General features: G+C 47.1%; 3 protein-coding genes and 2 long non-coding RNA genes across 6 annotated transcripts in view; 4 read left to right on the top strand and 1 right to left on the bottom strand.

The window, feature by feature from the left end:
• SPO11 (SPO11 initiator of meiotic double strand breaks) overlaps window positions 1-8,901 on the top strand; it is a 15,714-nt gene extending 6,813 nt beyond the window's left edge. Inside the window, exons 6-12 of the mRNA XM_074604843.1 lie at window positions 2,392-2,428; window positions 2,651-2,760; window positions 3,682-3,781; window positions 5,052-5,089; window positions 6,681-6,757; window positions 6,969-7,080; window positions 7,750-8,901. Of these exons, the coding sequence (XP_074460944.1) occupies window positions 2,392-2,428; window positions 2,651-2,760; window positions 3,682-3,781; window positions 5,052-5,089; window positions 6,681-6,757; window positions 6,969-7,080; window positions 7,750-7,869 (594 nt within the window). The 3' untranslated portion in view covers window positions 7,870-8,901. The remainder of the gene's footprint in view (window positions 1-2,391; window positions 2,429-2,650; window positions 2,761-3,681; window positions 3,782-5,051; window positions 5,090-6,680; window positions 6,758-6,968; window positions 7,081-7,749) is intronic.
• Window positions 8,902-8,930: 29 nt separating this feature from the next.
• RAE1 (ribonucleic acid export 1) lies at window positions 8,931-18,963 on the top strand. Its single transcript, XM_074604842.1, has 12 exons — window positions 8,931-9,060; window positions 9,570-9,666; window positions 9,821-9,925; window positions 11,410-11,502; window positions 11,930-12,016; window positions 12,970-13,056; window positions 13,859-13,930; window positions 14,518-14,625; window positions 14,962-15,068; window positions 15,159-15,234; window positions 15,831-16,025; window positions 17,613-18,963. The coding sequence occupies exons 2-12, from the start codon at window positions 9,577-9,579 to the stop codon at window positions 17,697-17,699; spliced, it is 1,107 nt and encodes a 368-aa protein (XP_074460943.1). The 5' UTR covers window positions 8,931-9,060; window positions 9,570-9,576; the 3' UTR covers window positions 17,700-18,963.
• Window positions 18,964-32,093: 13,130 nt separating this feature from the next.
• RBM38 (RNA binding motif protein 38) lies at window positions 32,094-47,941 on the top strand. 2 transcript variants are annotated; one of them, XR_012589599.1, is made up of 5 exons: window positions 32,094-32,518; window positions 33,168-33,291; window positions 33,902-33,956; window positions 46,482-46,943; window positions 47,078-47,941. XR_012589599.1 is itself a non-coding variant. In XM_074604864.1 (4 exons), exons 1-4 carry the CDS (start codon window positions 32,351-32,353, stop codon window positions 46,780-46,782), a joined length of 648 nt encoding a protein of 215 aa, XP_074460965.1. In that variant the 5' UTR covers window positions 32,094-32,350; the 3' UTR covers window positions 46,783-47,941. The 2 variants fall into 2 exon arrangements, 1 of the variants encoding a protein (XP_074460965.1); XM_074604864.1 differs by having other exon boundaries at window positions 46,482-47,941.
• Window positions 47,942-51,856: 3,915 nt separating this feature from the next.
• Window positions 51,857-52,819, top strand: LOC141750255 (uncharacterized). The gene is made up of 2 exons (XR_012589623.1): window positions 51,857-51,996; window positions 52,595-52,819. It is a non-coding gene; the product is annotated as an uncharacterized LOC141750255 (long non-coding RNA).
• A 7,377-nt stretch (window positions 52,820-60,196) lies between these two features.
• LOC141750344 (uncharacterized) lies at window positions 60,197-67,659 on the bottom strand. The gene is made up of 4 exons (XR_012589643.1): window positions 67,530-67,659; window positions 65,548-65,737; window positions 64,359-64,509; window positions 60,197-61,403 (listed from the first exon to the last, which is right to left on the bottom strand). It is a non-coding gene; the product is annotated as an uncharacterized LOC141750344 (long non-coding RNA).
• Between the last annotated feature and the right edge of the window lie 1,946 nt (window positions 67,660-69,605).

Genomic DNA, 69,605 nt, shown 5'->3' with positions numbered 1-69,605 from the left:
CGTATTATGAATGTTTTTATCATTATTTCCAAATCATATAGATTTAACTGAAAGCTGAAATACAAAGAAAAGTTATAAAGAGGAAATACGTAGTTAAAATAAAAAGCATCATTTGTGCAAATGAAACCTAATTATGGTTTATCATAGCACTTGAAAGGTTTCTGTCTTCAGAGAAAATTCATAGAGTTTGCTTGCTCCAAAGAGTTTGGGGCAAACTGCCAGCAAAACCACAAGGCCTTTTGCTATTACTTACTGAAGGCAAAGCTTAAACTTCAGAGTGCGAGAGATCTGTTTAGCAATTCATACTCAAATAATTTGCTTACTTGGGGGTTAAATGAAAATTTGAAGTAAGTCAGAGATGTACCAACCTTTCAGATTTACTTGTATCTCATGCCTTACAAGAATTCCTTTGTATCTATAAATGCAGTTGATAACATAATTTATTGTAAGTATGCCTTTATATCCATGATGGCAATAATATTGCTTAGCATTTAAAAGGTCGATGGCAGTTGATAACTGCTTATTACTGGTCAGAATTCTTTTCAGAGGTTTCTTGGTTTGCCTGTGGAATACAGTAACGTAACAGCATGTAACTTCCAATTTACTGTATACATCTTACTGGTTTTTTCAGCTGTCTACAACTAAAGGTTTTGTTGCTGGCAATTTAAGTTACACTGAGGAAGATGGTACAAAAGTGAATTGTACCTGCGGTGCAACAGTATGTATTATAAAACAATAATGATAATTCATAGCATCTACCTTTGCATGATATCCAGCACTCTTCGTAGCTCAGATTACTATATACATTTATTATACAGACCTGTGCTTGTGGCAATTTGAGACATTACAACCTGCGTGAAAAAAGAAAGATAAAAAGTATTGCTGAATTGTAGTGCAATTCTGAAGCTCGCCAGGAATATATCTTTTGGATATGGTTTTTAGCACTCCCTTCTACCACAGGAGCCGTGCAGAGGAAGGCGTATATATTGTGTATCTTAGGCTTTATATTACAATGTTCTGTCAAGTAAGTGCTCTGAATCAAAATTCCTGAGCACTCTGAATATCCTTTGTTTCTGTCACAATAGATTGATTTCTGGCAGAGCAAGGAAACAAGTCTTACAGCCTGAATTAACAGACTCATATGGTCCTCAATGAGCTGCTTTTACCACAATGGGCAGGCTTCTCTAGTACCAATAGCACAGATGAGAGACTGAACAGAGCCTCTAAAATTAGAGAAAGATGCCTCTTCCTGGACCCAAATTATGTTCTCATTTACAGAAGTTTAATGATGATACTTCATCAGCATAAGAGTTGATATTATCTTCATTTGCCCATCACTGTAATATCAGGCTGTTTAGTTTTAGGATTATCACTTATACAGGAATTACAGACATTAGAAGGGCTTGTATTGTCAACTAATTTTATCAAAGGTGGCACTGAGCTAAAGAGTAGTTTATAACCATGGTTTCGTGAGAGTGAAGAGCCAAAGGTGGTTTGAAAAGATGAGATTCAACTAATCTGGTCCTAAAAGATTTGCTATAGTTGTGTAGAATATGAAAGCAGGAACAGAACTCAGACTTGCTGACTGTTGTCATGATTTCCTGGAAAATGTGTTCATTGTGAGCTTAAGTCGGTAATTTCAAAATGGAATGATAACCTTAGCTGTCTACTATACTTTGTTTTGAGGCAGAGCATAAAGACCCCTGTTGTTAATGCTCTTCTACGGCTCTTCATATTTTTATTTGTTGAGTTGTTCCACCCTGGCACCGGAGGTGATTTAGCAGTCAGAAGTAAAAACAGACCACACACTTCAAAATATACGTACTCTTTTGCCAAGTTCTTCCTCCAGTTCCTGTTTTCTCATCCATATGCTTGCCAGATTGAGCCAATCCTAATATGAGATGTAAAGTAAACATGACTATGTCTTAGAAATGCTGCTCCAAAATAGTTATAAAATCAGGTTACACGTTAATAAAAGAAAGGATTTAGTGGTCTTCCAAGAAGAATACTGAAGTGTTTTAAGCCTATATTAAATTTGCAAACTTCACACCAAGCTGACACTTTTTTCTGGCTAAGACAGATAAATAATTAATCAGGACATTGTTATCTCTGTAACGCCCATATGATGAACAATCTTCCATGACAGTAGCACAAATACTTTTGAAAAGCATCTTGTTATAACAGGAGGACTCCTACACAACCATACAATAGAGCAGGATATGAATGGTTGAATATGCTTATAAAGAGATGAAAATGTCAAGATTGATCTTGTATATAGAAGATGAATGTTTTTTTCAGGATGTAATTGTGTCCTTCATTACCTAATGTTGTTATTTTAAAATATATCATTTTCTCTATTTAAAATGATTAATCTCATTTTTGTTGTTTTAGGCAGTCACTGTGCCATCTAATGTTCAAGGAATTAAAAGTATCCTTTGAGCAAGAACTCTCATTGTAGACTGAAAAAATAAAGCAAAACCAAAGAATATTCCAAGTTAAACAATGTTCTGGTAATTTTTTCTTTGCTTGTTGGCTCTGAAATTGAGTCATGAACACTGCTTTTGGCTCCAGAACAGATATTTTAGAGCATTTAGTTTTAATTGATTGGTGTGATGGGTCATTTTACATGCAGCTAGCCTTAACAGAAAAGATTTAATCTCACATGCCAAATTTATGTTAATTGTAGAAAAAGATGCAACTTTTCAGAGACTCCTGGATGATGACTTCTGCAATAAACTGTCCCCATGTATAATGATTACGGTATGCATCTTACATTTCATATTGTGTAGCTAGACGTAGAGAATTTAAATAATACTTTAGCATTGTAGTGGTGCTCAAACTTGGTCAAAAGATCATAATAAAATTAATATGAAACATATCTAACAATATTTTTTTAAATTTTATTATCCTCCTAGAAATACAAAATACACATTCTAAAGACTTATTTCCTCCAAACATCTCCTTAGAGCTTGGTAGCTTATCAACTTCACGTGCTGCTGCAAAGTAGCTGCCCCACTCAGTCTCAGAAATGTTAACTGTTGAGTAACCTTTTGTCCTTCAGGATCCTCGGTTTAGCAAACCCAAATGAAATAGAATTGGTTGATTTTGGATTGTACTGAAAGAGCTATGGAGCCTGGAGAATTAATAGGAATGTGTAAATGGAATATGCATACCTATGTGTTCTGGGACAAATTTGGCTCACAATGAGGAAAAAACATATCCCCATACCTAAGAGAGATAAGCATTTATACTATGCTGCATGCTGTCCAGTTATAGTTAGTCATAGCAACAACTTGTTTTATAGTGTTTCATTAGTTCCATAAACATTTTTAAAAAGAAAACAGTGGCCGCCTTAGACCAGCTTATACAGATACCAGGGTACATCTATACATCAACTCCCAGACCTTACATATTAATGCCTTAAATAGAGGAATGTATGATACTTCTATAGTGCCTGTAACCCAGGACATCTGCTGTGCTTCTCCCCAGCCCGCTCCTCTTTCCCTCCTCACAGAGCCAAAATAGGAGCATACAACTTTCCCTGCAAAATAGCTGCTGGAAAAGTATTTCTGCCAGCATTTTGTTTGTTTGCTTGCTTTCAAATGACAAATGTAAACACATATGTAGCCAGATGCTATTTTAATTATTTTAAAACTGTCTGCTTTTGTTTTCTTTCCTTAGGGAAGAGGCGTACCAGATCTTAATACACGACTTTTGGTCAGAAAGCTGTGGGATACTTTTCAAATTCCCATTTTCACCCTTATGGATGCAGATCCACACGGTAAATCTGTAGAGGTTCAATGACAAAAGGAAAACAAAATGTATTTAGAATGTTTTTTCTCACTTTTATGGGAAGGTACTCAGAGCATACAGATTCAACACAATCAGAAGGTTCCTGCTTTATGCAAAATATATCTAGGCGTACAGAGGGACTTTAAATGAAACATCAGTACTGGCTTTACATCCCCATTGAATATACCCTTACCCTCTGTGAGAATTTATTGTGCTTTGAGGTATTAATAAGAATCTTACCTTGTACCTAAAAAGGAAAAAAACTTTATAGAATTCGTGGCTCAGAATAGAGCTAGATTTTGAAAATACCTGTGAGGTATAAGGATAATGGAATTTTATGATCCGTTGCATGATTCCACTGATTTTAATGGAAGTTAGGCACTTGACCACTTCTGAAAGTCTTAGGAGGTCCTAGCTGTATCTTTACCGAGCTAAATACCATTGAAAATGTTGCTCTGACAAGAATTCCAGCTTTTGGCCATGCTATTCCTTTTGTAAAATAAAAGAAAATAACAGGAACTTTTGCAAACGTTGCTCAGTTTGGTATAAAGCAAAATTTTTAACTACATTATGAACCTTAGGCCAGACAGACATCAAGAAAATAGTATGTTTGAGCAAAGTGAGGCTTGTATTGGTTTTAAAGTAGTTCACATACACTTACATTAATAATTCGACACTCATGCCAATAGTTTACAGTAGTGAAAGCTAGAAACTACGAGTCTGATGCCAGTAGGAATAAAGTCAATCCTAAAACGAATCCATCACATTCTGGATGTGCTATTCCATTACATCAGAAGCAGGTCTGAAATTTCCCTCATTTCCTGAGGGATTCTGTGGATGTGAGCGTGTATGCCTTTGTTTGAATTCAGAATCTGAATTCACATATGCAAAATGCAGAAAATCTCTTGTATCTATACACTGATACCACCTGAAATCAGGGAGATCACTGCAAAATGAGAAGCAGCTGCTTAAAGCAGTAGTATTAAGAGATATGGACTACGCAGGCTAAAGAGCTGATTATCTTTGGTTTTGAAATGACTATGTACAGACAGCGTGAAACATTTATGTAAAGGTGACATGTTATGCTCAAATTCTGACTATTTTGACATACCCTAAAAATAATTGTAAACCATAAAGAACCTCATTAATCATGAAGATGTAACTGTTATGCCATAAAATAAAATTCTTAATGGAGTCTTCTTAAACATGACCAGTGTGCAGATAAGCAGACACTTGACATTTGGTATTCTGCAACCTAGGTGTAGAAATAATGTGCATCTACAAATACGGATCTGTGGTAAGTACAATTTTTTTGCTTCAAATATATTGTTTTGTAGCCCAGCCTTGAAGCTGAGATGTATGAAACATTACAGCCATTTGTCGTGGTTTCGGCTGGGACACCTTTGTTAGAATGGTTACTGCCTTTTATCATTTTGTTTCCACACAAAGACACAGTTTTTAGGCCTCGTGTATCTGCAGAAATGGCTTCTTCCTGCAACAAAAAGAAACTGGATAACAATGAGACGTGTTTCATTTAACTATATTACAGTTCTTCTCTGCTGCACAGGCAGCCTTCAGTCCAAATAGAAAAGTTTCTCCATTTTGTTTTGTTTCTGCCTTAGAAGAGAAATGAAGGCTGGAGGCCTTGGGAGGAGGAGGACATAACTTGTGACATGGGTGACTCTCCACAAAATGATGTTATGTTGGTAAAGATTTTGTTTTGGGGTGAGAATTCACTTGTGGATACATGTGTTAGTGTGGAACATTATGGAAAAAGAGGCAAAGGGAACAAGGAGGTATTGTTGTATTACACTGCTAAAAGATGTACAGGAAGACAATATGGAAGGCAGGCAGGCAGGCAGGTGGAGGCAGAGGGCAGGAGCAGATCAGTGAACTGTTCAGTACAGCAATGGAGAAAGAACATCCAAAGTAAAAAAAAAAAAAAGAACTTCAGAAAACTGTCAGACATTGATGATGTCAGAGTTCAACAGAACTCCCAAGTTTTCAGGTGAGCTGTCACACTTTCAGCTCTCCTACAAAGGTGTGTAAACTTTGTAAAACACCATTTTCCAGGAGTAAATTAAATTGTCAGGCTCCTTTAAAAGTTGATTTTTTTCAATTACGGAGGAACAGGTGTATCAAATGAAACTAGAATATGTCAAGTTCGTTACAGAAAATGGAAGTATTCCTTTATACATGTAATTTAACTGTGATACTTTGCTGTAGGGTGCTGTAGATGACAAAAGTTTTCATGGATTCTAAAAGCAACCCGACAAAATCAAGTATTACACCACCACCACTTCTGGCTCAGAAAGTTGGAGTCACAAACCGTTGGGAGCAGGGGGAGTATTCTGAGAAGTATCATTAATTGCTTATTTGTTTTTTCACTCTTCCCTAAGATATTTACTGTAGCCATGATACTGCACCAGATGAATCTTTGTTTAGGATATTTTTGTATGACGTGGTACTTTCCAGCAGAAAATATTAGAAATTTCCAGATTTGATTGTCATTGCTCCTCCTGGCTTAATTGCTTTTTTGGTTTTGGCAATCAGACTCATATTGACTATAAAAAAAAAACAACAAACAAACAAAAAAAAAACAAACAAAAAAACCACCAAAACCCAAACAAAACTATTCAGATCTAGACCAGCCTAAACTGGACTATTCTAGAATCTGTCATAGGCTGAAGGGTGCAGGTCTTAGCGAAAGAACGGTTTCTGGCAAGGGGACATGGTAAGCTTCAGTTGCGCTATTTTATCCTTATACCATTCTGATAGTGAAAATACCTAACTATCTTTGTAATAAAATCTGACCATGACCTCGGAAGGCATATATCTCAAATAATTTAAAAGTCACTGAATGTTATAGTTGACCTTTCTTATTTTAGTCAATGTCTTTTGAGGCCCATCATCTCACCGTTCCGTCTATAAAGTGGCTTGGTCTCCTTCCATCTGATCTTGAGAGGTTAGTTGTTTCCCCAAGAGAAACAGAAGTATTCTTCTGTTTTATAGACAGGAAATGCAATCTGACTTAACGCGCAAACTGATGTTTAAATCCATTATTCTTTTCACATATTATTTTGGCTTTAAATATAAAGAAATAAGTTGGAATAAATATAAAGTTGGAATAAAAATTAAGTATATGAGAAAATGTAACAACTTTATTTTCTTTTCAGATTAAATATACGCAAAGATGTCCTGATTCCATTTACAAAGCAAGATCAAAATAAGTTAGCAAGTATACAAAAGAGACCTTACATCGCTTGTCAGCCAATGTGGAAAAAAGAAGTATGTATAAACCTCTTGTTTTCTATTTCTTACTTCCCACAGGACAAATCCTATTCTCTGCAATCCTGTTTTTCTTTATGATGGCAAACTCTTAGTACAGCAGAACCAGTAAGGTTTTGCAGCCCTAGAAGGCGGCAGGAGTGAGACAGCCCATGCCCGCTGTCTCTGAATCAGTGGGCCTCAGCGGCTCACAGGCCAGAACCAGCAGCTTTTTAAGCTTTCCTGCCATTAGTCATCTGATGATCGTATGCTGTACAGGGGATTTTACTGCTTTCCTAAATATTACACAATATATTACGTCTGTACAAGGAGGGGAATGCTTCCAACAGTTACTTGCTCAGTACTAGTCTTCTGATCTCACCCATAGCTTTTAAAGCATATATCCCATTTTGGGCATATATTGTGTGAAATGGTTAGAAAGGAAGAAAAGGTATTGTGTACCTTGTCCTTCCCGTTTATACTCACCTTACACATTGTTTGTGTTACTGTGAGGTACACACTAGAGAACACATGAATGTACAGTAAAATGAATCAACACAGTGACAGGGATTTTGCATTTAATGGTTCTCATGCACATCCAACAAGTGTAATTCTTATTTAGATAACCCTGGATCAGGCTGTTACAGCATTGCACATTAATTTGTTTTGTTTTTTTTTTTTTTTTTTAAGCTGGAAATTATGGCAGCATCTCAACTGAAAGCTGAAATTCAAGTTTTAACTTCTCTTTCATCAGATTACCTTTCCAGAGTCTATTTACCGAACAAACTGCAATTTGGTGGATGGCTGTGAATGCTTGTTTGCAAATGAAGTGTTTTTTTCTTGATATTGATTTATTTTGTTGACTGGGCTTAGAAAAAATGCAGAGATACAGAGGAGCATGCTTCAGCTTTTTGTTATGTTTCTTCATCGCTGTATGTAGCTTATTATCTATTTTTCCTTTTTCAAAACAGAGAGAAATTGCAGTTCTTTTACAGAATACTGTTGAGTCCATTCTGTGGTTTCTGCACCGTAACAACACCAAATGCAATGGTACATACATAAAAAGATAATTAATTTTTTTCTGGATAGAAAATGTTAAATTCAAAAATGTATCAAGGAATTGCTTTGCCTTCTGCCTTAAAGCACTAGATGATGCTGTACCAACCTTTTTATTTTTGAAGACAGTAAAAGACTTTGTTAACAATTTATTGCATGTGCCTCCTTCTGGAAATTATTTTAAGTACAGCATCGTGGCATTTTGTGTTTCTTGTAAATTCAGAACAAGAAGTCAGAGATAATTCTTGATTACTGCGTATCTCGAGCAGCTATAAATGTTCCAGCAACCAAATTACTATTTGTCTTCAATGAACTAGTAAGCAAGCAGGCGTTAGTGATTAAGAATTTAATAAACAATCCTGTCAATGATGCACATCGTAACAGAACCCCGTGTTCATTTTCTTTATCTAGTTGGCTCTAAACAGTAAAAGGAGCAGGAAACGCGATGATTAAAGTGTACAAGTTTTATGCGAGAAAACCAAACTGACTGCATAGAAAATACTTCCAAAATCGATCTACACAGTCATCGGCGTGGATGGTACAGATATTACTTTCAGCAGACTTATCTAGTTGGCGTTTTTATTTACCGCACAGCAGCAGTGTTGCTACCTATCAGCAATGCCTAGTGTCCGGCTGCGCAGTCAGGCTGGACGCGGGACGGACCCACGGCTCCTGCCGGCACAGCCCTTACACCCCGACGGGCGGCGGTGCCTTACGACGGTCCTTCCGCAGGACCCTTCCTCCGCCTGGCCCTAGAGGAAGGCGCCTGCCCGGTCCCCGCTCATCGGCTCCGGCCCCTTCCCGCCCCGCCGGGCCCGGGCGCAGGCGCCGCCACCGCCCCGCCGCGCCTGCGCAGAGGGACGCGGCCTGCCCCCGCGCCGCCGCCGCGTTACCCGCCGGGCCGCGTCGCTGGAGGCAACGGGCCGGAGCGGCTCCGCCACACCGGTGAGTGAGGGTGGGCGCCGGGGTCCGCCCCGCGCCCCCGGACGGCACCGCCCCGCCTGCGGCAGCGCCCTCGGCCCCTTTGCCTGAACGGCCGCTCCCCGAGCCGGCCGGTTCGGCGGCCGGTTCTGCCCCGCGAAATGGCGCCTTCTCGCTTGCCGGCCGACCTCGCCGCCACGCCGGGCCGGCTGTAGGCAGAGATGTGAGGCCGGGGCCTGTGCCGGAGCGGGAGCGCCTCTGGGGCGGGCCGTGCCCGGCGGGGTGGGTGGGCGTTAGCTCTCGCCAGGTGGCGGCCGGAGCGGGGCCCCTGACAGCAGTGGCTGACCGGGAAACGTCAGGGATCTAACTGCAACGAGAAGCGTGATTTTATTTTTCTAATTTCATATACTTTTATATTCCTCTTTTTATATCGCCTCCCAGGCAGGGTGAGGGGTGTGCCGTTGTAGTGGCTGTGGTGAGACACCCCAGGGATGCTTGAGGGACCCCTCAGTAAGGCTTTTCCTCCTTTGCAGGGCAAGGATGAGTCTGTTTGGATCGACATCGGGGTTTGGTACTGGAGGTACCAGCATGTTTGGCAGCACAACTGCGGATAACCATAATCCAATGAAGGTACGTGTATTAGCCCCTGTGAGAACCACTGTTCCTTCTGATGCAGTTTAAGGTGTCACAGCAGTACCTACTAACTCACCCTATAGAAGTTATAGGATCACAGCGCACAGTTTTCAGATGTGGCTAATTTTGTTTTGTCTTTTGATCTTTATAGGATATTGAAGTAACATCTCCACCTGATGACAGCATATCTTGTTTAGCATTTAGTCCGCCAACACTGCCGGGTAATTTCCTCATTGCAGGATCATGGGCAAATGATGTAAGTACTCACAATCAGGCCTACAGATGACTTAGAGGGAGCATTAGTGCCTAAACTGCAAAATGTGATCCTAAAAACTTGTGCCAGGGCACCTGAAAATCTTTCTCTTTGCAGAACTGCAAAATTTCTGTCTGGGCCAAGACACTTAAGTTTGACATAGCTGAGCTGCTTCAACTGAGAAATTCAGTTGTGATCTTCAGATAAATCATTCCTCTGCCTGTGTGTTTTAAGATTCATCTTGGAATATATACTCAGTGTTTTCCCTGTTGGATTTTTATTGCTTCGATTTTTCTTTTTCCAACTTATTTGGTTTTTAGTTTCATTTTCTTATACAATTAGGCTAACACAGTTATGCTTTGCCCAGTGACAGAACCATGAAGACAACGGTAAATCGTCCAGTTTCGCGGTCTAGTCTCAAAAAGATTAAGTTCCCACAACCTTATTGATGTTTGGATTGAAGGGTGAGATCCCAACTGGCACAAACAGGGAGGGGAAGACAAACGTCTTTAACTCATCTGTTTGGTCTGTTGGCTGGTAGCCTGCATCAGGCAGCTTCTTCCTAGCTGACGGTTAAGGGTTCTCCAGGAGAGCACTGGGAGGTGTTATGTGATCATAAGGTACTTTTGAGGTGGGCTTGAAGTTGTGGGGTTGAGTTGTGGCTGTACAGATACAAGGAATGTAATCAGAGAAAATAAGGTTTTGCTAGTTCTGAGAAAAAGCTTGGTGTTTCATAATCATAGAATCATAGAATGGTTAGAGTTGGAAGGGACCTTAAAGATCACCCAGTTCCAACCCCCTGCCATGGGCAGGGACACTTCCCACTGGACCAGGTTGCTCAAAGCCCCATAGAGCCTGGCCTTGAACGCCTCCAGGACATCCACAACTTCTCTGGGCAACCTGTTCCAGTGCCTCACCACCCTCACAGTTAAGAATTTCTTCCTGATATCTCACCTAAATCTCCCCTCTTTCAGTTTAAAAGCCTTCCCCCTTGTCCTGCAGCTCCCTGCCCTGCTCCAGAGTCCCTCCCCAGCTTTCCTGGAGCTGCTTTAGGGACTGGAAGGGGCTCCAAGGTCTCCCCAGAGCCTTCCCTTCTCCAGGCTGAACGACCCCAACTCTCTCAGCCTGTCCTCACAGCAGAGGGGCTCCAGCCCTCTGGTCATCTTCATGACCTCCTCTGGACCTGCTCCAGCAGGTCCACGTCCTTCTGATGTTGACGGCCCCAGAGCTGGAGGCAGCACCGCAGGGAGGGTCTCACCAGAGTGGAGCAGAGGGGCAGCATCACCTCCTTCGACCTGCTGGCCATGCTGCTGGTGATGCAGACCAAGATGCAGTTGGCTTTCTGGGCTGCAAGCACGTGCGGTTGCCTCATGTTGAGGTTCTCCTCATACTCTTTGTTGGATAAACTAAGGCTGGGACCTTCAAGAAGAGAATATTAAGTTCTTAGCATTAGTATGTTATGTCTTTATACGCTTCTCCTGTTACAGGTTCGCTGCTGGGAAGTTCAGGATAATGGACAGACAATTCCAAAGGCTCAGCAGATGCACACAGGGCCTGTACTAGATGCCTGCTGGAGTGACGTATGTTCCTATTTAAAAATAAATAAACAATTTTTACCAAAACCCTAAATAAATTGGCCTGTGGTTTCCAGACAGACACAAGTGCCACATGTAGATGCAGCCCGTGATTATTGTATAGACTTATGTTACTGTAAGTATATGCTAAGCGTATCCTAATAGAATAGACTAACATGGGTGTAAGAAGGGTAAAAGTGAGTTTGAAAGTAAGAATGTCTTTAAAGCTAGATAATACCCAGCACAGTTTTCTCTTTTACAGCATACAGTCGTAAATAAATTTCCATTTTTATATTTCTTCTTTATCTTGCAATTCCTGTACATGTTACATTAATGTTAATGCTATTACTAGAAGAGGATAAGACTTGACGGTTTTCTAATAGATACTGCGTGACAGGGATATTTAATCTGTTGGCCGCCTTCGTGTTTTTAGGATGGGAGTAAAGTATTTACTGCTTCCTGTGATAAAACAGCCAAAATGTGGGATCTCAACAGTAATCAAGCTATTCAGATTGCACAAGTAAGTAAGCAAGCCTGCAAGCCCCAAGCTATTATTCCCTTTCCTGTTTTTATGAGAAGCTACCTTTATTAGCAAATTAAGCTAATGTTTAGTCCTTCTGAAGTCGATACTGCTGTATGAAGAAGAGGTTGTGTGGTGCTTTTTACATTTTTGAGATAATAAAGTACACGTGAACAGGGAGAGATGCAAAGCGATTTGAATAATCTGCGCAGCTGTTCCTCTGTTTTACTTGGGAGATCTCTTTCCATTGCTGCTGCGATCTCACTCTGTTGCATTATAAAGGGAAAAAAATTAACAAATCATTGAATTCACTTTCACAAATACCAGCTTTCTGCTGCAGCAGTAACAGGGATTATAATTTACATTCTCAATTTAGAAGCAAATGTCTGTTCATAGAATGTGTAGTTATGGTGACTAAAATAAGTTACCAGTTATAAAATTTAAGAGAGTTAGTCCTAATGATTGCTTCTTGTATCTTACTTGAGGTGATAAAATTCAGATTCTCAGCCTTGATTTTAAAATCTTATTGGTGTAATGAACATAGGCCTTTCTTCTGTAGCTCTTGTCAGAAGAAGCTGTTTTTTATATTAGCTTGCAATAAATAATGTATTATATTAAAGTGTTGATTTTTGGCATGATGGAAAATAGAAAGTTCTGCCGTTCGAAATTTGTATTTCTGCTGAGACCATCTTCCTATATAGAGTGGCTTGATTGTAGTTCTTTGTGTCAGGAACCATTTTTTTCTTACGTGGGTGATTTTACAGCACTAAACAACACAGTAAGGTCATGACCAGCCTTTATCCTAACTGCTGCGACTAAAATCATGAATCACTGCTCTTCAGTGCATAAAAAGTGTAAATATGTAGAAAAAATACGAGGAGCATAAACAAGAAATGTGGACTGTTATCTTAGTAAATGTATGTGTGTTTGTCCTTTTTTTTTTTTATCTTCAGCATGATGCTCCTGTGAAGACTATCCATTGGATTAAAGCACCAAATTACAGCTGTGTGATGACAGGAAGCTGGGATAAAACTTTGAAGGTATGATTTTTACCTGAACAAACGGACGCAAAGCATGCTAGTGATCTGTGTATGGAAATACTTATGTGAAATCAAAATATTTTATTAAACGCTAATTTAAAAAACAAATCAATGAAATAGACTTACTTCATAGAGAGTTCATAGAATCATAGAATTGTCAGGGTTGGAAGGGACCTTAAAGATCACCTAGTTCCAACCCCCCTGCCATGGGCAGGGACACCTCCCACTAACAAGGTTGCTCAGAGCCCTGTCCAGCCTGGCTTTAAAAACTTCCAGGGATGGGGCTTCCACCACCTCTCTGGGCAACCTGTTCCAGTGTCTCACCACCCACATGGTGAAGAACTTCTTCCTAACATCCAGTCTGAATCGACCCATCTCTAGTTTTAATCCATTCCCTCTAGTCCTACCATTACCCGACTTCCTAAAAAGTCCCTGACCAGCTTTCTCGTAGGCCCCCTTAAGATACTGGTAGGCCACTAGAAGGTCTCCTCGGAGCCTTCTTTTCTCCAGATTGAACAACGCCAGCTCTCTCAGTCTGTCCTCATAGGAGAGGTGCCCCAGCCCTCTGATCATCCTCGTGGCCCTTCTCTGGACGTGTTCCAGCACGTCCATGTCTTTCTTGTAGTAGGGACTCCAGAATTGGACGCAGTACTCCAGGTGGGGTCTCACGAGAGTTGCAGTATTCTGACTATAGACAAGAATGAAGCAACTTGGTACCAATTGCGTTCTCTTTACTAAAGTAGTTTAAATAGTGTATCCTCAACTCCAAGCGTAAGTTTGTTCGTTTCTCTGTTTCCATCAGTTCTGGGATACCCGCTCACCAACACCGATGATGACATTGCAGCTTCCTGAAAGATGTTATTGTGCAGATGTGGTAAGCCATGGTACACAGTAAACTAGCGTCAGCTAGATGTCTGGGAGTAAGAATAAGCTGGCAGTCTTTGAGGCTCCTCTAGGTTAGCACTAAATACAGGCTGTTAGTATAGGATCATAGAATAGTGTTCAATCTTGGTGTGATTTTAGCAATAAAATATAAATTGATGTTGATCAGGTCTGGAAAATAGGTATTTGCATCATAGAAAACACACTTAGTATCCTTTTAACATCACAAAACCATATTGGCACTAGGGCTGACCTACCCTTATTTCTGGATGAGTTTGTGTGATTGTTACTGTGATTCACATTTGAAGGGTCAGCTAATAATTAGAAGCTAATAATAAGAAGATTTTTGGTATGTTTAATTTCTCAATGGCAGGGAAGAACTGATTTGTTCTGTTTGAAGATATGTCTACGAATGAACTTTGTTCTTTCTCCCTCTTTCCCTCTCTGTCTTCCCCCCAAAAAATAGTGTAATTCCTTTAGCTTCTTCAGGGATTTCTCTGAAATAATAATAAATAGAATTCTCTGCCATGCTATTAACAGAAGTGTCTGTCTGCCAACCTATTTTACAACCTTATCCAGGTTCATCCTATGGCTGCTGTGGCCACTGCAGAAAGGGGTTTGATAGTTTATCAGTTAGAGAACCAACCTTCTGAATTTAGAAGAATAGAATCTCCTCTTAAACACCAGGTAAATGATAATATTTATTATGAGCATATTTATACAGATTGTTGAAGGTCTGGGCTTGCTATTTTTTGGTAAAAATGAGCAATGTTTCTAAACCAAAGTACTTAGAATGGCACGTGTCCTGGTTTCCCATTGATCTATTGCTGATCTTCAGAGATGTAAATACTGTTGCCCAAATTCTCAATAGAATTTGCCCTATCTCTTGACCTTGTTTGTGGTTTTGCTTTACTTTGCATTGATGTATGTGATGTTTTGTGTCCCCATGGAAAACAGACAGCATTCAGAAAATTTGGCCCTCAAGTCTCTGTCTAAAATCCTCTGTATCTTTCTCAAATTTAGCATCGCTGTGTTGCTATTTTTAAAGACAAAGTGAACAAGCCTACTGGATTTGCCCTTGGAAGTATTGAAGGAAGAGTAGCTATTCATTATATCAACCCTCCAAATCCGTAAGTATCATTTAGTAAAACATTCTTTCTTTATTGCCCAGTTTACAGCGACGAAAGTAAAAAGTCTTTATTTTTACCTTTTCCCCCCAGCGCAAAAGATAATTTCACTTTTAAATGTCATCGCTCCAATGGAACAAACACATCAGCACCTCAGGATATCTATGCTGTAAGTGTTCAGCATATGTCACTATATCATTTATACAGGACAATATACACTCTTAATGTAAAATTGGCTATGAATTGTTTGTTCTCCTTGACCTTTTGTCTCGCCTAATGTTATCTTAGGCATATGTTTAAAGACATAGTTATAGTTATAGTCATAGTATACATAGTATAGTCATAGTTATACATTAAGAGGAAAGACAAATTTTTGTACTTCCCTTAAAACAAGCACCAGATCAGCCATTCATTAAATCATCCTGGTGGAGCTGACGCTTGTTAATTTTGCTGATATTGAAACCATACTTTCAATGGGATACTTTCAATACAGTACAATGGGATTATGCATTGAATTTTTAGGTACTTCAAAAAAGAAGATGCTTTCCTTTTTGCTTTGGTGCTTTTTATTTGGTTGGGTTTTTTTGCTTTTCCCTGATGATATATCTGAAAACATTTAAAAAAAACCCAACAAAACAAACTATATCTAGTTGAAAAAAATCTTTCCCGTGCATTTACTCTCTCAGGATTCAGCACGTGTGTTGTGAGTGTTCCCATCACCTGTTCGTGTGTGGTGTTTTAATAGTATTTTGTATGATTCTGCAGGTAAATGGGATAGCCTTTCACCCTGTCCACGGTACTCTTGCAACGGTAGGATCTGATGGTAGATTCAGCTTTTGGGATAAAGATGCGCGAACAAAGCTAAAAACATCAGAACAACTTGACCAGCCAATATCTGCTTGTTGTTTCAACCATAATGGCAATATATTTGCATACGCTTCCAGTTACGATTGGTCAAAGGTAAGAAAGGTTTAGACTCATATTCATAGTTGCAGTTGACAAGAAAGACTATTCTTTTCACATGAGGCTTTCACTGTTCTTTATAAATAGTTGCTGAGTCTTTTTACTTTCACAAGCGTGCAAGAAAACTTACAGTCGTCATTTTAGACATCTGATGAAATTTAACATTGAAGTAGTTCATTCTTTGTATTTTAGCTTCAGTTGGATAAGCTTGCTAAACAGTGCTATTTTGCAAATGTGGATGAGCAAAATTTAAAGTGCTGGATTCAGAAATTATTCTGGTTGCCTCACACACATTCTGCTCTGGGGAGTGTCATGGGGCAATGTGGCATTCTTAACAGGTTCCCACAAATCTCTTTGACGTGCACATCTCTGCTTCTGCAGATTGTTTTTGACTTTAAAAAAAGCTGTGTCTGTGGTTATAAACACTTAAACCAGTGTTTGAATGCCATGCACTGAATTTCCAGTACCGTTCAGTGCAGCTTGCTGTGGCAATTATTTATGTATTTCTTTTGCAAACTCGACTCAACAATTAATCATATAGATGCAAGAGAATCACAACAAAACGTAATATGTTGAGAATCAATACTTCTTAATAGTTTAAGAAGGGAGCAGCAAGGCTGAAATGTAACTGATTTTAATGGAATGACAACTTCCATTAAAAGTATTACTTTCCTGTTACAACTTGTGCTGTTAAATTTGAGGATAATATTGCTGAATACTGAATGCAGATATTGCACAGGTTAACTTGATTGAATGCCCCAGAGAGAGCAAAATTATAATTTCCTGCATTGTATCTAGTCTTCTGGATGCTGCGCAAAGCAAGATAACTTTGTTGAATGCTAGGGCAGATGAATTCCATTACAAATGCTTGGGTAGCCTGCCGTGGTAGAGACGTACTGAGGTATCCTTTGCATCTGTAAACCAATGTGAAGTAGTAAAACCATTGGGTGCTAGGTACTAAATTTCCTTTCTAGAACCACTTCTGTCAAGTAGAGTTGGTAATTTTCAAGTTGTGCATTGGACTGTAATAGCTTTTTTAGTGTTTACGCTCCCTGATTTGAATACTTGTGTATTGAGTTGGTAATGTGTATGCAAATAATATCAATATGCAAAATAGTATATTTGCATCTGCAGTTGGGGAACAGATATTTTTGCAGTTGCCCATAGAACTTGGGTTTCACTTTGAAAAAATGTGACCTTATTTAATTTAAAAGATACAAACTGGGTAGCCATTAAAGTTTTCGTTTCTTCTCTGCCTAGAATGATATTTTTTAAAAATAGTCATATTGAGCTCTTATGCTGCATCTATAAAGTAGAACTTGGACATATGTGGTTATTTTTATATGAAAAGGTTTTTGCATTTAAAAACGGATAAGCATCCCTTAAATTTTACTTTATACGCAGTTCCTGTAATTACTTGTTATGGTAACCTGTTTCTAATCCACCAATGTTATCCAGTATCTGGTTTTAAAGGCTGAGATTAAATCTTAGTAAACAAAACTCATGGAATATTCATATTCTTACATTTTAATGTTGGTATTTTTTTCTTTGAAGAGAGTAAATGCAGATCATTTTTCTTTTTAGGGTCATGAATTTTATAATCCACAGAAGAAAAACTACATCTTTCTGCGAAACGCAGCGGAAGAATTAAAGCCTAGGAATAAGAAGTAGTGAGTATGAGTCTGACTTGTGTTACTCTACTGTTTTCTGCCATTCCTGCCTCTACTCCACTGCTCTTCTGCCATTTGTGCCCTGTTGCACCACGGTTCAGTCAACTTTGGATCGATAACATTTAGCAGGAACTGTAAAAATTACATTAAATGTATTCTAACTTGCTGGAGAACATTTTTCAAATTAGATACTCCGATGTGTGTAAGAAAGAGAGGCTAATATTCGTATGACTTATCCACTGCCTGTTCCACAGCAATAATAAAACTGCAGCAGAATCTAAATCTGGGCTAGATATTCCTGCTTAGAATTGCAACCATTTGTATCTATGGATTTATTTTATTAGTACTACATTAAAATATGTTAATTGTTCTGGAGAAGTTGTATAAATACTGTATTTTTTGTAAGTACTTGAAGAATTGCAAGTAATTCTTCTCAAAGGAGGCTTATTACTTATTATTCAGGGGTTCTTTTGTTGCTTTCTGATTTTTAAAATGGGAATATTGTCTTCTGTATGCCAGGAAGAAATGCCTTGCAAGTTGTTTTCCCTCGTTTTTTGAATGAATTTGGTAGGTATGTAAGTGGCCAATAGCAGTGACAGAAACTCGAGACAGAAGATGGGCACAGTGCAAATTCTGCTTTAGTTTTTTCTTAGACTCTAGCAATGGACGTGACTTTTTAGCCAATGACACTCATGTTTATTCTATTTGAAGGAGAAATTGCCGGTTGTGCCAAGTGATATATAGTTAAGTAATCTAAGCAAACCATTAACGGTTTTGTTTTGTTTTATGACCAAACCAGTGTGTGCAAAATACTTGTGGCCTGAACTGCTTTAAAACTGACACCTTTTAGAGTTAAAAGTTGGTTTGTTTACATCTCTCTTAACATGGCTTTTGTCCCTTAACAGGGGGTTCTGGACTGAAAAAAAAAAAAAGTACTCATTTTTGTAATAACTAGAAAATAGTGCTGGTGAGTTTCATCCTGATCAAAAATGCTGTGAAACAAAACAAGTGGGTCTCTTTCTGACTTGAATCTACTGCTGTTTACTCTTAACTAGCCAGTTGTATACATGCCAAAGTTTTCTTTTTGGAAGTGAATGCTTATTATTCCTGTTTCACTATTGTTTGATAACGACTAAATAAAAACGAGGGGGCGCATGTATAGAAATACCTGTCCTATTGTACAAATTCTCTGTAAAACTGTATGGTGTAACACTTATGGTTATGGATTCATGCTACATTTCAAATAAAATTTTTAATAAATGCTTTTTTATATTCAAAAGTTCTATTATAATAACATGGGCAAGGTTATTATAAACCTTCTAAAAGCAGCATCTTGTCCTTTCACTGTAATTCAGATACATTTTCTGAAAGCAAAGTACTTTTCCTCCAGCTGCTTAAGCTGGAAATCTAATGCATTCCCCAGTTCCTGTTTCTTTATTAATAATTCCTGTGGTTTTGCGTCAAACAATTAAGAGGACTAGTGTGAAAGGCCTTTTGTTTTATAAGAATTAATCAAGTTCCTTGCTATCTCAACAGCCAAACACCTGACAGTTTGTCATTAGTACAAATGAATCATACTATCTTCAAACGCTCTATAGCCTGATGGTCCTTTAACTTCTGAATCTTCTCTCTATGATGTTCAGCAGATTTTCTTGGGGCTGCATTTCTTGTTTGGTATGGTCTTATAGTTGCATAGTTGAGCAAAGTCCATGCAATATACTCTGCTGTTGTTCAGAGATGCTCTATTCTGGGTTTTATTTCTCAAGATAGAAGTAGCAAGGAAAAAAACCCCGTGTTTTACATGGTTTTAGATTTCACATTCATGGACTCTTTGTTTTCTTTAAGATAGGAAAGAGTTCCCAGCAGTTATATCAGTAGCCGGTCATTTGCTCAAACACTTCTTTAGGTTTTGTTGATTATTTTTTTTTTTTTTTTTAATAAAAGCTTGTGATTGTTATGCTGTAATCTTTGGTTGTTAGCACATTTTTCCATACTTCCCAGTCAAAGGAATGCCACCAAGCAATTGCAGGCTCAAGGTTAGTATGTCACTGATAGCAAAGAAAAATAAAAATAGTAATCTCCTGTGTGCGGAGCTCCCACTGGTGTAAACAGGGGAGAATGGAAAAATCTGTTTCTTTGTTTAAATACTTAACGATGTATGATGAGAAAATAGATTCACTCTAGTTCAGCAGGTACATTGCTACTGGATCCAATGGAGTTGCACCTACTTCAGTGGATACTAAGTTTTGCCAAAATATATTTTCATTATGAAGCCAGCACTGGTAAGTCTCTTGTTTGGTAATACAGTTCTGTATTAATATGTTGAGTACTTACTCTCCTGTTGGAATCAAGTTCTTTTTACCTGTCTGAGGTTTCAGAATTATGTAGTCATCACATTAATTGCTCAGACTAATTTTAGAAGGGCGAATTTTCCATTACATTGCTGTGCACATTATATTCAATTGGGAGGACAGAGTCAAACTTTGAACTGATTTGTTTCCCATTACCCAAGCTAAGAGAATGCATTGGCAATTTACTCCTCCCTGGAATTACTGTGAGGTTCTCCTGTAAAGCACACGCAGCTGTTACCTTTCCAGCATCAAACATGTAGTGAGAGCTTATTCATATTCCCACACAAATATGTGTTAGCGCACATTCTGGAAATGTATTAACTTGCTATTCTATGACAGTTACCTGCCCCAAAAAACTAAATGAAGTAGAACGTAAGATTCTAATGTGTGTGCCCAAAGCTAACCGTAGGAACGTTAGATTTATAAAATAACTGATTTTCATTAACTTTTTTGGAGGTTTGTTGTCGATGTTTGTGTTTTATTGCAGAAAAATAATCTTTGGCATAAAGAGCAATTCAGTTAAGCCCCCCAAAATGGGGACTTTTTATAAATATTTTCAGTTAAGCTGTCTTAAGCTTCCTCCTGCTAGTCTCACGTCAGTGGCCTTGTATGTTAGTTTAATAAAGTGTATTTTGGAAAACTAAGCAATTGACAATAAGTTTGTCTGCTAAAGCCTTTCAGAAATGAAAGACAGATGCATTTGCACAATGGCGAGCAGTCAGACAGTATCTTAATCTACCATCTGTCAGATGAAATGCAATAGCTGAATTGGTGAGTACTCCAGCCTAGCTCCGAGGCTAGGGAAATGGGTTGAGTCATTCTCCAGAGAAGTATGGATTTGGGATAGAGGTGGGGTTAGGTCTATGTGGGAAATTTCAGTAAAACTATTGCTTAGTCCTAATTCAATTTAACTGTGATTAAGTGCTGTTTGCAGACAAGGCATTTGGGCAGCTGTCTGCTATAAGGAATTGTGTCAAACCAGTCTCAAAAGGTTTACACTACCTTTGAAATGATGGAAGCCACTTACTTGTTTGGTGTTTTGCTGTTGCTGTTTGTAGAGATGAACCAGGGCAAAATGAAATGTTAAGGTTTATACTGCTTGTTTTTTACATCTCCAGATTCTCTATCTAAGTATCATTTGTAGTCTGGCATTAACTTCGACAAAGTTTTTGGTGGAGGTTCGCTACGTACAGCATTTCCCCCAGGTTGTTCAGCAGCCGGGTGAGAATCATCATCATCTGGTGCTGCAACACAAAATAGCAAATGGAACAAATTCAGAATAAAAACAATTCCTTCATAAAATTTTCTACACTAGCAGTTGCAGTATGCACGAAACACTCAAAATGTGTTGTTTAAAGCTGTTGCTGTAAATCTCCTGTTACGCCAGGCGATGGCAGCATTGATGGCTTCTTAACCAAAGCTTTCCGGCAGCAGCATCCATGGACTGCTGCTCCCTGGGCTCCAGTGGAGTTCTCTGTGGAGCAGGCAATGCCATGCGGAGCTGCTGCACGTGTGCTATAATATAAAATACAGTTATTTGTAATACAAGCTATCCCCAGATCCTCAGAGAATGGAAGGCGATACATACAAGATGGAAATACTTTTTAATTTGAGTTTTACAGGCGTGTACGTGATATCTATCCATAAATATAAACCAAGACCTTTTTAGAACAAACTATGAGATGCTCTTTTAGCTGCTCAGAGAGACATCTGTACTGAACATTGGACAGTGTTGGGGACCTAGGGAGTGTTAAAGGTGTTGGTAGCATGTTTGGGGACCAGACAAGAGTCCAGAATTAAGTGAGAGTGGAGCTGAGTAAGTTAGTGTATGAGCTGGACTATTGGCTACTAGCATTCTAATTAACTTCCCTTTCTAAGACAAATCTTAATAACTTAGACTAGCTTTCACACTATCATAGGAAACCGTAGGTTTAAAACTGGTAAGCAACTATTTTTTTTTCTTCTAAACTGGGTTTCTTGAAGGAAGAAAGAAAAAAAGCCAATAAAAATACTTCACTAGAAAACAAGCTCAGTGACAAGTTACTTAAAAACAAGGGCACATTTTTCCAAATACTTGAAATGTAATGTCTTTTTTTATTTGCATTTTCAAAGCTGGGAAATGCACAAGCTGATGAAAGGGAGAAATACTCTTGAATTACAGGATTTGAGTATGTTTTAAATTCCTTATTTACCCCATGTAGCTATTTTGTCCCTGGGACATATGTGACTGCTAGTGCCTGCTTCCAACCCCTGGTAATGTGGTTAGCATAACTAACACCATTTTATAAGGCAGGCAGCCATTCTCTGTGACCCAGAGGGTCAAGTATTCGTTCCCTTTCCCTCGTTAGCAGGCCCTGAAGGTCCTGTGAACCAAGTAGATGAATCAAATGGATTTCTTCTTCCCCTCCATGCTGGCCTTAAGATTCCTGGGCGCCAGGCTGGTGACTCCATTCCTTGCTGGCCTTGAAGGTCGCAGGCACCAGGCCAGCCAGGTGGCAGTGATGTCCCCAGCACAGAACGGGGAGCGTAACAGCACCCAGAGCACTGGCTGTAAAATCAAGCGGTTACAAGCCCTAAGTTGGAAACTTGGACCTGAACTGCTGCTGGACAGTGAGACCTGTGGTCAGGGACGCCGCCGCCTTGTCCGCATCCTCTCTGAAGATTGCGTGAGTGATTCCTATTCTTTTACATGATTTTCGAGTCTGGATTGTGATTGTCTATTGATACAGCAAACTGTGTATTAAGATCCGACCCGATCTGCAGAGGGTCCCAGTGATTAGAAATCATAGGTTGTATTAAAAATTCTGTATTATGCTACTTATAGATGGTACTACATTGATTCTGCTTGTAGAAATCCTGTGCCATTTTGATCCTAAATTCTGTCCTATACGAATCATAATATCCTGTTAAGAAAATAAAGCTTTAACTGCAACTACAATTTAGTGCCGTCATCATTCTGCCAAGGATCCCTAAAAGAACCTGTCTGTCCCCTTAGTATCAGGTGACAGGTGTAGTTTAAACCTAAAAAACCCCAGTAATATCTGCAATGACAAAATGTTGTCTTTGCACACCTCTGGCTGTGAGTTGGAGTTGGTAGAACTGTGTATTTCATCCTACAGCTCTTGTTCAAGCATCTTTTCTTATTTCCGGGTAAGCTTAGGCTTATTTCCAGGCAGTACAGGGGCCATCCTGCTGCTCTCAGCCATAGGAGAGCCATTTTAAGTGTGGAAACTGCTCCTGTTCTTCCCTTGCCAGGTCAGGATAAACCATGCATCAGCTGGCCAGGTTTCTCATTGTGCGGTATGTTCTGTGTACACACGGCGTAGCCTGTGTTCCCAAGAATCTGCATGAGGAAAGGAGCTCATGGGAATGCAGCCGCTGGAGTGGCAGGCTGGGATATCGCAACTACAGGCGTTATGAATTCGAAATGGTAATGATCTGCCAGCTCTGCCCCAGCGTCCCCCAACGGACACGGCAGCAGAGGTGGCATTGCACAGGGCGGGAGTCGGGCCGACAGCTATTTCAGTTCGATCGCGCTCGTTCCTCAAATGCAAAGCAAATCTGCTTGTATTTGTACCCTTTACCTGCTTTTGAGATGGGGACAGCGGCACATTAGGTAAAGGGAATTCACGCTGTTCAGGACTCGCAAGGTAATACAAGACTGAGGCGATAGCGCAGAGGGGCCGTGCACCGCAGGAACGCTTTCGCATTGACACAGCGATTCCAAATGTTTGTGTTGCATCAGTTTGGCAAATACTTTTTGTTACAGCGCATAAAAGATACAATACCTGTCAACATTAGCTTTGTAAAGGGAGACCGTTTTCTTCTGTTGACTAATTATCCGGTGAATATATTCAGTCTGAAGAGACACTTCAATAATTTAGCAGGCATGTGCCAGGTAATATAGGAGCTTTTGTCTTACTAGCGGCATAGATCTTCAATCGTGTAACTCAATCTCTGGCTTTATGTATTCAAGGAAGTGTTTCGTATAGCTCCTGTATCAAGTGCCACTGAAAAGCAGGCCTAGATAAAAGATTAAGGTAACGCTCTTAACTGTGAATAGGGAAAGTTTACCCTTTACTCTCCAGTATATCTTCTGCAGGCAATAACTGCCTCATACATGTGAAGTCTGTATATGCTGAGAGCCAATAATGAGTTTGTTGTAGTAACAGAAAAATGCTGGAGACTTGCCTGTTAAATACCCGGGTCAGTTGAGTCTCTCCTCTCTTACTTTATGGTGTATTAACAAATGCTCTGTAGTTTGATACCGAATGCTTTCTGTCGTGAGTGTTTCTTAAATGCAAATCATTAGTAGTTCTGCATTCTCTGGTTTGCTGTAGCAGATAAGGAGAATGATGATGCTCAGTTCCTGGGAACGCTAGAAGCAAAACTCAAGCAACGGATTTTCTTCACACCCTCCCAAGGTATTTCATCACAGTTGTGCCATCTCCCAGAAAGGTGTAAGTTCAAATGTCCTTTTCTGAGCCGCTGTCAGCTGGTTCAGTCATCCTTCTCTGCTGGCCCACGATACAGCTAATCTACAGCAAGGGGAGATACGTTTTCTTTAGAATGGACCATGATTATTGTACTCAGTAAAGTGCAGAAATAATGCAGCAGCTCAAACTGTTCTCAAATGACTAAAACCAGGGTTAAAATACAATCTTTTTTTTTTTTCCTTTGGAAGGACAGCTGTCTGCCATGCTCCCACTGTAACGTGGAGTGGGATTTATATGGACTCAAAAGGACAGATATCACTTACTGACAGGTAATTGTTTTCTGCAGACATCTGACTCTTTTCCTTGGAGGTCTCCTTTTTTGACATATTATTCATTCATAGTCTAAAGCAGCAGGGTTGCAGACTAACCGCTTCTTTATGCGTTAATGTTTAATTTATGGAACAGAACCTATATATTCGTGAAGAACAAGTTTACACCTGTTGAACTTTGTCAGACTTCAAACATTAGTATGTAGCATTTCAGAAACGCATTCACTGGACTGAAACGGCTTTTCACAAAAACACAGAAAGAAGGGAAACGTCTATTAAAAGAGAACAGCTTAGCAAAACCTTTTTCATTGAACCCTTCTCCTATCGAGCTTTTGTTCAACCATAGGCTGTGTGATGCAGTTCGAGTCGTTCTGTAATGCTGACTGATGTCTTTCACAATGGCTTAGGTCATCTGGTTCATCATCTCAGCACCTTTCTTTGGTGGTCCTGCCGGCAGCAGTGAGGAAATGAAAGAGAAGATGACTGAAGTCTCCAGGCTATTCTGAACGCGGCTTGGCGCAGCAAAAAGTTCCCCAGTAGTAACTTTCCTATCATGGAGTTACCTGAGAACTTACTTGCTACTATCTTGCTCTTACTAAGCCTCCTTATCTTCATGGACAGTGCTGTCAGAGCTGTCCTTCTGGTAAGGAAACAGACTTGTTTTTTCTTCTTGTAGGTTGATGAAAATGTCCTTTGAGGTAGGACTGGCCTTGGCACCCCCCAGGCTGGCAAAAGGAAAATAATCCTGCAAGAAGTAGAATGCATTTCCTGATTTAGTACCAATCCGTAGGCTTCATTCATGAGCTTGACTTTACTTCAAAAATACGGAAAACTGATCTATCAACCTTTTTCTGTCTTTGTGAGAATGCGTGCGATACATACCCTCTTTATTGTCATGCTCTTCTCTGTGTGCTTAGCCACTAACTGAAAGCATGATGTTGTAACTGGTCCGTGTGATTTAGTGGGAAATGGCCTGCCTTTGTTTCAGCTGTCATGTTCAGCTGATGTCATTGTCCTGCTGCAATGTTGGGGACATCGTGTTGCTGGCAATTGCCTGTTGAGCTATTGAAGGCTTTTCCTCATCAGCAGACTGCGGTGCTCCAGCTGATGGGACGTGGGTGTTGTATTATAAGGAACTGGATGGCATCACCTGAGTGAGCTTTGCCCCTTGCAGTCTGGGACTGGGCTGCCCTTTGGTGGCAGTGTGGTAACTGAGTTTTTTGTAAAAGGCGTGTTTTAGGCCTTTTGAGATCACGTAGAAGCTGGAATCATTCTGCCCAGGTCTCAGTCCAGGTAACTGTGTTTTTCTTTTTAAATACTTCCAGGCTTCGTGGATATAGCTTTTGTATCCAGTGATGATATGTTGTTTTGATGTCTTGACAGTTCAGTTGTGTTCATACCCTGTTCAAAGCCATGGCAACGAATCTTTGCTGCCTTGTGTATTTGAGTTCACATGGTAACTAGAAGGCTCTGCAAGTTTCTAACTAAACCTTTAAAGAAGGTTAATTAATATCATGCCGATTATCTTTTTTTTTGGTGTGTGTATGGTGTTCTGCACCTGTCCAGGTTCATTGCAGGCATTAAATACCTTCTAAAAAGTATCAGAAATGGGAAGGGTGATACCAGACTAGACGGATTATTTATCTCATGAGATGTGACAAGACAGAAGAGTCTGTATTAGTTAAGGTCTAAAATACAGCAGCCTGCAGAATAGGACACCACCAGGTGTGGAGGTGATCCAGATGGGTGAGACCTGGGTGTGCTCACCTGGATAGAAAGGGCCCACCTGAGGTCGGACCCAGTGCTACCAACTTCACTTTTTGTTAGCTGTTAAGAATGTCCCTTTTGCCCATACAACTATGTTGCATGTCCCAGAGCTAAGACATCTTGTTTAATGTTCTTCAGTGTCCTGACCATTCCCTCGTTGGAGCGGGTGGACGGTGCCTGCTCAGTTTGTGCTACCAATGTCACATGCAATCCCATGAAAAGGTCACGCGATGGCAGCTCAGGCAGAGATAGTTAGGACCTTCTGGCATTTTCTTTTCTTTTTTTTTTTTTAAATCAGAAAATATCACTTATCTTTAACAGCTCAACAAAAATTTGGAAAAAAATCAAATAAATTATTAATGCTGTTTCAAAATGCCTAAAATTTTCTGCTTTCCTCCTTTAAAGAACACAAAATTATTTCTTGCTCATTTGAAAATGTAGTTTGTGGTTTTCAAAATGCTAGAAAAAGTATGAAGTTAGAGTTAATGTTTTCCCAAAGTACAACATAAAATTGAAATAGTGAAAACATTTTTAGTTTATAGTGAATAGTGAAACTATTTTGAGATGTGAGCTTTGCAGTTTGACTCAAATGTTTTTTCTAAAAAACTTTTTCAGGGAGGAAACCCCTTTTGTTCAATAATTAAATCCCAGCCTGAGGGAGCTGGGACAAAATTTCCATTAAAAAGAGCCATAATTTCTCCGCAGAAATTCAGGAAAGGACGAATATCTTTATCGGAGGTTTTGTTTAGCAGACGATGACTAGTGGTTTTCTCTCTTCATCTTTCTCTCCCTTCTCCCCACGCCCTGCCCCTCAGATTTGGGGATACCTGAGCCTGTTCCTGAAGAGAGTCTTCCTCCATGGCATCACCAAAGGTAAACTTGAGGAAATGGCAGTATTTTGGCCTACATATTTAACGTTCTTTTCACATCACCTAATGCCGTCAATAGCAGGAAAACAGACCTCTCTGCCTTACAGCTTCTCCTCACCATTACTTACTATCAATGGAGTTGTAGTAGAAAACCTGGATAGAAACTTCTGGTCCAGAAACAGACACAAGTTGTTTGCTTTCTGTTTCTAACCTTTATTATCCCTTTCCTGTCTTCTCCTACAAAGTACAGAAAAAAATGAAATCAACTAGCGAAGGATTTCATGGATTTGTTGCATAATTTAGTTGCAGTATGAACATGACAGCACTTTTCATTAGTTTATTGACTAATAGGCCAAAGAGCGATCATCCCCAAGGCCACAGGAAAGGCGAGGGTTACCATTGCTTTAGGCCAAGACATTACAATACTGACGATGACAAAACTCTTTGGTATAGATGCCAGCCATGCCAGAAAACAAGTCACCATCCTAATCGAGGGCAGTATTTTCATCGCTCAGAAACCAGCGCAGCTCCCTGCTGTCAGACTGTGACAATCCCCGGTTGGCAGGCCCAACCAGCTCTGCTGCACCCGCCGCGCGTTGTCACCCCAGCTCCCCCGCACGCCCTGCCAAGACTGGCTACGGTCTGGTTGACTGGGACATTTACACACACAGCTCCCAGGGGGCTACCTGTGAGAAACACCACCTCCTGCATCATGGAAGAGAAATTTTATTTTTTAATTCTTGTTGCAGCAGCAGCTCTGAGTTAAGCAATGGTCATGGTGTGTTCAGGGCATCAAAGCAGAAAATCTGAGACAAAGGGCCCAGATGCAGAATTTCCTGCTATAACCTAAACCAAATGCCACTGCATGCAGCTTCCCTCAAGATCTCCCAGCAATGCTACTGTTCGCAGCCTAGCTGGTGGCCAGCATCCAGGCTGAGCATTAGTAAAACTAACAAACCAAACAGTTCCCACAGTAAGGCCCTTGCTCTCCAGCTAACTTATTGAACTGCAGAGCTTCTGAGAGGGATGTTTCATCTGCTGTTGTTGCAATAACCAGTAAGCGGGTATCCATGACAAAACCCAAGGGCACTGCCCTATGGCAATGAAGTCTTGGCTAAGCAGCAGCAGAAACTGAAAAAGGTCAGAGCTCCACAGTAGCCCTGCTCCATTTAAAAAATACAGTCCATCGGTTTCATAAGACGTGAGGGAGGTTCTTCAATGGCTTTCAGATCAGACCTGCGATGTCTCAACCCAATTCTCCCAAAGACACCAGGGGAAGAAAGGGAAATGCTCAAACAAGTATACAAGGACAGCACCACAGAGCTTCACTGGCGTTTGTTCCACCCCTCCCTGCCAAGGGAGGGACAAGAACAGAAAAGACTTTGTGGCTTTGCAGAGGGCAAGGAACAGGGCTAGCCTTTCCCTGCAGTGAATTTGCTAGCCTTTCCTCATCTCTCTGTCCTGTCCTTCTGCTCCCAGAGGTACAACTCCCTCTGCCATAATTATTTTCTCTTCTTTTAGGCAGGGACCATTTCTACGTGGTTCTGTACCTGGCTGGTCTTGCAGTGCCGCCTTCTTTAAGACTTTCAGTGGAATCCAGGACGCTTGGTTTGGTGATCTGCAACTGCTCCATTTCACGTCTTGGATAATGCTGCTGAAGTCCACCTGAAGGAGCCTTTGTATCAGTTTTACATGACCCTCAAGGAGTATATTAACATGCAAGTAAAAAGCCAGTGAGTTCTCTTAACTATGTTGAATTGCCATAAAATTAATCTTCCCAATCAGTATGAGAACAGGGTGCTCTGGATTTGCAATATAAATCCTAGACATTAAGAACGTGGATGGTTGTACACTGCTGCTAAAGCTGACTTTTCTCCGAGCCTCCTCATTGACTGACCAGTGTAGTTTTATTTCTTGATAGATACAAAGAACTAAATCCAGCCCTGTAACAGCACGTATCAGATCTGTGTTCCCCTTTTTGCTTGCAGTCTGCTCTTGGATTTGTACTAAGCATTGTCCAGCGTTCCCCAAGGCAGCTTCGTACTTTGAGAGACGCCTCTCTGCAGGAGCTTTCTTTGACCAGGGAAACTTGAAACGTACTCTTCTCAGGTACTCTTATCGTTGTAGTAGAAACACAGGAGGGTGTCATCACGATAGCTCTGCCAACCTCCGGCAGGTTTGATCTGATGGCTGGATTTAATCTGCTAGTGTTTTTGGGAGGATTACTGTTTATCCCAAGAATGAGGGGAAAAAATAAATCAGTAAATAAATAAGTCACATAAACTCACCCTTACTCACTTTCTCTTCTCTTTCCCGCTGTGTTTGTGGTAACAGCTCATTAGACCCCGCGCTTATAGTAGCTGTACCATGAGACAGGAGACTTAATTTCCTGTCCCGCTTTCCAGGGTGTGGCAAAACAAATGCACGCCCCCCCCCCAGCCACACCAGCAGTGCCGTGGGGTTTGCAGTGTTCACCAAGGGCAGGTTTAGCCCTGATTTCTTTTTTGCTCTGTTTGCCTGTGAGAGAACTTCTGTTCCCGCCTCTAGGAAAGAAGAGGACCTGAGATTCCTCCTGTGAGAGATGTAGGGCTTCTGTGTGAAGAGGAAAAATAAAAGTATGTGATGTTTTTCTTTCCCTGATCAGTGTAAGCATGGAGAACTGAGATACTTCTGGTAGCTTTTGAGAACTCCGTGAGCCTCGCCTTCCTTGCAGAGGAGCCGGAGTCTATTTGGATGATTTGAATCTTTGCCATCATTTGGAGCAGAATGAAGCTCTGTAAAAGGACAGCGACTGAATGCCAACTGGGTTGTCATTAGCTCGGGCGGCCGGGGAAGCAGCTGATGTGCAGTTAGTGGTGGAAGTCATGCAGACAGAAGGGGTATGACTCAGTGGTGGAGAGGCCCCGGCCTCTGGCTGTATTCCGACCCCAAAGGTGTATTCGGGGCTTGCTGTTGGGCCGGAGCAGGGACAGCTCGTGCCTGCACACACACACATCACTGCATAGAACACAAAGGCTCCCAGGCTTCCCACGTGACCGTCCCTTCTGCAGGAGGCTGTTCGTGTTGCCGTGATGTTGGGTGCTGCTGGCCCAGCTCCATCTTTCTTCCACAGTAATCAATGGAATCGTGTCCTAGTCTTGAAGTCTGGTGCTTTAGGAATGAAAAGCTTAATGGCTTTCCTCAGTATTTTTTTTTCCTTCTTTCTTTTATGAAGCATAGGGTGTTTAGAGCTATGGAAGCAGTGCAAGAAAAATATTAATGAATAACTACAGAGTGCAGACATTAACGCATTCCTTTCTCTTGAAATAACTGGCTTTTCTCTGTGGGCTCTGTAAAAGAAAAATGTCTGCAGAGTCTGAACCTGCTGTACAGAAGCCAAAGTAGATGGTGATTTACAACTTCACTGGCTTTTTTTGCTAAAATGTTACCTCTGCTTTTATCACGTGGCAAAAAATCTCTCTCTGCCAAATGATAACCCTGTAGAGGTAAGATAAACCGAAGGCACAGGGGCAGTTCCTGAGGTTGATGAATTTTTAGGTGATGAAAACTGTGAATGAAAGATGTTTTCTAGGACCCCCTCCCACACCTCAGGCTCTAACCCTTGTTGGGGGGGGGGGAGGAATAAAAGCATTGCAAGCACTCCACCACTGGAGTGTTCTCCAAGGGTGGATTTTGGGGCACCGAGTAGCTTTTCAGCTTTGGTTTTCCTGCAGTTATGAACAAAGGGTTACGTGAATTGACTATGGGGCTGCACTACAGTAACGATACTCCCAGCTTTAAATCCCAGCTTTCCCAGGTCAGATCAAAGGTAGTGGCCTTTCACAGCCTCCCTTGTAGGAGCTGCCCATCCTGAGAGGGAATAAAATGCAAAAAGGGGGACAGGGGAGAGGAACCCCATTGCTGCCCACCAGTGGAAATGGGAATAACACATCCCTGTCCCCCAGAGGCGGGATGCCCAGATAGATGTTGTCCATGCGTCCTCTGGCAAAGCAGGAAGCTTAGGAACCTGCTTAAGAAAGATACTTTTGGACCTCTGTTCCATGTTTAAACCCTTGGCTCTTCCTCCTCCTTGACTTGGTTCAAGACCATCCCTTCCTCCTGCCTTGGCTTCCTAACGCGCCTTCGCCACCCAGCGTGCCACAGAGGCTGGCAAACTGCTCGGTGGCTTTGTCCCTGTGTCCGAACCTGCCAGCGATTAAACACTTGCAGTTGAGATTATTGTGCAACTGAAAAGAAGGGGGGGGGGGGGGGGCGAAAAACCCCTCTTTCGAGGCGGTTTTATTTGGCGGGCTCAGTCCCCTCGCCTTAAACCTCCCCCCTCGCCTTAACCCCCTCCCCGCGCCCGCGGCGTTGTAGCCGCTCCCGGGGAGGACTTGTCGCCTGGGCCAGGCTGGGACCGTGGCTGGGGGGGGGCTGGCCAAGGGGGTCCCCGTCTCCCCGGGGGGGCCGCAGGGACAAGGCGGCCGCGGGCCGAAGCAGCTCCGTGGGCAGCGCCCGCGGCCCGTCGCCGCAGGGGGCCCGGGGCCCCACCCACCCCCGCGGTTGCCCGGGACCGGGCCGCGGCGGGTGCGCGGGCGGGCGCGGTGCCGGACTACGCGCCCCGGTGGCCCCTGCGCGGCGGCGGGGCGGGGCGGGGCGGGGCGGGCGCGGCCCTACAAAGGCAGCGGCGGCGGCAGGCGGCCGCTACTCACCGGCACCGGCGGCAGGGCGCGGTGCCGCCCGCGCTCCCGGCACAAAGCGCGGCCATGAGCCGGCTGTAGGGCCCCCGGCAGCCAGCCGCCTGCTCCGCTCCCTTCGGCCGCCGCCGGGGCTCGGAGCCGGGGGTGTGCTTGTGTGTGTGGGGGGGTGTTTCTTCTCGTCGCGGGGTGGATGCCGGCGGGGTCCGGCCGCGCCCGGCACCATGCACACCGTGCAGAAGGACACCACCTTCACCAAGATCTTCGTCGGGGGGCTGCCCTACCACACCACCGACTCCTCCCTCAGGAAGTACTTCGAGGTCTTCGGGGACATCGAGGAGGCGGTGGTGATCACCGACCGGCAGACCGGCAAATCCCGGGGATACGGCTTTGTAAGTGCCGCTCTGTGTGCGTGTGTGTCCCGGCCCCGCTTCCCCACCGCCGCGGTGATGGGCGGCGGGACTGCCCCCCCTCCCGACCCGACCCGACCCGGGGGAGGGGGCTGGCGGCGGTGCCCCCGGGCCGGCGGATTCCCCGGTTGCCGGGTCCGGGGAGGGTGCGGGGGTCCCCGGAGGAAAGCCCCCCCGGTGCCGGATGAAAGCCCCCCCCCCCGGTGCCGGCCGAGGTCGTACCCTGCGTTTTCAGCACCGCCGGTGCCGCCGTCTGTTGTTGGGGTTTTTTTGGGTTTTGTTGTTTGTTTTTTTTTTTTGGCGGGTTTCCGCGCTGCCCTCGGGCTCCGCATCCCCGGAGCTGCCGCTGCTGGGGGGATTTTGGGGACTGGCCCCACCAACCCCCTAAAAAAGCTCCGGGGAGGAGGTGGGAAGGCGAGAGAGAACGGCTGGCGTTAGCCCAGCGGAGTCGCTTGGCGAGGGGGGAGCCCTCTCGTCTGTCATTCCCCAGGAGCCCTTCCCGTCTCGCTGGGCACGAAACAGAGTTTAGGTCCGGATTCAAAATAGAATGATAAATAAACTCTACTTAGTGCCTGTTGCTGGAGCATTTACAAAGTGCCGTTGCTACAAACAAGGCTGTACTTGATTCCAGGTGACCATGGCAGACAGAGCTGCGGCTGAAAGGGCGTGCAAAGACCCAAACCCCATCATCGATGGCAGGAAAGCAAATGTGAACCTGGCATATTTGGGAGCAAAACCAAGGAGTATTCAAACTGGTGAGGCATCCAGGAGATCCCGTCTCTCTCTATTAGAATAACTTGTAAGACGAGGAAACGAGTTACTCGGGATGGATTCGTCTGATCCGATGATGCGTGCTTACCCCTCACAGTGCTGGTTGTTGGCTGAGGCCACTGTTGCCCGGTTACCTCCCTTCCCTATCTTCTTACTCGTACCTGTTACACCACTGTTACGCACCTAAGTTTGTATAACTGAGTTAAAGCCATTTTATTCCACGGTTAATCTATTTTCCTGTTAATCCTTTTCACTACGTCAGTATTAACAGTAAGCTCCATTTCATCATTCTGCCCTTCGGTTTAATGTCCACAGTACCCAATGTGTAAAATAAGGCATTATACCCCATTGTCTCTTCAGTAACAGCACTTTCATACTGTTCTTTAATCTGAATTCCCATCTGGTCCTCGTGCATAGCGCATACGCATATTAAAATTAACTTGTTTCTAAATGGGGCTCTGAATTTGCTCACATGCATAGCAGATGAAATGCATGTACATGTGGTCCGAGGTGTAATTACCTATGTATATTACAAGATGAATATTACAATGGATGCCATTCATTAATATTGCTTTTCTCTGAACGCTTTTTTAGGTTTTACCATAGGTGTGCAGCAGCTACATCCAGCCTTCATTCAGAGACCCTTTGGGTAAGTGGGAATGTTTCTTAACAGTCTATTTGAAATCAAATTCACGAATCAACTTCCTCATTATTTAAAATGCGTGAAAAAAGCCTCAGCCGTCCAAAAGTGGACAGTTTCAACAGCTGTTGTTAATGTTTGTAGTACTTTCTGGTGAAGATTTCAGAAGTTTTGTGCATTTGTCAACTTCAATATAATTCCCAAAGATCCGCCTTTATCCTCAGTAAATCTTAGTCATAATAAACCCAGCGCATTGCTTGCTGCTTTGCCAACTTCAAGAATTCAAATAAACGGAAAATAGTTTCTCTATTATAGTACTTAAGGTGTCAAAACAATTAAGCAAATTCTGTTCTCATGTTTCTTAAATAAGATCTTCTGCTTCCTCCGTGCTGTTTCCCACATAATCATGCTTAGGGTACAGTTTTATCCTAGAAAACAAATTGCATTGGAAACAAAGTCTGTTACTTAATGAAAGTAACATTAGGTCAAAAATTGATTTTGGACAGATGTTATACAAGGCTTGAATAGTCTGCAAAAGTGGGCTTTTGTCTGCTGTTTTCAATAGCTTATACCATCCCTGCTCGGTTAGAAAAGTCCTCTTTTTATACATCTAATAGGATCTGGCAGCTGCTCGGCAAAAGACAAGTGTGCTTCACGAGAACAATAGTGACTGTCATACTGCCTTCATTTAACTGTTTAATGATTGATGCAGTTCTTTTTTTTACACCGTTTCAGAAAGTGAATATTGATAGGGTTTTTTATTATTATCTTCTAAGAGCATTAAGAAAGTAGGTGCATTTTTTAAAGCTTTTGAGCGCTGCTCTGTTGTGTTTTTTGTGTGACTCTAATATAAATAGATGGGATTTTGGCCTTTGTCAACAGAAATACTTCATCCCTTTCCTGCTCTCTGCTCATGTTTTTTTTTTTGGGGGTGGTTTTTTTGTGTGTGTGTTTTTGGTTTTTTTTGTTTTGGGTTTTTTTTTTTTTTTTAAAGAAAAAAAACCTGCTAACAACAAAACAGAAACTTTCACTCCTCTGCCCTCATGGCTGCAGTTGCCAACTGCCGGGGTAATCTCATTCCAATGAGTTTATGGATGTAAGAGACTGTGTTGCCACAATAGTGCACACCCAGCGTACGTGTGTTGTGTACGGTTCAAGCATGCCGCTTTTCGTAAGCGATTACGGCTCTGTTGGAAAGACTCGAAGAACATCTGTCATGAAATGGAGTCTTTTTTTTTTTTTTTTTTTGGTGCAAGAGCTGTAGTAGTCTACAGAGACAAGATGCTGCTTTCTGATAGCTCTCCTTGCATGGGAGCTACAATAGCTTTCTTAGCCCCCAAAGCAGCGGTGCATTCGAGATGTGAACCCCGGAGGCTTTCCCAGTTGCACAGGAGTGCACAAGAGAGGCTGATGATAAAACCAGCCTGTTAGGAGTTCTTCACGCGTGCTAACAGAACAGAACAAAAGGGTGAAGCACGTTAAACTCCTCGTGTTGGCAGGAGAGCTGGCGCATGCCTGTTCCTCCCGCAGATAATCTGCTGTTCCTGCGGGTGCTGTTCCTACCCAGCAGCCGCAGCCCTGCAGCTCTGGAAAAACATAGTTTTTTTTTCTTTTTGAACAGTTTGCTTTTGGTTTCGGTGTACAGAGGAGTGTGGGATCAACTGACTGCGTGTTCCTTGTGATCTAGACAGTTACTGTTCCAGTTCTTAGGCATTGGTTTCATCATTAAACCAGCAGAGCTGCAGTTAGCACATACAGCAGAGAGTACTATAAATTATTTATCGGTTGCCAAGAGACAGGAACCAGGAGAGTGGAGGGGTGGAGGAAGGGGATTATATATCATTATTTGCAAGCATCAGTAAACAAGAATTTCATTGCACTCAGTCATTGCTGGAGCAGAATCACTGAAAATGTGAGTTTGGCAAAATGTGGAGCCGTTTACCTGAGCACCACGGCTGGGGCTGCTCTGTGGCTTCCGAGCAAAGCATCAGGTGCTCAGTCAAGCAACCGAGCTCGGCTGCCGGTTCCCTCTTGGGGACCGGTTGGTCTCGTCAGTAGACCAACAAAATTAAGAGCCTGCCAGGCTCCCCTCTTGCATTTCCTTGGCCTTCTGTGGGATTTGAGGATAGACGAGGAGTTTATCGGGGTCTGTCTGTCTTTGGAAGCTTCACTGAGTTGCCGTTGTCCATTTGCTCTGCACGGCATGGAGCGGATCCTGACCTGCCCCGAGTGAAGCTCAGTGGCTCGCCTGTGCTGCCCCGGAGTGGGACGTCGCGGGGTTCTCCCTCCTGCAGTTCCTGCCGCTGCAAAGTGTTTGTGCCCAGGCGTTGGCAGGTGCTTTCCAAAAGATGATTGTTACGGGATGCGGGCTATGAGGTGCCCAAGCTGGACTTGGCGAGGAAGAAATGAATGAACAACCCGCTAACTGCTAGGCAGTTAAATAAGTGCAAGCCAATCAGTCGTGTTCCAGCTATCAAGCCACAAAATGTGGGTTTTGGTGAAACTTGAAATGAATGGAAACTATGAAAATCACCCAAACATCAGCGAGGATTATTTATAAACTGAAGGCTCCCCCTCCCCACTACCAGGCACCCAAATGCAGCTGTAAATATTGCTTGGGGTATGCGGAACAGAAAGAGAAACCACGAGGAGCCTCTGTCCTTCCTCCCACTGTCCTGGCAGAGCAGGCACTTGTATGGCAGACAGCGCGGAGTCGGTAGTAAATCCTGTTTGGGAGAGCAGTCTCTAGATTGTCGTAACCGGAGATCTTAACAGTAACGCGAGGCAAAGGATGCGCCTGTGTCAGGGTGACTCGGAGATCTGGCTTCTGAGTTTGGGGAAGCAACATTAGGCCTGGGGGCTCAGCCTGGAGCTTACAGACGATGCTTTGCTTGGAGGCAGCCTTTCCCTGCGGCTACCAGCCAGCACCGAGCTGTGCGTATGTGACCAGAGAGGGGGGAGACCCTCTGTCTCCAAATGGAGCCGTCTCTGACTGCAGCGGTGTCCCTTTTTAAGAAGTTTTGAGAAACATGGAAGACTTCTTGGAAGCTGCTAGAGCAACCCTGTATAGACCCCTTGACCAGGAGTACGTGGCGATGTGGCAGAGCTGCTTGGTGCCCCCCTCTTGGCTCCCTCCTCTGGGACTCTGGTCCTCGAGACAGGCTTGAGGCTGTGCAGGGAACGGGGATTCCCTGGTTCTTCTCTTCCCAGCCGTGCTTGCTGCTCTGGACAGAGCAGCGTATGGCAGATGCATTCCTGTGGCTGTGCCTCAGCGAAGGAGCTATCTGTGTGGGAGATCTACCAGTGCCTGAGCGAGTGACTGAGCTGTTGGAAACATCTGTCTGTCTCTTGCAGCAGGATCCAGCTCTTTCCATATCTGCACATGGGATATTGCTGCTCCAGAGACCCGGCTGCTCATCTGTGTGTAGTTGCTTTTTCTGGTGGCCCCCTGACTCTGGCCCACACTTGGTCTCAGGCAGCATTGGAAACAGTTAAATCTGAGTTTGAAATTTCATGCATAGATGCTGCTGCAGTTAGGAAGTGAAGAAAGTCCCTCTTTGTGTCAGCCCACCCTCTCTTGCAGCTGTTTATCCTTAAAACTTCTCTATCGGGTTAAAAATAAAAGGAAACTAACTTTCATCGTTTCTGTGGTTATGCTTACAAAGCGGCGCACGCTGGCCTTGCTCTGCTCAGCCTCTGTCAGCCGGCATCCCCCGTGCCCCGGCTCCCTGTGGCATCACTTACCAAAAGCCGTCCGGCTGCCGGACCCCCGCCTGCTCTGCCACGTGCTCCCGTGGGGACGGCACAGCCGGCACCTGTTGGTTATCGTGTGCCAATAACATGAAAGCTCTGGGGGGGGGGGGGATTTCCTAAGAAACATTCAAATCCATTTTCCAAATGGCTTCAGCTGCTAGTTCTCAGGCATGGTTACTGCTCTTCAGACCAAATGTTTGCCAGTCAGAAAGAACTCCTTTTTTAAATTTTTTTTTCTTTTTTCTTTTTTTTTTTTTTTTTTAAGAGTAGGCATGTATTTATAAGCAGATCAGATGGCTTTGCGAATTTTCATGAACACCTCCTTTAAGGTGGCAAATGGTGGCGTCAGTCCCAAGGCCTTGCTATACAATTTGTTTTGCTTTTGGGTGTGATTTGCTCATGTCCTGCATCTAGTATAGGCCTGTAGAAAAGGAGAGCGCAGTCTGATACACTGGCCTTACACTTGACTATGTCGATGTTGTGCCAAGCTCAAGGCAGCAGTAGACCTTTTGCAGGGGACAGAGTCTGGATGGAGGGTGCCATGTGCCGTTCCAGTGCAGCCAGGGCACGGACCTGGGCGTGATGAGAGCCAGGCTGAGCTGTCTCTAGCTTTGTCTTTACAGCACACGATTGGAGTTGTTGACGTCTTCTCTGCATGATTCCATTGCCTTCAGTGGATTTGCTCTTCATCCTTACCAGCGCGAGAGCAGCCGCCTTGGCAGCAGAGACCTCGGTCCCTTTCCCTTATTGCAGGAGTTGGGGAGGGGCAGATGCAAAGTTCTCCTGTTCGGATCTGGCTGGTGCTGCTTAGTCCCAGTGTGGCGGATTCATGCATGCACCGGGATTTTCAGAGGAGTCCAGCTTGTACTTGATCTCATCTTTCTTTTGCGCAGCTGTTGGCGTACTGGTCCCTAACTCCGTAGTATTAAATACGTGCCCAGTAATTCGAATGATAAATGCAGCTCTGACCGGCCTGAGGACACCAGAGAGGGAACTAGACAGTTGTTGTGCTGATAATTTGGTAGCAAGGACACCGGGTCACTTCTAAATATTACTTACACGAAGAACTTGTTCCCCACAGATGGGAGCAAGCTACATACCGAAGCTAAATATACTCTATGATCACAAAAGATGAAAAGTCGTGGACCTCTAGAGTTAAACTGAGTCTCCTATTTCTTGGTCTCTAAATCCTGTAAATAGGATCGTGCTGTCCCCTGCCATTTCCCTGTGGCCAGCTTTGAGCGTTTCAGCTCTCCTGTGCCATGGCTGAGCTGCCGCCGGCTCTGCTCCGGGGAGAGTCGTGCCGGGAGCAGGCTCGCTGCTCCCCTGGGGTCCCACCTTGTGGGAAGATGCTGTAGATCAACAGAAGCACAACTGGCAGCAGACATCGCTGAAACTCTTAAAATGGAATTTCTTTCTTGGTGTAGAAATCACTTGTTTTATCAGTGTAGGTTTTCTTTTCTCAAAAAGAGATATTTCGTTGCTTCTTCCATAACTAAAGCATTGTACTTCAAAATACTTCATCTATCCAAGAAAGAGGTTTTGATAAATTGAATGTGCAGATGCTTTTAATTAAAAGTCAGTCGAAGGGATTATGTGTAAAGAAAGTCAGTCCATTAAAAAACAGAACCAGTTTAAAGTAGTCAGTTTAATATATATTATGCCAAAACTTGTCAGGCACTTGAGAAGACTTTAGATATGTTTCTGCAGCCTTTGGTTTTCCCCAAATTGCAGAAGAAAATTGGAAAGCTTAGTTCAAGGCAGAATTTCTGGGGCTTCCTGGGTTAATCTGTTAGAGCCTCTGGTTTTGCTCCTGTGTGGACAGGGTGACTCCAGCATCCTCCTGGGCTTCTCACACCGACGCTGAAGGACTCGGGCTCTGGTAGTGCGCTGGTGTGAAGCATTTTCTATTTCTTCTGTCAGTTCGTTTCTGGTTTGGCTGTGCTGATAACTCGAGAGGGGAGGGGTTTTTCCTTCTCTGGGTAGCTGACTGGTTGCGGATAAACTTCCATGTGGCTTTTTCCTTGGTGCCAGATGGCTCTTGTTTCAGGCAGATGTTATCTCCTGCTACCTGAGTATTTTTCAGCCTGCTTCTCCAAAACTATTTTTGGTCTGGCTCAACATGCCTTTGTTTGGGACTATTTTTTTTTTTCTTTTTCCTTAGGGTGTGGGGGAAGCAAGATGCAGAGGATAAAGCTGTAAATTGTTGAGCCCGGTGAACTCGTGGTGGAGCTCAGCATGTTGATCTCAGACTCTTGGTTAAGCTGAGAAAAGGGATTACGTCTTTATGAGAAGATATACTCTTGTCTTTGGTCTGCAACCTCTTTTTTTTTTTATTTCTTTTGATTTTTTTTTAGCTGCTATTTTTTTTTGATTTTTTTATAGCTGCACCAGCTATAGGGGAAGTTGTAGGTGGCATTTCTTTTTACTTGTTTCTGTGGGATCCATCTTCCTCCACTATGGGCCATTAGTCCATTGCATCATGAAGTCAAGATGTGCTAACGCTGCAAAATGGGGACATGGCTGGTCTATGGTAGGTTCTCAGCTACTGCGGTGCCTCCTGTTCCTTAAATTTTCTCTCTTCTGCCAAAATGAAAATAAATTGAAATCATGGATTGCTCTCATACTCTCAGTTGGCATTTGTGTTTCTCGAGCAATGGTTTTGGTAGGCTCAGCAACCAGCAGGCATTTTTACTGAATCCTGTAATACAATCACTTTTTCTCTTGTACTGATTCCAGCCTGGGACAGTCTGTTGTGGCTGGTTGTTCCTTGGTGATCGCCACCAGTGTGTGGTGATGTCTGGTCCCAAGAAGGAAGCAGGAAACCTATTTTTTTACCTGTTAACACAGGCTGCTGTGTAAATCTTCCCAGAGGGCCGGAGGAGGATGAGTAGAAGACAGACAGGCAAATTAGTTACAAGATGAGCAGAAATAGAGTTGGTTTGTTTACTATTTTGGGTTTGAGTCCTATTGTAGTAGGTGAGGATAAATACTGTACTGTGGAGCTGTAGAGTTCATCCTTGCCATACTTTGAGCTGGCTGATGAGGCAGAAGCCATTGACATTTCAATGCATGTTTAAATCAGCTTTAGTAGGGACATTTTGGGATTCAGAGGTTTGTCATGTCAGTGGTTGAAGCCCAGCCCATGTCAGTGAAAGCTGATGGATACTGGAGTGGTTTTGGGCACGATGAATGTCCTGATCTGGTCGGAATTGTTGGTGGAAAACTTCATGAGTTCTCCTCCTGGAGCAAGAGTCCTTGTTGGCAGGCAGGGACTGACCTGGCTATGCTCCGGCCTGTAGCCCCTCCTCATCGTGTCTGGATTTGAGAACAGGGACTGATTTCTCACGTATCTACAGCCTTTCATTGTGGCTGGGGCCTGTATGATATGTGTTGCCAAGCCTACCACCGCTCCACAAAGGTATACTTAAAGTGGCTCCACGAGGTGAGTGCTTGCTGGCTTGGGAGTGTCCTTCAGGAATGATGTTCTTGGGGCATGAGTTACAGCAGGATGTGTCTGTGCATCACCGGCACCGAGGTGGTGTTGTGGCACTGCTAATGCAAGTGTAGAGCTCCTGGAGTGCTGTTGCTTTCCTTGGGGTTGCTGGGGTGTGCCCAGTCTTACACTCATGAACCCAGTTCAAAATACATCTTCAAATCTGTCATCCAGGCTGTGGCTGGAGGTGTTACTTCACCAGAGGTAGTTGTCATGTTGCTGTCATGGTCAGCTGTGTCATGATTCTGCAGTACCACCTACCAACTGAAGCCTTCACCGCCTGCCATCACGTGTTGTGGCAGTGTGGGTGTCCCTGTAGCAGCTAACGGGTCAACTCTAGTGGAAATGGAGGCCAAATTCCTGGGGTCAAATGCCAGAATTTGTGCCTTCACTGGCAGACACAAAGGGCTCTGTTTCTTTAATTCTCGAAGGAATAAAAGGCTGGTCGTGGCGGTGGCATTTGTGTGCTGATCTCTGTGAGGCTGCCAAGAGCCCTGTCCCCCTCCTTGTTTCCCAAGTGTTTGTGTGATGCCGTGTCCCTCTTGGCAGAGGGTTGCAGTTGTCTCCCACCTCTCCAGAAGCAGCAAAAGCAGCTCCTGGTGTGGCTGGCAGAGCTCGAGGAGGACGGGAGATTCTGCCATGCTGCTCTCCCAGACCCACGTAGCTTGCAGGAGCTGCTCATGGATCATGCGTAGGAAGTCCTGCAGGATGGAGGAGAGCTGAGAAGGTGCAGCTAAAACACATTTTAGGTGTAAACCTGACCTAAAATAATCAAGTATCTAAAAAGTATCTGTGCGATGAGCTCTGCCAGCTAGAGCTGCTGACGGGGGAGAGGGCTTCGTTAGCTCATTCCTCTCCCTTGCCATTTGGGAAGGGGTGAGGGACACGTGGCCTTCTTACTTCTCCCTTCCCCCTGGCTGCCCTTGGGGCTGCCGCTGCCCGCCCTGCAGCTCTCCCCCGGCAGCCCTGCCGCTGTGGTGGGGACAACTGGGTGACGGCAGGTTTTAAAAAGTCCGCTCTTTCAGCAGGCAGCACCTCCTGGGAGCCAAGGGCGCTGGCCTCACCTGATGCCTTTGAATACCTCCACCCAGGACCGCACCAAAACCGGGCTGCTTTTGTTCTGCCCTTCGCATTTTGCACAGCAAAAGCAGAAGCCGAGTCGGCGTCTCCTCTGCCAATGGCTCCGTAACCATCTCTTTTGTTCTGTGTCTTGCAATTTTTGGCTGCCAGGGTAGCGTGGCGTCGTGCCACGTAGTTAGGAACGTGGGCTAGCGTGGCAGTCCTGCACCGCGACGGTCCTCCCGAGTCCCTCCTGTGGCCACCGCTGGCTCTAGACTTAGGTTTGAACATGCTCGTTGCGTTTTTGTGGACTTTGCCTGTGATTAATCGTAATGCCATAAGCATCTCATGTCTGCTGTTCACAGGATGACTTTGGTGTGTGGTGCCGATGGCTGATCACTTGGTTGATGTTTTATAATCGCATTGTGTGGACCGTAGATGAAGTTCTCTTCTGGCTGTCAGGGCCTATCCCAGAGGACAGAGGAACGCTGCGGGGAGGAAGGGAAAGGCATCTTAAAACACAGATGTGACTCATTCTGTAGAAATTCAGATTAGAGTTTGTTGATTCCTAGAAAAAGAACTCCAAAAGAGCTGCTTTTTTCCTGGGGAAAAAAATATGGAGGGGGGCGGAATATTTTAAGACCTTCTGTGGATGCTAAATGTAGCCAACAGAGAACTTCATCGTACTGCACTGGTGGTGTGGGGTTTTTTGTAGCTGCAAGACATCACAGTGACCTTACCTTGTGTTGTGTGTTTTGTTTTGATCAATGAGTTGCCATCTGTCTGCCTAGTTCAGACGTCCAAACTGCATAATGTCTTGATTGAAATTTCTAGCTAAATTATTAAAAGCCCGCAGACCAAAAGAACCTTCCTTTTTACATAGAAGCAGATTCTGGAGTTGCTGAGTGTGATTTTTCTAGTGCAGTAAACTATGGTGTGTGGTATGCATTGGGCTGGGATGTATTTCTGGAAACGGAGTACAGAAATACTTATTGTCGTCTTAGCTAATGGTGCTTTTTATTCAAAGTAGCATTGAAGAGCTGGAATTTTTCCTTGCTGAGCAAAACAGTAGTGCAGGATGTCGCGGATTTGCTGTCTCTCCGGAGCACGCCGTGGGAGCTGCAATGGAGGAGCTGTGTACGTGAAAGCAAAGCCGACACGCAGAGTTTCTCGGGGATGAGTTGTGAGCATGCGCTCGCCCTGATGGCCCCGCATGTGGCCACGTCCTCCCCATGGGGTGTGCTGGCTCCGCAGAGCAGTTGGGTCGCGACAGGGGACACCGGGGGGTGACCGGCGGAGCTGCTCAGACGGGGTGGTGCCCAGGCTGGGTTGCTTGGAGGCTCTCGGACCGTCCTCCTGGTCATTCTGCAGGCACAGGCTGGATGCCTGTGTGCTGGAAAAATGCACGCCCCCTGCCCCCCGCCTCTGATCCTGCTGGTGGGGTGTTTTTTTAGTGAGTCCCGAGCGTGAGGATTTTGCATTTGCTTTTTTGTTGCATTTGTGGAGTGGTTTTAACTTTATCAAGCCCTCAAGCAGCAGGAAGCCCGGTGGTGGGACACATGCAGGGAGAAGTGACAGGCAGCCAGAGCATCCCTCGCCAGTCTGGGATGCAGGCTCTTGTCCGAGCTGCCAATGTACGAGTGGGCAGAGCAAGAGGCATGCGCGGGGCTGGCTCTTCTCGCCCCCAGGGGTTGCCTGGGCCAGTGCCTGGTCTGCGCAGGCTGTCCCCAGACCCTGGCAGGCCAAGAGAGCAGTATCACACCTCTGCACTATTTAAAACGAAACAAAACAAACTCCCAGTGACAAGGAACCTCTGGGTTGGGACTAGGCCCAGCTCCTCAGAAGATGCGAGTGCGAGTTCAGCCCTTGGTCCAAGCTGGTCCATAAGCTCTAGCTCCGACTCAGCCGAGCGGCGTCAGTTTAGGTCAGAGCTAACCAAAAGTGATTCAGTGAATTTCTGCTGCCTTGTCTCATTCTTGTTAGTCACAGGGTGATATTGGGTATGGTGCATTTATGGACTGAAGGGCTGTGACGTCCCTCTCTCCGCACCACACGGGGGGTGGCTCTGGCCTCTGGAGGTGGTCTTGCACTTAATCAGCCAAAGGTTGAGATGCTGCTCCCCACCACCCATCCTCCTCCCTGGTGCTGCACCTCCGGGGGTGGCCTTGTTCTGTCTAAGGACCCTGGTTTTGGAGGCAGTGTTGCTGGGCGGGGGGAGGAGAACATCATTCTCTCATCATGCAAATTGCCTCAAGAAAAAGCAAAGTGCATATGTGAGTGGGAAAACGAGAGAAAACTCGGTTCAGATGAGCACTTGTTTGTGAGAAGCCTTTCTCCTGCCTGAAGATGGGGTTAAACCATCCTGTGCTGGTTGTGAAGCAAATAGGAACAGCCCTGTAACTGCTGGATAGGGGGGACCACCAGCTCCAGGTGGTCCCCAGTATGTGGTAGCTGAGACCTAGAATGGACACTCGGGTGGAACGAGGGCAGCCACGACCCATCCACAGAAGTTCCCAGTCTCTGGCTGCGGGTCCCCATGAAGCACCAGAGCACCGGGTCCTGCAGCGTGGTGAGTCTGCTGGGGCTTCCAACCTGGAGGTCAGATGGATGAACGGGCAAGATATCCTCTTCCCGAGCAGCTGAGCTCGGCCTTAGAGAGCAATTCAGGCACGTACAAGCCTGCGGCTTGTGAAAAGCCTGTGGGAGGCTTTTAAAAGTGGTTGTGTTTAAAAATGTGCTGTCACACACATCCACACAAAAATCCCCAAAATATTTGAATCTGCACAAGCTCTTTGCGGAGTTTTACCTTGGGTTTTTTTTTTTTGGTTTGTTTGCCAAAACAAGTTGGGCTTGGGGGCAGGGTGGAAGGAGCTCTCTGGAGTGGCTTTTGGTTCGTGCTGTTGCCTTACGTGGTTCAGCAACAGCTGGCCGAAAGGGACCTTCTCCACAGCGTGTGCTTCTTGGTGCACGTGTCTCTGATCTTCCAGTGGTCACGTGCCATTGGCTGGTGGCAGTCTGCACACCCCAGTTTCTTAAACTAGCCCCAGATCGTCAAGCCTGTGCACGATGGAGCTCTGCTGCTGAGGGCTGGGCGGGCAGATGCTGGTTGCCCATTTTTCTCTGGCCTGTGGTAGTTCGTGTGGATGGACCTAAACCTTCAGGTTTCTGCAGTTTTTGCTCTTGTTTGAGGCCTGACTTCTTGTGGGCCCTTTGGAAAACACAGCCCTTTCATTTTGCTGCTTTTTGTTTTTTGTTTTCCTTTGTTCCTCATTAATAGTTTATAGCAAATGCGTGGGCAATCCTGCATTAACCATCTCCAGGATCTTTCAAGTCTGTGGACTTTAATTGACTGTGGTGGTGTTAAATTCCTCTCAGCAGCATGGCTACCCCAGGGCAGGGGCTGGTGAAAAGCAACGCTTTAGGACCGGCATCGTGAGGGCAGAGGCAATGCCGGGGGTCGGCTGGCCATGGGGCTCGTGGGCACATTGGCATTGCCCCTGGGCCGGGGGCTGCTGGCACGGTCACTGCTGAGGAGTGTTACTTGGAGGAACAAAACCAGAATTAATATCTTGTGTTTTACTCCAAACACCCTGTAGCATTGCCCTAAACATCCAGTGTTATGGAAACACTGGCTTAAATGTGTAGTAACTGGTAACAGCTCACAAGCTGGAAGGGCCTTGGCTAAGCCTGGGGACAGTGGTCTTCCCTGGTGGGACGCTACCCTGATGGGATGAGCGGAGGAGGGACCTGGTGTCCCAGTGCCGGGAGGATGCGGGTCCTCGGGAGCCTCTGCCAGGGTTTGGGTGATGGTGGGACTGTGGACCTGGAGGATACAGGACATGGCGAGACTGCCAGCGCTGGCAGGGACAGGCAGGGCACGTGGGGGTCAGGGAGATACGGCGAGGCAGTCGGGCAGGGGCTGTGTCGCAGCCATTCAGGGAGGTTATTTTGGGGACCAACAGCCTGGATAGTGGGAGATACAAGACATGGAGACCATGGCGTGTGTCTGTTCTTGCAGTCCATGCGTCACCTTGCACTGCTTCCGCCCTTGGGCTCTAGGAGTGTTTTGCTGTTCATTCCCTCCACCCCGAGCAGCACCCTGCCTCAAGGGCAGCACTGGGGGCAGCACCGTGGCTGATGCAGATGAATTTGGGGGGGGGAGGAGGGCGATACGCAGGCTGGAGGAAGCCCAGCCCCTCGCTGACTCTCGCCCTTTGTCTCCACAGACTCACGCCCCACTATGTTTACCCCCAAGCCATCATCCAGCCCAGCGTGGTCATCCCTACCCCCGTGCAGTCCATCACGTCTCCCTACATCGACTACACCGCCGCCAGCCAAGCCTATTCCCAGTACACCACAGCTGCCTACGATCAGTACCCCTACGCTGCCTCTCCTGCTGCCGGCTTCGTGGGATACGGCTACACGGGCGCCGTCCAGCCGCCCATCACCGCCAGCAACCCCGCGGCGCCCGCCACCGCTTTCGTGCAGTACCAGCCCCAACAGCTGCAGCCCGACCGCATGCAGTGAGGGCCCTGCCCGCGCCTGCGCCGCCTAGGACAATCTTTTACACTTGGAAGGATACGACTAGGACAACAGAAGCAACGACAAAAAAAAAAATCCCAATAAAAGAAAAAAAACAAACCCAACAACAAAAAAAATCGCGCCTCCCCTTTATCCCCTTTACATAGGTGCATATCAATACCTAAGCTATTTATAGTGTTAAGGGCGGACCCAAACCCTTGCAGTCTGACTGTGCTCATGAAAATGGACTTCTGGTAAGTTGTTTTTTTTTTTTTTTGTTGTTTTTTTTCAATCTGGACAGATACTGTCTTGAAGATGTTCTAGAAGTGACTGAAATGTTTCACGGGAAAACTACAGATTCTTGCACACATTGCGGTCTGCTTCCATCACCCGTCGGTCGTCTTTCCGGCCCTCCCCCGTCAGCCCTCCCCTCCTCATCAAACCTGCAGTCCTCTTAATTACTGTTGAGGTACAGAGGTACTCGGAGAACATGGAAAAAAGCAATCTTATTTTTTGGTTGTACAAAAACTTTGTAATACTCAGAGATGCCTTACAGAAAAAAAGAAAAAAGAAAAAGAAAAACTATTTTTTAATATTTATTGCGATTTTATTCGCATGAGCTGTGAATTGCAGACAGAAGAATAGTAGTAAGTATCTGCCTTGTTTAATTCTCATTTTACTAAATTATTGTATGTAGGTAAAAGTTCTTAAGTAATTGCTGAATCACTTCAACATGCAAAAGGGAATATTGGCTTGAAGGAGAGCAGAATATTCCTTTAGTCAACGCACTGTACTATTTTCTTATCGTAATTGTTACTCTGTTAAGATTATCTCAAATTTAGGTATATTTTTAAATGCAAAAAACCAACCAAGAATACCGAACATTTTTGTCTACTTTGGTAGATCTTTTGTTACAATGCTGCAACCTATGGAGACATTTACAGTATTTATGTAAAAGAGATTTGGGGCTGTTGGCCAGCGAAGCTTAGGAGAATATCGTGAGTGGCGTAAAAGAGAAAAAAGGTGTTATGTCACTGAACAAATGGGTAAACGTAACCTTTTTATGCCTATAACCCAACAGCCAAATAAAGGAAGAGAACAGATGATGTAAGTTAAGTGCATTTCTACAAAGAACAGCAATAAACTATTTTAACTTTTAAAATGATTCGATACTGTATGGTAGCATGTTTGCTTGGCTGGAGTCTGGTAGGGAGTTCTTTCGGACTGGCCAGATCTGGCTATACTGGGGCTTTGCCCGTCAGCGTGGGGGGGTGGGAGCCGTGGGAACACGCGTCCTGGGGTGCAGTGGGGCCCGGCAGGAGCCCCTGCTGGCATCCGGACCCGGCACTGCGTCGCACGGGCGTTGCGTGGCCACAGCCGTCCCTCCCAGCGTGTCCCATGTGCCGTTGCTCGCTCTGAGTGGCCTGAGTCACCTGTAGCTCCTCACACCTCAGGGGTTGTGAGCTCCTGGAGTGTCACACCAGAGCTGTGTGGTCCCCAGCGCTTGTCCCCAAGCACTGGGTGCTGGCTCACGCCCAGTCTGTGCGGAGCAGAGGCTGTAAAGTGTGCCACTGGAAACCGGGACAGCTGAGATCAGATCTTACCCCAGAATCCTCAGGATATCGCTTTTGTTCTGCTATTTACTTAGGATAAGTGTTTTTCCTAAATTGAATCCATCCAAAAGTGAGTGGTCTGCCAAAGTCCTGTCCCGGTTAAGGGATCGGGCAGGCAGCGGTGAGGCTCCGGCAGGTGCTCGCGCCCCTGCGCCTCCTTTGCGTTACTCGGCCTCGTTGGACTTTTCCTTCATCAAGTTGCTTTAAAAATTTGGTTCTCAGATTTTGACCATTAAAAACTGTGACTATCAGCTTTTAAAAGTAAATAAAAATACTCTCTTTGAATGTACTAGTTATCTAGTTCATCTCTGTAAAGGTTACAGCAGAGCTGGTGCCAGGAAGTCGCCGCCTCTTTGGCACTGGTGTATATTGCTGTTCGGAAGGTGACGATGAACAGCATCACCTAAAGCCATCCTGGGGAAGCAGGGTGGACGTTGAGGCAGTTCAGCACTGTGTCTGATCAACTGCGGAACTTAAAGGCACAGAGTGGGCACGTCTAACATCATCAGTAGGTCTCAGAGTAAACAGCCCATCTCAATGAATGGAAACAGCTCATTCCTCCCTTGCTCATGTTGCGTGAGAATGCAGATCCTGGTGGGGCTCTTCGTCCTGCCCAGGGTTTTGCTTACAACCATGCGGGTGACATTTATTTCCTTTTTAAGTAATTAGTTTCTGGATATGGCTGTGGGGCTGCCAAAGGAGTAAGAGCCGAGCGCCGCATCCAGCCCAGCCCTGGCGAGGAGCACAGCCTGGCCCGGGAAACCTGCCTTTGAAGTACTATCGGGGCTGGAGATTATTCAGCAATTCTTTTCTCTCCCTGTCATGAGTCTTTCCGAGGAGGAGGAGGGAGGGGAGGATTTTGGAGGCGGGCGAGGGTGCCGGGAGCGTCGTGGTGCCTGTCCCCAGGCAGGGCTCCCGCACTGCTGAACGTCGGCTTTTGTCTTCGCCGAGGACCTGTGTCTTCCCAGGTCAATGGGAAGACCGAGGCCTCCAAAGATTAATTTGTCATTGAAAAAAAACCCAAGCAAACCGTGTCTGGTGCATTTTAAAGTTAAAAGAGTGATGATTTTCCATTTAGCTGACTCTAATTTCCTGAAAGGTGGCCAAAGCTGCTGGGAAGCGAGGGGGCAGGCGGCGCTGAGCAGCCTCCTTTGCCCGGCACCCGGCCCACCACTGCCGAACGCCATTCCTGCATCCCGCGCAGTTTTGCTCCGGGCTCATTTTGCAGAAACAACCACATCAAAACAACAGCCCGACCTGCCGCCTTCCTGTTTGCGAAAACCCAACTGTCAAATCGTGGCCGGGCAGGATAATAATGATAATAATAACAAGCTGTCTGGCTTCCCGGGTGGAAGTGGGGGTGCGATGGCAGGTGGCGAGGGAAGCCTACGCCCCCCCCCCCCCGACAAGGAGCCCAGCGTTTCCTTGGCCCGGTGTCAGGCTGGGAAAGTGGGAAGAGTCCGATGGGTCGCTGTGTGAGAGGGACAAGAGTGGAATGCAGCTGGGGGGACTGTGGGGGGTGTGGGATGGCAGGCGGTGGCTGCGTGCCTCCTGACTGGTCAGGGTAGCACAGGACGAGTGCTTAAATCACCTTGCAATTGCTTAAAAGCATGATATTTTTTTGTTTGTTTGTTTGTTTGCACACATTGCTTGATGGAGCATCCTCTTTGACCTGCACCGTGTGCCTTTCGTTGTCCTGGGACGAAGCGAGCTCGCTGCAGACGGGAGCCGGGGGTGGGCACGGGTTGGGGAGTCACGGTGCCACTGCAAGAGCTGCGGCGTGGCACTGTGCGGCCGCAGGCACGCAGGGAGGAGCGGCGAGGGCTGGATGGTTTTGGCAGGGCAGCCCCCTGCACGGCACGGGCTGCGGGGGTGGGAACGGCCATGGGGTCCGGACCTTGCCCTGGGCACATCACCTGGTCCAGGCCCTCTCCCGGCAGCTGTGCCCACACGCCCAGTCATTTGCATCACAAATTCAAATCTTTTTCATAGGAAACCATCAGAGCGGGGCTGTCAGGGCAAGCTTCGGCTTGTGGGGGCTGGGGCACGTGCAGCCCCTCTTGTGCTCACGGGGAGCCATCGCCACAAATACCAGTGCCGGGGCTCGGCCATGGCCCGGACGAGCCCAGCGGATGCCGGCATTGCCTTCCCCCTGCCAGCCCGCAGCAGCACCAGAGAGCCAGCCCCACGTCCCAGCTGCCGGCGATGCTTCGTGGCTGGTGCCAGGCCCCCCCCAGCTGCCCGCCGCGGGAAGGGGATGGCTGGGGTGGGATTGCTGCCCTTTCCAGCCACTGCCTTGCCCCGGGGTGTCCCCTGTCGTGGGGGCACAGCCGAGGGCTCTGCTGCCAGCAGCTGCCCAAACCTGCTCGTGATAAGGGGCAGGGGGACACCGAGCCCACGTCTCTGCAGCGCTCACCCCCACGTTATCTGGCCGAGACACTTGGGGAGCCCCGGGGGCTGCCATGGAGGTCCCGGGCTCTGCGGTGGCACCCCCAGCCGGTGGCTGTCCCCGGGAGGGAGGGCTGGGGGCACTGGGGACGCTGCCAGCTCCCGCAGCCCGGCTCCCGCAGCTCGCGAGTCCCAGCGCCAAAACTTTACGGCTGAGAGAGAAAGGCCGAGCACAGGATTTATTTGCATAGTAACTGGGCTGCTGTTGGCACTTACCCTTTAAAATAAAGTTCACAGCAAAATGTTTTTACCCCCTCACATACAGGGAATGCTAACAGCATCCCTTTTTTTTTTTTTTCTTTTCTCTTCTGGCTGAAACTTGTTTTTCCCTCCTTTGTGCCTCTCTGAATCCTGCCAGCGTAGAGATTCCCTTGTTCAGAGAGAAAAAAAGAGAGGGGAGGGGGGAAAAAGGAAAAAAGAAAAAACTTAAGCCTGGGATTAAAAACCATCACTAAAATAGTTTGAATAACAAAGTCAACTGACTCGCCGGGAGCCCAGTGAATGCCTGTCACGTATCGCCCTTCGGCCAGGGGCACGGTCATGTGTTTCACTAGATAGTTCCTGGAAAAGCTTCTGCTCAGCCTGATAGACCCGCGGCTGCTGATACCGCTGCGCCCGCGCCGGCCCCGCTCGCCCAGAGGACTGCGGAAAACTTCCCAAACTTATAGAAGGGGGGAGGGCAATAAGTAAATCTCCCTTGGGTGCTAGAGACAGCGGGTCTTCTGGTGACCTTCTCCAGCCCCAGGGGTCTCGGCACCCCGGGCCAGCAGCCCCCTCTGCCCTTATTGATGTCTTTAGCAATGGGATTTATGGAGGTTTGTTTTTTTTTTTTCCCCCACCACTAATTTTTGCATCGTTTTTAGCTACATAAATAATCAAAAACGTGGGACCTTGCAGGAGATAAAAGCAGAGGGTTTGTAAATTGCGCCCCCCCCGCCCCAGGCAGAGCTGCCTCACCATGTCAGACGCAGCCTGTCCGCTGGGACCTGACATGGTGAGGCAACCCAATGTGTTACCGGGGTGTGTGTGTGTGCGTGTGTGATTTGTTACCTAAAAATGAAAGCCAAATATGTCGGGTTTATCCTTTTGCTGACACCAGCATCACAAACCTGGAAGCACAGAGGTGTGACGAGGCCCAGCGAGAGGGACGATGGCTCAGGTAAGGCCACGCTGTGCAGGACTTGGGGGTTGGACTAGAGGATCTCCAGAGGTCCCTTCCAACCCTCCCATTCTGTGAGGGCGATTAAAGGCTCAGATTTATTAGCTGTGTACCCGTGCTCGGGAGGCTGATGGTGGTGATGGAGCAGTTGGAGATGGAGAAGTTGGTGATGAAAAGTTCAGAGATGGAGACACCAGGGATGGAAAGATCAGACACTGTTGGTCTGAAAGTGCTGCGATATTTTAGGGTGAAACTGGGCACAAAAGGCCCAGCCCCGGTGAACCGGACCGTGTTGGGTACAAGCTGTACCTGGCCTCAGCCGCGGGCCGGGGGCCGGGCTGGGACGCGGGCAGTGCCAGCGTGGCACGGTGTTTGGGTGTTTGCCTGCAGGGGGACTCTAGGCAGCGCTGCCCATCAGCACAGGGCTCACGCCTGCCTCTAAAGAGCCCTCAACACATGTGCAAGAGTATATTTATTTGTATATACATATATTTAAACATATATAATTACATGCTGCTATATTTAAACACACGTATGTCGGTTATATATAAAAATACATATGCATATACACGAAGTATTTTTTCCTTCTCCCCCACAGGCGCCTTTGAGCTGCTTGCTGCAGTCACACGCCATGAGCTGCACATTTACCGGAGGAGTGATGGTGCCCCGTTATCCCCATTATAGACCACGTTGTCCCCCTCCATGCGGGGAGCTGGCTCCTGGAGCCAGGAATGAGGGGGGCTGCACCCCCACCACACACCCTGTCCACCCAACTAGCACCGACCAGCAGGGAGGGGAGACAATATTAAAAACTGCACCTGGACGCCATTGGTATTAGTGGTGCCTTATTTAAGGGTGTTTTGCATCTTCTTTCAAGAGCCGCCATAATCAGCTTTAAATAGAAATGAGATAAAGAAGCACAAGGTGAAATAATCTAAAGAACTGACATGTGAGAGGAGCTCAACTCCCACTTTCGGCAGCGGCTCGGGCAGCCCGATCATTAAGTCCTATTGAATTGATGAGCCCCGAAGTCCCAGGAGATGATTTTTTTAAAAGCATTTACCCACGTGAAGCCGGAGAGCGTGGCCTTTTGTAAATCAGCCAGGACCACATCTTGGTTTGAAAACAGCCTTAAGCATCTCATTACATGTTTAACACTCCAAAGATCTTTTAAAAAAAATCAGCCTAAGCACGCTTGAGCGGTTCCCGTTTAATCTCTGCCTCTCGGTAAACACCGTGTGTGTGGGGGGGTGTCACTGTGCACACACGGGTCCCCCCAGCCGCTGGCCTGCTGCGGCAGCTGGGTGTGCGTCCGTGAGCTGCTGACACGCCGGCGCGGTAAGCAAAGCTTTGTGAAATGAAAGTGAAATGAAATAAATAAATCCTACCATGAGTCTCCTGTGAGCCAGCTTTAAAATTAGCAGGGTTTAGACATAAACATGGTAGAATGAACCCTCAGGGGAAGAAAAAAAGTCCTCCAAAACCCACATCCGATCCCTTTCCAACAGCGTGCGCTACTCATTGTTTCGTGCCATTTTAGGAAGATAAACTAATTTGGTTTCCTTTTTCCAATGAATTTTATATGTATAAAAATATGTATACTATATTTCTATATTATCTAAATATAGATAGATTATAGATTTATAAAAATATATATATATTTCTATATTATCTACATATAGAAATATGTATTTTTAGAAATCCATCTCTAAATCTATGAATTTATAACATATATGACTATATTTATATAACATATAACTCTGAGTAGAAACATATATGTACGAACACGTGTGTATGAACAAACACCTATTTTCTATCAATATCTGTGTGTATTCATATGTGCGTGTGAAAGACTACATACGCATGCCTTGTTTCAACTTATGTTTTAACTTTTATTTCATAAATCCTGACTGCTGAAGATGCCAGATGCAGTTTAGGTTAGGTGTTAATTTAAAATGAGGAGCCTAACATAGCAGCAATATAATATAACCGATTTAATGGAGGTAGGACCGGTTTTCGGGTGCTGAGGCATTTCAGCCCGTGACGCAGCTCTCACCGCCCAGCTCCTGCCCACCGTGTGCTGCGGCTTTGTCCCTTCGCTGGGTCCCCGTTTGCTGAGCCCACGCCAGAGCACCCCGAGGGCTGCAAGAGGCTTTGCAGGAGCCCCGTCGTTCGTTGCCGCCCCAGCCCAGCCCTGCAGCTAAATTTGGGACCGTGTTGTCAATTTACTTAGGGCTGGAAATGCCATCTCTGTCTCAGTCAGACGCAGCCATCGCCGGCACGGATGCAGCCGGTGGGGTGGGTTTGCCGGGGGGCCGGGCAGGACTCAGCCCTAGAGCTGTGCCCCAGCATCGCTGGGATGAGCATGAGCTGGTCCAGGTCAAAACCATGCCCTGGGCTGTGCTCACATTTCAGCAGGCTGGAAAAAAAAATAGCAAAAAAATAACGTGCTGGAACAAGAACCATGGCTGGGAGACGGGCATGCACGGTCCGGGGTCATCCTTGGCTCCTGCTGGGGGGAGCCCTGGGCTGAGCAGCACCCGGTGGCGTCCCCCAGCCTCTTGCCACCGCTGCCATACCATGCTCAGGCACTTTGCCCACGGGTGTCTGTCTGTATTCCCGAATGCTGTCTTCAATCAGCCGACCATGAGCACTTCAGCCTCAGTCTGCTGGGTCCAGAATACAGATATTTTGGGCATCTGCAATCTGGGCGAAAGCTTCAGTCCTGCCAGCAGCTCTGCACCGGCTTGAATGGAAAAAAATAATATAAATATCCCACTGGGTTGGGTAAATGCTGCCAGGCTGCCCTGGCCGGGCACTGCCAGCCGCCTGCCCTGGCTCCTCTCCCCAGGGGCAGGGGACCAGCCCCAGCCCCAGCCCCAGAGCAGCTCTGCAGCCGCCCAGCCGAGACACAGCCTGCAGAGAAAAGAATAAATTGAATCCAAATGTTTGTACCATTGGCACTGTCCGGGTCATGTGCCTAGTAAAGCTGAAGAATGCATGACTATTTTCTTGTAGCTTCTGTCTAAGCTGCCAGAAATGGCTGCTGTGCAGAGCATCCCGGTGTGGCGTGGGAGGAGGCTGGAGGGGCTGAGACCTGCTGGGACGGACGGACGGACGGACGGACGGACGGATGGATGGATGGATGGATGGATGGATGGATGGATGGATGCACACAGGAGGTGGGTCCAGGTTCAGAGACTGGACTGAGCGCTTTGTGCACAGGCAGTGGGTTCGGGGGCAGGTATGGGGGGGTCTCTGTGCAAAGGAGGCCCTGCCAGATTGTCGGCACAGTGGGGACCTGGATTTCCCTCTCACCCTCTTACACGCACAGGCACACAAGTGTTTCCTCTTCCCATCCCCCCCAGGCACGGTGGGCTCCATAGGTGAATGGCACTGAGCTCCAGCACGTCGGTTGCGCAGCCCCGGCTCCCGCGGGCGTCTGCGATGCGTCCTGGTTGCTATAGGTTTCTGTGCTGAGAGGCTTTAAAAAAAAAAACCAAACCACCACCCCACCCCAACGCAACCGAGCGCAGCCCGAGCCTGCTGCCCGAGAGCGTCACGGCGCGACGGTTACAACGGGCTTACTCATTTCTCCGGTGAGTAAGAGCGAAAGAGGAGCCCCACGGGCGCGGGGCCGGTGGCTGATAAGGAGCAGCTCCCTAATCTCCAGCCCCAGCAGCGGCGAGGGCGAGGGTGATAATTCGCAGAATCCCGGGCTCGCGCCCCTGCGGGGGGTGGTGCTGCCGGGCTGAGTGTTTGCAGAGTTTCCCTCACCTCGGGGGTGGGTCCCCCAGCATCCCTGCAGCATCTCCCCACAACCTGGCACCTCCTCACCCTTCCCCAGGAGCCAGCGGGAGCTGGGGGTGGTGGCAACCACAGGGCAGGCCCGCTGGCCCACTCGTCTGGCCTCTGCACTTGATGCCCTGTGCTCCCTGGGCCACAACCATGGGGAAAAGTGGCTACAGTAGGCAGCAGCTTTCATCTGATAAATCTCCCTGTTGAGGACCATCCAAAGTTTAGAAACTGGAGGCAGGAAAGGTCCCAGCCAAGGTCCGACCTTGGTTGCCGTGTGGGCTGTGTGATGCTGGGAAGCCGGGAGCCCAACGAAGCCTGGCGCTCCCTTGATTGAGACCTGGGCTGGGATTTTGGCTCAGATACCTGTTGCTTTTTTTATCTGCCCCCTTGGAGCGCCGCCAAACGGGCCGGCTGGGTCAGGCCCGTTCCTGTTCATGCCCGTCTCCCGTGGCACGTGCTCACGGCTGCGCCGGCAGCACCCACCGCTGCCGCACCACCAGCAGCACCCACCGCCGCTGCGCCGCCGGCTGCCCTGCTCCCCATCGCCCGCCCCCAGCTCACCGGGGAAAAATCGCTCACCCCCTCACCAGTCCCTCCCCCAGTATGTGCCAAACTGCACACGATAAGCCCTGCTCCAAAGCGCATTTTTGTCAGAGGGCAGCAAGATAAAAAAAAATCTTAAAATAGCTCAGTGTGACATTCGCCAGGGTCCGTGCCACCGCTCTTCCCACACGCCTCCGTCCCCCATCTTCCCTCCCCGGCTGCAGGCATGAACATTCCCCAGGGGAAGGCTTGGTTCCTAAAAACCAAAGCAGGACATGTGCAGAGCTGCTCCTGTCCCCGAGCATCGTGCTCTCTGGGTGACATGGCACCGAGCGCGATGTGGCACTGCCAGCGCTATGGAGCAAGACACTGTCGCTGCTTTTGGGGTGCCCCTGCTCCCGCGGCAGGGCCCCCGTCCCTGGCTTGCTGCTCTTGGCCATCTCTCCTTTGGCTCGGGCCAAATGCCGCTCGGCCAAGTCCCCAGCAAGGGAACAAAAGTGGAGAGCCCCAGCGCCGGGCCGGGGAGCTGGGGGAGGGCGCAGCTCCCTGCATGGCTCCTCTCCAGCGCTGGAAACCAACAGGGCATAAAAACTAAACATCCCCCTCGCTGCCTTCGCCGCCCCCTGTGCTCGGCGCTGCCCAGGGACACTGGGGGCTGCGTCGTGCCTCGCCGGGGCACACCGGCAGCGCTCTGAGGCTGGCTGCCATGGGGAAGACACTGAGGGAGCTGATGCCAGCATCCTCTCCTGGAAAGGCCAGCTCCAGCTCCAGCTCCAGCTCCCTCCTCGCAGGGTGATCCCACTTCTTTAACCCCTCCGGCGCCAGCTGCCCGTGCCCCGGCCCTGGTCCCTGGGCTCTCGCAGAGCTGCCAAGCCAGTGTCATAAAAGGCTTCAGCCTTTCACAGCTTTTAGGCGCATCCTCCAGCTCTCCCTAATTTTGTGTTTAGTTTTGTGCAGCGATTAGCATGCCGTATTTAAAGGCACAGTTTCAATTCATATCTATCTTGTTCTTTCTTTTTTTTTTTTTTTTTAAATGGAAAACAAGATTAAAAATAGTCATTGGAGAAAACAAACATTGTAGTGCCCACACAGATTTTTTTCTAACAATTTCAAAAATGCCCATGAGAGCAACTGCTTTTAAGCAATGAAGAATTGCAGTGGACAATTTGCAGCGCAGACATGGCACTAAGGAACCGAAGCGTGTGCCACTGTCACCTTCAGTCTCAGCCGGTCACAGTTCGGCTTCAAGGATGGGCTGTCGTGGCACATCACGCTTATTCTGTTATTCATGATATTAATTAATTCTTTTATTCATGATATGACTAGTAAAAGCAGCTGAGCTCACTCCAGTTAGCTCATGGCCCTGGAATGAGCCTTTTTGCTCTCACTCCATGGTGCAGACGATGGTGGGGGGCTTTGCCCAGACCTCCCCCCTCTCCCATGCCCTCAGGATCCCCCCAGACGAGGTGGTGGCAGCAAGGCAGGGTGATGTGTGCGACTGGGAACCGCCAGCACGGCAGCTCACCCCCTGCCACACACACGGCACACGTGGCAGCCGCTGCCACACGGGACGGCCAAGTGCCTCCGGTTCCCCTGCGCGCCGGACAGAGTTGATCCAAGCCAGGGATGAGGCCAGCCGGGAGCTCGCAGGGATGCCACACGCTCCGCCGGGATGCCGAGATGCAAGCTGGCGCTGGGCTGGGGAGCTGGCAGAGCCCGCACTGGCTTGAACTTGGCTGGCTGGGGGTTTTGGGGGGTGTTGAGGTTTGTGGAGGGTTTTCCCCAGTCTCCCTGGCCTCGCTCACCTCCCTCAGCAGCAGCAGCAAAGACACGGGTGACTCCGGGCAGCTGCAAAGGCAGCGGCAGGAGTGTTTGGGACAGGGGAACACGGCCATGCAGGAATCGTTGGAAGTGACCCCGTGTGATATGCTCCACATGGAAAAAGCAAGGTTCCCCCGCCAGTGGCTGGGTTGTGCCCAGCAGCCCCGTGGAATGGGGCTCTTTCACTACACCCACATCTGGCCACAGGGCTGCAGAACCAGCCGGACTCTTTGGGAGGGTGAATGGGTCTGTGGGGAAACCAAACCCCCTCCTTGCCCCCCACAGCCCCAGGCAGGGGAGGAGGCAGGCAGACATCACTGCAGGGAGAGGGATTTCTCCTGCTTCCCAGGTGGTGACCGACACGGCCAGTCATGGGCCCTGAAAGACTCGTGTTAATTCAGTTTTGCATCATCCCGGCACCTTCTGCTGTGCTGGTATCCCCAAAATACAGGTCTGTCTCACGTCCCCCTGCGTTCCCCACGCAGCTGCCCCAGCTGGGGAGCAGCCAGTGGCTGCCCAAGTGCCAGCAAAAGCAATGGCCCCTCTGAAGCCCTTTTTTAAAAGCAGATTTGTCCCCAGTTTAACCAGCCCTTTGAACACTGCACATCAGAGCGCAGCTGCCCACCTGGCTTTCACGTGGTGTGGGGGCACAGGGATGCCGAAGCCAGGGGAGGACTTGGCTCAGGGCAGAAACTATTCTGGAGAGGTGCAATCTGTCTGGAAAAAAGGATTTTGCTGTGGCTCCCGCTGAGCAGAGTATGGGCAGTGCCGCTCCCTCGCCCGGCCACTGCTCCGGGAACACACAGCACGGCATCAGCCGCTCTCCCCACGGGAACAGCATCCTGCAGCCCGCGTGGGAAAGGCTCCACTTTGTCCCCTCGACGCTATGTAAATACTGACGGGATTTTCTTAGCAGCGTGAAATGCACATCTGCTGATGCAAAGCCGCGGCCGGTGCCCCAGGCGGGAGCGGGCGGCCGGGAGAGCCCAGCGCAGGAAGCTTGCTGCCATGCACGGGTGGCTTTTCTGCACGAGCCAGGCTGCCAGCTTGAACTATTGGCCTGCAAGTGCTTCATGCATCCAAAATAGCCCCCCCCTGCTCCCCTCCTTGCCCGGAGAGCCTGGGCTGAGCCCCAGCCCGCCCCTGCCCCCAGGTAGGCAGCGGGGCATCTCTGCCGGTCACCCAGGGACAGCCCTGCAGCACCCCTGTCGCCTGCACAATCACGGAGATAAGGCTGGAGGATGACTAGTTCGTGCTCTCATCGAGACAAAATAAAGCCCGGCTGCTTCCAATACAGTCTTTTTTTTTTCTTAATTGTTCTATTTCCATGCGCCTGTGTACACCCGGCCACCCGGCTCTTGCCAGGAAAGCCGAGTGCTGATCATTGTCAGATGGTTCATGCAGAGGTTTCTGTTTTGTTTTGTTTTTACAAGGATCCAAGATGATAGGGGGAGGGAAAGAACTTTTGTCCTCTGCTTAAAATAATTCAAGAGCTTTCCACTGTCTACGCCAGGCTCAAGCAGACATTTGCATAACAAATGAGCTTCTCCCCGCTCTTCAGCCCCGGGTGACCCCTGTGGCTCCTCCTGCAGGAGGAGGCTCCATCTCCATCACCTCCATCATCTCCATCACCTCCATCATCTCCATCTCCATCTCCCATCCCAGCCCTGGGCCTGGGTTGCCGCTGGGGAGGGGATGCCATGTGGAGGGTTGTAAGTTTTTAGCACTTCTGTCAATCAAGACTTTGTAAACGGCCTCTGGAACATTTCAGCAGTAAATCATTTGCTTGGTGACCAACAAATAATTCCAGGCATCTTTTATTTCACTGTAAAAATGCTACAAATCAGCTATTAGTGAAGGTTTCTCTCCAAGCTAAAGCCAGTTGACACCAGGACCAAACACCAACTTTCCCGTTATTAGCAGAAGTGGCCACTCTGTGCCAGGGCTTCTCCTCCACGCAGCGATGCACGGGCACAGGCCTAAGAGCCTGTTCAGGTGCAGGAAAACCAAGCAAAGCCCCTAGAAATTTTTTTTTTTTGCCCCTGAGACAGATTAACACCTTTGCTAGTTTAGATGTATAACTTTTTCCAACGGTTCTGCTATTGCTTGAAAGAGATTTAATTTCAGAGTGCTTCCAGAGAGCATCTGCTGCGATGGCTGCGGTCAGGATCTTCAGCCCAGCAAGCAGATAAAACTGCTGCGAGAGCCCATTGCCAGAGATGTTTTCTGCAGAGCCCTATCGCCTCAACCCTTTCACTGAGGAACTGGAGGAATTTTCCAGTTCCCATCCTCCTTCTGGGAGAGAGAAAGTGGAGGAATAAAGCTTACGTACCTTCATGTAGCTCTGTGAGGTGGCAGGAGGCTTGGAAGCAAATGCTATCAGAGCCCAAATGCCCCAAGAATTATATCAGAATATTGCGTTCTGGTGAAGAGAGGTGGGAAAGGGAAGTCCCAGCAATACTGAAACATCCCTTCTAGACAATGACTGAAAAGAAAAAATGCTGCAGTTATTCATTTTGAAATGAGTTTCTGTAGGGGTCAGATTTTTTTTGCATGACAACATTTTATGGGTACAGAGTTAAAAAATTAATCTATAATCTGTCAGAAACTGTCATGCCTCCACCCCCCCTACTTTCTTTAAGAGCAAACTCGGAAATCAGGCATTTTTGCATTATGAGAATTACAGCCCAAACCTGCAGAAACCTTTGCAACATTAAACATCCATCCTCTGCACCAGGTCCTTGCCCTTTCTGGCCAGTGCCCTGAGCTCAGTGAGTTGCTGTGGCCTCCCCGTCGCTCCAGGCGGGAGGGAACACATCCCTCCTCCAGCCTGAGACATCCCGGCCCCGGAGATGCCGCTCACAACCACTCGGTCCTACCAGGGCAGGGCTGAGGGCTGAGCCTGGCCTGGAAGATGGCTCTGCCCTGGAGACCAGACAATAAATGCTTAATATAAGGTTTGAGATTCAATGGACCTGGGCTGCTTCTTTTTCCATGGCAAACTTGAAGCATCACAAAGTGCTGAAGCGAGGTGAGAGGTAAAAATCCAGCAGAAATTCTCCTCTGTGAATTTTTCCTGCCTCTGTGGATTTGCAGCTTGTTTTGGCGGACACCAGCAGGTTAGACCCGAGTCCACACCTCTCCTTCCAATGCGCTCCAGGACTGTTTATCCCCACCAGAGAGAGCAGAGCTGAGGTCAGGCCTCTCCTGCAGTTCACGGTGGCTTGGCAGAGCCAGCCTTCATCCTGAAAACGAAGTTTGAATCGTGGCTTTTATGGGCTGGGTTTACAGCAAACACCGCGTACCCCCACTGACAGCTCCGCTGACCCACCGTCTCCCTGCCAGCTGTTTCAAACCTCAGCCTGAGATGCTCTTCCCTCCACGTGTGTCACTTGACCACAAACCCATCCTCCTGTACGTGCAAACCCCCCGGTCCCGCCAGCACCTCCACCGGGCACCGCCGGCAGACACTAAGGCGCTTAGTTAATGCCCGGGCTGGCAGCCTCCATGCCCCAAGCAGGGTAGGACAGGCCCCCCCCCGGCTCGCCACGGCTCACAGTGCAACCTGCCGGGCTGCTCTGGGTTTCATTCAACTCGATCAAAGCCTCCGAGATGCCATATGGCTCCCGAGGACGTTTTGCTGCAGGGGCTTCTGGTTTGCAGCACGGCGGTTACGGCTGGCGGAGGCAGGGGAGCAGCTCCCGCCCCTTCTCCTCAGCCCCCAGGGGTGACAAACGGCTCTGAAGGCACCACGGTGTCCCCAGCCCACGTCAGCGCCCGACGCACAGGGAAAAGCACTGCTCTGGAGCTGCGAGAGGATGCTTTCGTACTGCATGGTCACTCGCAAGGCTTGGGTTTTGCTCCAGAGCTGAACAAAACTAACCACCGAAAAACCTGCAGCACAGAACTGCCCTCCCTGCCCGTTCCCACGCTGGATGGTGCAAGTGGAAATCACTGCAAAAGGTTCCCTGAAACAGCCTGGAGGGAAGCGAGGAGGGTGCTGTGCTGTGGATGCCGCCTGGGAGCCACTCTGTCGGGACCGGTGTAACCGAGCCCCGCACATGGGTCCCGGCCGCCCGGGTGAACACTCCAGCGCGGCCGTTTGTGAGTCACGCCTGGCTTCACCCCAGCACTTCTTCATTTTTGTGGTCTATTGAAATAATGGTTTCTAAAGGACGTCAGCTCAGGGTGATTTATTTTCCCTGCCAGCCAGCCATCCCCTCCATGGCGTTAGAGAAGGACTCCCATTTCAGACATAGCCGAGATACCGAGCTGCCATTATGGCAGAGGTGTGCCACGAGGACAACACAACGGTGGGAACAGCAGCTGCAGTTACCTGGTGGATTTCGCTTCTGCTTCAAGACACAAGACTGAGAAGGCAAAGCCTATAAAAAACCCACTAAGCGGAGCGTTCACGGCAATGCAGGTCACAGGCAGTATTTTCTACAGCATATAAATTAGGACCCTCTGGGCCATTTTCAAAAATAATTTAAGAGCCTAAATGTCACCTGGAAAATGCGTACCTGTTCCTCACAGCTGCTGTCCCGGGGTCTGCTGTGTCCCGGTGTGACGGGGCAGAGGAGGCTCGGCCCAGGCTTTTGGAGCACCCTTCCATGGGCTGTAGCTGGAGGGACAGGCAGGGATGGGAACGGGGACACTTCTCCTGGTGTCTGCCAGGAAGAGACCGCACCAGGAGCTGCCTTCACTGCTGCTGCACATGGATGGAGAGGCCAATAAAAGTTTGCCCTCGAGCTAAAAGAGCGTCCGGCTTCCTTCTCTCTCTACCGTCTCTCACTGCCTTCCTTCTCCCAGGTGTTTTGCCCAAGCTCATTTACAAGAACCGGTCTCCTCCCAGCTCAACCGGGTGCAAACATCACCAGACCTTGTGTTGGGGCACCATCTCGAAACAGTGTGCTGAGAACTGGGGAAACTGAGGCACGTACGAGGACCAGGAAAACCCTGCAGGCTATTCCCACATTCTCCAGGAGGCAGTAGGGACCACCGTGCCCTTTCATACTTCCCACTTGCAGTTCCCTGTCCTCCTCCGTGACTGCCCAGGGCCATCTGGTAACAAATCCTGCAACACCAGTATATGCTGCACCGCAGGTACCAGTAGCCATTTAAACGGTCACCAGTTAAAAAAGGAAAAAAAAAAAAACAACCCAACAACAAAAGACCAACAAATAGTTGACTCTGTTCCCAGGCAAATACAAAGAACGGTTTTGGATTGTCACTGCTGTCCCTTTGTTTACTGAATGCAGTAACAGAAAAGGCAAGGAAAGAAAAAAATACAGCCCCTGATAGCGACAACTTATTGTGGGCGAAGCAGGCTGGGGCATGCCTGAGAAAAGGAGGGTCAGGCTCCATGTGTATCTGCTGGTGACGGGAAATAAATGTGCCCAAAAGCACTTAAAAAAAATAATAAAAAGGACCAGACCTGATTGCAAGCAGTTAGAAGTGATATATTCTTGGCATGGAAACAAAAAGCAAATTCATAGCAGGTTTGGAGCTGATCTTACTGGCTTACATGGGATTTTATACTTAGGTAATTCTATTGTTGGCTGGAGCTACCTGATTTATGCCTGAATAAGGTCCTGATCCTGCAAACATTTACTTATGTAGTTTAGTTTTACCTTTGCCCCTGGACACCCTATTAATTTCCCTGCAGCAAGGACAGTGATTGTCTCAGAGCTGGGGCCTTTGCAAGAAGAAAATCTCTGCCATAATGCCCCAAACGAAGAAGAAATTCTCCAGTGAGACATGAACTCCCCCGGGCTGTGGGTGTGCCGCACCCTGAGACCCTGCCAAGCCCCAGGCACGTACACCCAAAAGCCGAATGATGTGTAGGTCCCTCTAACCCACAAGCTTTAGGAGGCAGCAGGGGAAGAGCCTTAGCACAAGCCTGCAGCTGTGCCGAGCTCTGAGTCAGCCTCTGCAACAAACTGAACGTAAAACGGCAGCGTAACACCAAGTTCAATCTGATGACACCCTCTCCCCTGGGCAGACCATCCAAATGGGCTGCTAAACCATTTGGATTGGTTGTTTCTCTTCAAGAAAGTGGCATTTATCATGAAAAACACTGAGTTTGCCCTGTACCCTCCCCATCAGGCAAGGTAAAAGAGAGGGATTCATCCATCAAACACCATCCTTTGACAATGAAACCTCTGGGTTGGCTTCAAAAGAAGCATGAGAATAAAAACCTGCTGCAGACGAGATGAGGAGGACCAGTGGAGAGAAGATGTGTGCTCACACATGAATGGGGAAGGCAGCAGCTTCAGCTAAACAGCCAGCGAGATGCCCCGGTGTCTGCATGTCTGCCAGTGCCGTTGCTCACGTGCCCATCACATGCTGCTAAAAACAGGCAAACGAAATAAAAAGGGGCTGTGAGTCTGGGAGCAGCTGCTTTCCTCGCTGCCGCTGCCAAACCTTCCCAAGAGCACGGCTATTCCTCGGTGCAGGGGAGAATTAATTAGCTTGACAATGGCACCGGGGGGCTCGGCGGGCCGTTGGGTGTCTGCCGCGGCGGGCGCAAGAGCTGCTGCAGCCCCGGGACCGCGCGGGAGCCAGGAGCAGCACCTGGAGCCGGCCCCAAGGGTGCTCGAGGAGGCTGGAGGAGGGCCCGGAGCAAAACCCCTCTGGTACAAATCCCTGCTGCTTTCCATCTGAGACACTCAGCCAAGACGCAGCAGTTCCCAGCCCCCAAACCCAGCGATCTCCATCGGCAAAGCTGAGATGCTGCTTGTGGAGCAGCGAGCGCCTGTGGACCACAGGCACTGCAGCTCCTGCACACAAGCCGTGGGACCTCTCCCTCCCAGACACACAATCACAGAATGCTTTGGGTTGGAAGGGACCTTAAAGACCTTCCAGTTTTACCCCCTGCCCTGGGCAGGGACACCTCCCACCAGCCCAGGTTGCTCCAAGCCCCGTCCAGCCTGGCCTTGAACACCTTCAGGGATGGGGCAGCCACAGCTTCTCTGGGCAACCTGGGCCAGGGGCTCCTGGCCCTCAGAGTGAAAAATTTCTGCCTGGCAAAGGGTGCTAGCTGCAAACACGAGCTGCGGAGCCTTTCACTGCAGTATCTCTACAGGCTTATGGCAGCCTTTGGCCCGGCCTCCCAGCTGCACCCTGCTGCTGGCAAGACAAGAGCTGCAACAAATGGCACCTCCTGCACCTCGGGGCCACATCCATGCCAGCATGGTTCCCTTTGGCCACTCTAACCCAGGTGCACCGGCTGCGGCTGAGCTGGAGCAGGGCACACAGGGTGCTGAGCCTGCCTTCATCCCATGCTAGCCAAACCTGCAGAGGATGGGGGGCCAGCAGAGCCCTGACCAGCACAGGGGGGGAGGGAGGGCTGTGGGCACAGCCGGGTCCCCCAGTGCTGGTGCTTACGGTGCAGCGAGCTCCAGGACACTGCTGTGACCACACGGCGTGGCTACACCAAAGATTTGCACGGTGTACGATGAGGGCGCAGGATGGGGCCGGAGACCACTCCCAGGAGTGCCAGTGCATTTCCAAAGCATCTTCTCCGAACTGGGCTTTGCTTATGCTGTAGCAGCCTGGAGAACTGAATATTGCCTCCCTAGAAAGATTTAATTATACATAAAATTAGAAGGAGGAAGTGTTATTTAAAATTTCATACTTCTGGAAGGCAGCCGGTTCGTTAGCATTACTTTAATGAGGCACTAACCTCACTGTAATGCTTTTATTAATGCTCGTTGCTTATTGAGTGCCAACTGCTTGGCTCCTCTCCGACAGGCCGGCTGGCCCAGAAAGCAAGTGGTTTAGGGGTCCTTTGATGCAAAATGTGAGCACGTTTACACCACAGCCAGGACAAACGACAGTTGGTGAGATGAGACAGCCCAAAATTCACCAGATGGTGCCCAGAGCAGGCGCTGCAGTGAGAGAGCGAGACCGGGGCAGGCAAGAGGGGATGCAGGAGGGAAGAAACAAAGGGAGAAGAAGACATGCTGGTTCCACCAACACCACCGACACCATTCATGTTGACTACAGTAGGGTCAGGATGAGGGCCAGGACAATGAACAATGATGGTACATCAAGACATGACATGCTGGGGATTCGATGACAAAGGAAGGCACCGGGTAGTACGGGATCCAGGAGGCAGGTTACCAGTGGCTGAGCTCTGCAGCCTGCCCCCACCTACCACCGCTGCAGACATCTCATGTGCTTTGAGGCCAAAGCTGTGCCCAGCCTGGATCTCACCATAGACCCTCTTTGGTCAAATATAAGTCCTTAATCCAACCAACTTCCAACCCCGTAAGGCACCCATGCCCTGAAAGCCTCTGCCCCACTGTGACTGTTGTGGGATAACCTGCGCCTTTGAGGTGCTCCCAGCACCACTGTGGAGCTGGTCTGCCTGAAGGAGACCTAGGAGAGGATGGAGACCCTCCTCCAATCCCTCTGTACTGCACATGCCGTTGCCCATGACCCTGTTGGGCTGCAGAGGGGAGGCATTGGTGGAGCCCACCTGCCTGTGGGGTGATGCCCAGGCACTCTGAGCACACTTTTCAGAGGTGATCATGGACAGAAGGACAAGGATTACCCCAGCAGCTGCTGGGACACGCTCCCCCACACCTCCTGGGAGCCGAGGTGAGCATATGCCGTATGTTTCTCCTCCTGTTCCTCAAAACACTCTGAATAGAGGGATTAAAAATTACTCATTGCGGTCTGAAACAACAGAGCCAAGGCGCCAGTGTCGGCTGATATTCCAGCACAGCGGAGAGCAGGTGGGCTGCTGCATTCGCGGTGAGAAGGAATGGGAACAGCTTGTTGGAGAGCCCGCCGTGGTTCTGCCTGCAGGGCCACCCCTCCAGGAGCTACCACTCAATGGGAGCCGAGGCATCAAAGGCAGCGTTGCCACCTCCCTCCTTCGGGCTGGCCGAGGTCCAAGGCTATTTCCCAGCAGCGTGTACCAACCTGCAGTTAGGTGCTTCCCCCTTCCAAACGCTCAAAGGTGGATCTCACCCAGGCTAAGCCAAGGTTTTTCTCTGCACGTGAGGTGGGCAAAGCAGCAAAGAGCTGAGCTAGGGCTGCCCCAGCATGAGCCCACCAGAAAGGCCTCCTCACGGCGCAGAGGGTGCCTTTGTGCCCAGGACCATGCCATACGTGACCCCATACCAGCCCTGGGTGCAAGCGTGGCCGCAGCGCTGTGCCTCGGTTGTCATCACAGCACAGAGTCAAGTTCAACCACAGGTTGAGTCCGGTGTCCCACCACCGTCCATGAATGCCTTCACAGAAAACCGGTGAGTCCTTGGCAAAGAAAGGTTCAGCGCCGTACCATAATCTTGATTTTTTCCTGCAACTGAAATGGAGTGTTTCGCGTCATTTTAGCCAACAAAAAGAGCGAAGATTACCTAGAGAAAAGGGGAGGAAGCCAGTTGGCTGCCTGGGCACAGAGCGATGGGCTGGGGCCAGCTGGACGAAACGCAGGGCAGAGGCAGGACCGACCAGGGAGAAAAGTTCATCCTCCAGCGTATTCTGCCCAAACTGCAAGGCAAGAGCACCGCACTACACAGTCACTGAACTGCAAAATTCACAATGTAATTTTTTTCTCCATGTAACCTAACAGATTCAAAGCCAAACATGGACATTTCACAGGGTGCTGATGTGCGTTTTGCCTGTCAAAGTTTCTCTGAAAACCAGCCTGGTTCTTGTGAAGGAAGAAAAATTTTAAAAAAAGAGCAAAAAGAAAGGATGTTTTTAAGTAAAACCAGTTCGATGCAGCCATTTTTTAAGTGACTGCCATAGACAACTGGGAAATTAATAAAAGGAAAATGTTTTGTCAAGTATTTTTTTGCCAAAATGTGGTGTTCAGGGTTTTTTTTTTTTGGTAAAAATAAGACTGATCCAATGATTTAAATTTTTCAATATTAGGAATAAAGCATAATCTAGGAATGAGAGGGAAAAACACAAAATAAAATAGGGCAAAATGAAATGGCAAATGCTGTGAAATTTTCATCTGGAGTTTACAGCAGGGTCTAGGGTTCGCTGACACCAGACAGCACAGTCTTGTCCCCACCACAATAAAACAGTCCCAGGCTCATCTTTTTAGTTTCTGCTGCCCTCACCCAAAGCTTTCCTGCACTGACAGCGGGACCGTGCAGGTCTGCTGCGGCCCAAGCGTCACCTCACACACACGAGTGACGTCCCGGCTTTCTAGTTCCTATGGCTCTAGTGGCAAAATACTAGAAACTTGATATTTTAAATGGGATTTTATGCAGGGCGTAAAGCAGAAGCGTGTTCTCCTAGCCAAGAAACGGGAAAATGCACTGAAAACTCAGCACAGCTGTAAACAAGATGCGCGTTGGCAGGGTGCATCACCCTGGCGAGGGTGATCGCTCTCAAGTTTAATCAAGGTAGAAGGGGGGGATTTGGAAGCATCGCATCCATGGCACACTTCCCTGCTTTGTCACATCACACTAAACACTCGATAAAAGCTCCCTTTGAAGAGGAGCCAAGTCCTTCCTTGCTCGACTATGGTGATATTGGATCGGATTTGCTGAGCCGGGTTTCCAGTTGTGCAAAGAATTTGTAAGAGGTAGAAAAAGAGTAGGAGGTAACAGAAAGTGTTGCAGCTCAAAGAAAAATACAAAAGATAGAGCAGTAATTAATTATTGGGCTTTACTTTTTTTTTTTTTTTTGTTGGCAATGGGACAAATAGACTACTGTGTTGGTGAAATGTATTATGAGGGGGCCTGCCTTCTCTATAGATTTGGATATATGTCATTAAATATTCAAAAATCACTTGCCATCTCCCCAAAATCATGAGATTAGTAAGCAAATCATGAGAATAAAAAAAATCTAATAGTAACAAAGGGTTTTCTTTTGTCTCTCAGCTTCTGAGTTGTTAGCCTGCCAAGCTAATTTCAATAGAAACTCAGCTAAAGGAAAATAAAAAAGGGAAGGTGAGACTTTCCCATGACTACACTAGGAGTTTAGTTTCCCAGGAAAGTGAATCTGTAATGCGATGAGATCATTTCCAGCTGATGAATCCGAGGTTTTTTTTTAGAAGGCTAAAACAAACAAAAAAAAAATTAAGAAAACCCCCCCCAGCACCCAAACGCAGATCACTTGGACATTGGGTATTTGGGCCATGCACATGCCCAGCCAGAGCGCGTAAAGACCATACCATCTCCCCTGCTTCCCAGTTAGGGCAAAGCGATACTGGTTTCCTTAGCAGAATTCACACTTGAGGTGTGAGCGGTGAAGGATTTGCCAGATAAGGGACTGTCCACCTTTTTTCTCCTCTGTGACAACCCTGCGATTTCTCCTCTGGTGTGACCCACACCCCAGCCAAGAGCAGGACCTGCCTGGGGGCCGTTCCACTCCAGGGTCCTTCCCCCTGGCAGGCACAGAGGAGCCACAAGAGGAGGAGCCTCCTGAGACCCATCGCTCACTAGCCAGGGCACCGGCAAGCAGGGCACTCACCC

This window comes from Larus michahellis, chromosome 12 (assembly GCF_964199755.1).
Source record: "Larus michahellis chromosome 12, bLarMic1.1, whole genome shotgun sequence".
Taxonomy (NCBI): domain Eukaryota; kingdom Metazoa; phylum Chordata; class Aves; order Charadriiformes; family Laridae; genus Larus; species Larus michahellis.
The sequence above is the reverse complement of the archived record's forward strand: the minus strand, read 5'-3'. Positions and strand labels throughout refer to the sequence as shown.

Excerpts from the sequence above, each read along its gene's own strand:
- RBM38 (XM_074604864.1), top strand. The coding sequence starts at position 32,351 with ATGCACACCGTGCAGAAGGACACCACCTTCACCAAGATCTTCGTCGGG. Across the intron at positions 32,519-33,167 it reads AATCCCGGGGATACGGCTTT|GTGACCATGGCAGACAGAGC; the intron begins GTAAGTGCCGCT and ends ACTTGATTCCAG. Across the intron at positions 33,292-33,901 it reads ACCAAGGAGTATTCAAACTG|GTTTTACCATAGGTGTGCAG; the intron begins GTGAGGCATCCA and ends ACGCTTTTTTAG.
- RAE1 (XM_074604842.1), top strand. The coding sequence starts at position 9,577 with ATGAGTCTGTTTGGATCGACATCGGGGTTTGGTACTGGAGGTACCAGC. Across the intron at positions 14,626-14,961 it reads AATCTCCTCTTAAACACCAG|CATCGCTGTGTTGCTATTTT; the intron begins GTAAATGATAAT and ends TCTCAAATTTAG. Across the intron at positions 15,069-15,158 it reads TATATCAACCCTCCAAATCC|CGCAAAAGATAATTTCACTT; the intron begins GTAAGTATCATT and ends TTTTCCCCCCAG.